The following is a 72,089-nucleotide window of genomic DNA, read 5'->3' on the forward strand; positions in this document are numbered from 1 at the left end:
TCAAACAGCCAACTCATGCAATGAGCACAGGACCCGGTCCCACTGCCTGGATGCCTCCCAAACAGATCAGGCCAATCAACTGTCTCACCCACTCAGAGGGCCTGATCCAGTTGGTGACCCCTCAGCCATTGGTTCATATTTCATGTGTTTCCATTTGTTTGGCTATTTGTCTCTGTGCTTTATCCGACCTTGGTCTCAACAATTCTCTCTCATATAAACCCTCCTCATTCTCGCTAATTGGACTCCCAGAGATCCACCTGGGGCCTAGTCATGGATCTCTGCCTCCAGATCCATCAGTAGTTGGATGAGGTTTCTAGCACGACAATTAGGGTGTTTGGCCATCCCATCACCAGAGTAGGTCAGTTCGGATTGTCTCTCGACCATTGCCAGCAGTCTGTTGTGGGGGTATCTTTGTGGATTTCTGTGGGCCTCTCTAGCACTTTGTTTCTTCCTATTCTCATGTGGTCTTCATTTACCATGGTCTCCTATTCCTTGTTCTCCCTCTCTGTTTTTGATCGAGCTGGGATCTCCCACTCACCCAAGCTCTCTTTCCCTCGACCCTCGCTCTTCACTACCCCCACTCCTGTCCAGGCTGTTCATGTAGATCTCATTCCATTTCTCTGTCGTTGGGCGATCCCTGTGTCTTTCTTGGGGTCCTGTTTTCCAGGTAGCCTGCCTGGTGATGGGAGTAGCAGTCCAGTATATATTTCATCATGTAAATGTTCCACATTTTCTTTATGCATTCACCCATTTATGAGCATCTAGTTTGTTTCAATTTCTGACTACTATGAATAGAGCAGCAATAAACATTTTTGAGCAGGTACTTTCAGTACTAGGATGAAATATCCCTTGGATATATGGCCAAGAATGTTATACCTAGATCTTTAGCTAGATTTAGCCCCATTTTTCTGAGGAACTACCACAGTGAGTTCCATAGTAGAAGCATGAATTTGTACTCCCTCCAGTCATAAATAGTATTCCTCTTACTCCATATCCTCACCGGCATAAACTTTCCGCTGGGGATATCTTTCTGTATGCTGTGAATGTGTGTTGCTCTGATTTGGTTGATAAATAAAATGCTGATTGGCCAGTAGCCAGGCAGGAAGTATAGTATAGGTGGAATAAGCAGAGAGGAGAATTCTGGGAACAGGAAGGCTGAGTCAGGAGTTGCCAGCCAGACACAGAGGAAGCAAGATGTCAAGGCAGAACTGAGAAAAGGTACCAAGCCACATGGCTAAACATAGATAAGAATTATGGGTTAATTTAAGTGTAAGAGCCAGTCAGTAACAAGCCTGAGCTAATGGCCGAGCAGTTATAATTAATATAAGCCTTTGTGTGCTTACTTGGGACCAAGTGGCTCCAGGGCCACAGGAGCCAAGCAGAACCAGGAAAACTTCAGCTGCAACTTTCATTACTCTTATTGTTCTTAGACGTTCTGACAGGTGTAATATGAAATCTCCGAGTAGTTTTGATTTGAATTTCCCTGGTTGCTAAGGATATTGAACATTTCTTTAAGTATTTCCCAGCTATTTGAATTTCCTCTTTGAGAATTATCTGTTTATATAGCCCATTTTTAATTGAGTTATTTGTTTTATAGATGTCCAGGTTTTTAGTGCTTTATATATTTTCTTAATAATGGCAATATCTTCTTGGTGAATTTTTCTTTTGTGAGTATGTAATGTTCTTCCCTTTCTCTTCTGAACAATTTTGCCAGACATTTAAACACTACACTGGCTTGTTTCTTAAGCACATTTCCTTGGATTATCTCTTTCCATTCTTTTGCCCTGAGGTAGTGGCTGTACGTCATGTTTTGGTGTGTTTTCTGGATACAGCAGAAGAATGAATCTTGTTTTCATATTCACTGCATCAGACTGTGTCCTTTTATTAGGGAAATTGTCACCATTGATGTTGAGAGTCATCAATGAGCAGTGTTTGTTGATTCCTGTTATTTTGTTGCTCTGGCTGACCTGGGATTATTTATTCTTTGTGTTTTCTTGGGTATGGTTAATCCCTTCAGGTTGAATTATTCCATGTAGCACCTTTTGTACTGTTGGATTTGTCGATAGATGCTACTTAAATTTGATTTTACATGAGTTGTCTTTCTTTCTCTATTTATTGTGATTCAAAGTTTTCCTGGGTACAGTAGAATGGACTAGCTCTTGTGGTCTATTGGAACGTGTAGAATATCCATCCAGGCCCTGCTGGCTTTTAGAGTATCCACTGAGAAGTCAGGTGTTATTATAATAGGTTTAATTTTATATGTGATTTGATTTTTTTCCCTTGAAACATTTAAAATATTTTCTTTTTTTCTGTGCATTATTTTGATTATTAAATGTGGAGGAGAATTCCTTTTCTAGCCCAATCTACTTGGTGTTCTGTATGTTCCTTTTAACTTAAGAGGATCCTCCCACTTTAATTTAGGAAATTATTCTTCTATTATGTTTTTGAAAATATATTGGCCTGGGTTCCTTTTCCTTTCTCTATCCCTATCATTCTTAGATTTGGTCTTTTAATAGTGTCACGGATTTCCTGGGTATTTTGTTCCTAGATTATTTATTTTTAGATTTAACATTTTATTTAATTAAGATATCCATTTCTTCTATCATGTCTTCCATGCCCGAGATTGCCATTTCCATTTCTTGTATTCTGTTGATGAGGCTTACCTCTGAGTTTCCTTTCTGAGTTCCTAATACATGTTTCCAGTTATCCCTCAGTTGTGTTTTCATTATTGATTCTATTTCCACTTTTATATGTTGAATGGTTTTATTTTTTCCTTCCACAGTTTATGTGTTCATAGATCTCTTAAATGAATTTATTCATTTCCTCTTTAAGGGCTTCTAATATATTCCTAAAGGCTATTTTTGAAGACCTTTCTTATGCTACATAGCATTTTTCAGGGCCTACTATGGTAAGGTTGTTGGAATATAGTGAAGCCATGTTTTCCTGGCTTATTGATTCTGTATTTATACTGGCATCTATGCATTTAGCTTTGGGATGATTGTAATTCTGGATGCTACTGTCTGGTATTGTCATTGTTGGGTGGGTGTTTCATTCTTTGGTTTCTGTTGCCCTCTCTGGTTCTTAGGAGAGTGTAGTAGCTCTGCAATGCAAGGCAGGGAATGCTTCAAAATGATTCCTGCCAGGTGTGGCCACTGGGAGTTCTGGATAAAATCAATTTCTAGGAATGTGGGGCTGACACTTAGGAACTGAAGTGTGCTACAAGGGGTGACTGAGCATGTCCAATACTGGGAAAAAAGTTGAATATGCTACAAGGGTCCTCTTAGTTCCCTGAGAATGAAGTAGAGACTGAAGAAAGGTCACAGTAGGTGGTCTGCTACCAAACTGGAGATGAGACTGGGGTTTCTCTGACAGATTGGGTAGGTGAAGACCTGTAGTTAGCATATCTTCCTGCCTAGCCTGAATGACTTCCAGATTGTTTTCGTGTAAATGTAATGTAAGTTGTTTTTATGTAAATCACAGCTCAAGAAAGCATGTATACTTTGATTAACTGAAATTATATATATATATATATATATATATATATATATATATATATATATATTACAAGTGCTTTCCTTAATCCATTTTCAGCTTTCCATATCATAATACTAATTCAATTATTAATGAAGTAAGTTAAATTAAATGACAGGAATAATGTGCAACTTCTTGATTATATGCATTAAATTTTAACAGTATTGAATTTTTTACTGCAATAATAAGTCTAAATTGAACAGAACTGCAGTTTTTTCAATAAAATCTCACAAATGACCAAAATAACTTAAATTCTGAGATTTTCCTCTAACAAATATTTGTTAACAATCTGTAAAGCTGAGCTACAAATCAATGACTGAATCTGTTCTACCTTCTATCTTTTCAATTTTATTACAACTTTTTTATCCTCACAGAACATATTTCAACAGCCCCCAATCCATAAACGTCTGATTTTTCTGTAAAGCATAATGTCTGACAGAATAGCAATTTTGGACACAAATTACTTAAACAACATAAAATACACAAAAATGTTTATAACAATCATATCATACTCTCTGTCAAGTGTTATTTTTTCAAACCTCAGGCAAACATTTTTTTTCAGGAAATCTTCTTTTAAACCATGTTGAAGACTTTGAAACCTCAATAAAGACCACTTCTTAATTGGATTGAAAAATAATCTCACCGGGCAGTGGTGGCACATGCCTTTAATCCCAGCACTCGGGAGGCAGAGGCAGGCGGATCTCTGTGAGTTCGAGACCAGCCTGGTCTCCAAAGCGAGTTCCAGGAAAGGCGCAAAGCTACACAGAGAAACCCTGTCTCAAAAAACCAAAAAAAAAAAAAAAAAAGATAATCTCTCTCCCTCAAATTTCTATATCTGAAGTAGAGGTCAAATGCCTTCTCTAACCACTCCACTTTATTTTTTTTTTATTTGTCCAGGACCGATGAAAATGAATCTCCAAGGATATACTTGTCTCCAACAAAGCAGAACTGGAGTAAAGATGTTTGCCACTATACCCAGATTTATAAATGTGTGTCAGGGACTCTAACTTAGCTACTTTTATGATTGTACAACAAGCACTTGTTCTGCTCAGCTATTTCCTCAGCTCCTTGAATGATAATTTTAAGAAACTGAAAATAACACCATAAAAGTAAGTCATACATCACCACATGTGGAAATACACAATGATAAATAAATATTTAGGCTGGTACATTCCAATTATGATGCACCAATTAGAAGGATGGAGAAAACATGCACTATTTTAATTATTATTTTACACTATTATTGACTGGCATTAACCCTCATAAACAGTTTTTGATAGTTATCATTAACTATTTAGTTTTAATTAGTATTTAGTGTATCCTATGGAAAAGAAACGCTTTGTATTTTTGTTTCATAGATTTTTATGATATGTGATTTAATAATTTAATGATAGTGAGCACACTGTTACAATAGAAATGATTAATAACAAATAGTTTAACTCAATGCTTTTTTTTTCTGATGCTCTAATGAAGAATTTCTACCAGACTAGGAAAAAAATATGCATTTTTATATATAAATATAATAATCATATATTGTTTACATATACACTGAAATAACACATGTTCTTGATATAGCATTACATGTATATATAAATACTATATACATACACATATATACAAACACACAAATATTTATATATATATATATACATATATATATATAATATTGGAAGTGCTGTGATGTAGTTTTGTTAACAGAGTGCTTACCTACCATGTACAAAGCTTTGGCTTCATCCTTAGAATTTTATAAACTAGGTAAAGTCATGCAGCTTGAAATCTCAGCTCTTGAGATTCCATGTAAATAGATAAGAATTTCAAGGTCATCTTTGACAACATAACAAGTATGAGGCCATCCTGAGCTTTATAAAAGCCTGTTTTAAAAAGAAACAAAAATATGCATATCTTATTACATAGAAAAATCTCTTTTATACTCATTCACCAAATAAAAGGATACTAATTAGACATGAATATTGAGAATGATGAATCTTTCATGTCTCAAGAAATGTGGGTGTTTTCATAAGATACTTCAGCAAATGGACTTGTGGAAGCATTTACGTGTTATCTTAAGTTATCATACAAGAAGTAAGTTATAGAATGTTTCAATTTATCACTTCTTTACAGTTTGTATATTTGAAGTTATTTATTACTATTTATCCCAGTCTAAATATGTACCTTTGTCCATCATTTTGAATACTGATTATAAATAGTTACTTCTTAATAAATACTTATATCTTTAATAACTAATAATGACTTTTAAAATTAGAAAATAAACAATATAACTCAATAAAATTTCTATGAGGGAAAATTAAGATTACATATTGATAATGATATGTGAATTATTGTCTGTATAGTGTAGTCAGTATTAGTGTGCTGAGGGCCAGCCCCAGTGGTTGTCAGATCCCAGAAAGTATGTAAGGATTTGGCGAGAGAGTGAGGCTGGAATGATGGTCGGGAGAATCTTGCAGCCTGACTGACTAGCAGCCAGAGTGTTTCTTTACTCATAAAGAATTCAGTAAGTGGGATAGATTCATCATGCTCCAAAACATAGATCATATCATTTTTGTCTTTGGACATGTGTTTCACTTCCTCTTGCATATCTTCTAGTCATCATTGATAAACTGTGACCCAACAGAGTTATCTTTAACAATCATTTTCTCTCAAATTTAATGATCATTAATAAACAGTGATCTTTTATAACCATTTTTACTCATCAACTCAAAACTCCATTTTTAAGAATCTAGAGGCATATGACAGCCTGGTTTCAGGCTGGTAGCTTTTATGGCTAAAAGACAAAGTCTCCCAGCCAGCCCCAGGTAGATTGCAATGTCCCTAGCAGTATATTATTAACTCTTAATGGTCATAGTGCCAAAAAATATTCCTCAGGCCAAAGTTGCTGCAGTCATTATTCAAATTCTGTCACAATACAATGTCTACACTTTATATTTCATAGAGTCTGTTGATATGTCTAATCCTGGCATTCTTTTGTTCTTTGGTCACATGATATCACATTGGCTTTGCATGAGCTAACTTTTCTAAGAAAGAGAGGTCCTGACATCCCATTCTTTTACCATCTTTTTACATCATTCTTTGCTCATCAATATAAGTTCCTGTGTAGGGCAGAGGTAACTTCAGCTACTCTAACTCTGTTGCTGTGTATGCTACGTAATTTCTGAATGTATAGTGAGAAGAGGCTTGTAATCTGATGTCTGGCTAACTGCTCTAGACCACAGAATCTTGTTGACCTTTTTAAGTTTACTTTGTTTTGATTATCTTGTTCCTGAGTAAGTAGAGGAACAGATGTTTCAAGAATACCCCACATCCTCATAAAGAGACCTCTGGCATCTTTATATGTGTCATAACCTTCAAGGCCTAAGGAAGACTTTCAAGGAAATAAGAATATCTCCCTAAAAGCAGCAGGAGGAGTAAGTTCAGGACTTTCCTGGGGAAGCTTAGAAACAGTACTCCTTAGAGAAGGCATAAATGATTTGTAAGAAATTTTCCATCAATCCAGTAACCCCAAATTGTCCAAATATTAAAAGTTCCCCAAGTATGCAATAGGCAGAGATCAAAACCAAAAGTGCAACGGCGGCCATCATGTGGCTCAGCTTTCGTGGATCTTTTTGGAGCAGCTGTGCTGACTTTATGACTTTTGCTGTTCCCATCACATATGGTTGTGCCATTAGTCAGCTTGGAAATTGGCTCAGCCAGTATTGAATCCAGTATGTGGAATCCTCAAAATCTGAAAATAAACCTACAAAATGTTTGAGCTATACCATTCTCTGACATATACCTAAAGGGCTTGATATCCTACTGCATAGAAAATTTTCTCATCTCTGTTCATTGCCTTCCTACTCATAATAGCTAGGAAATGGATATAATGACTGTATGTATTCAAACTGATGAAGAGATAATGAAAATAGTGTACATATACTGTATGAAATATTATTCAGATGTATAGAAAAATGAAACCACAGACTTCGAGGTAAAATGTAGAAACTAAGAAATATCTTATTTAGTGAGGTAACCCAGACCCTTAAAGACAAATTCCTCATGCCGTCTCTCATCAGAGGTTCCTACCTACAAATAGTTAGTTGAAAAAACATATCTTACAGTAGCTGCAGACATAGGAAATTAAAAGTGGACAATTGCCAGGGTAGGGGACTGGTGGAAAGATAGAGGGAGTGGTAGCAGAATAGAGTGATCTGATAGGGAAAAGAGGGAAAAAGGTGTTCTAATTAAGGAACATGGAAGGAGAGAAATACAGAACAAGAAGGCAGAAGGGTAAAAGAACAGTAAGTATATCTAGAAAATCCTAAGCAATCATATTGTTAACTGTCTACCTAAAAAGAGCCCATGATACACATATGACTATATGTTAACAAGCATATGAAATGCAAGTAAACATTTTCCTTCTGGGCAGACAATGTTCTCTCTAAGAGCCAAACACTATCTTACAAAATCCCCAACTCCAGGTAGGAGACGCCCTCTTTTGTCTAAGACATTTCCAAAATATTACAAACGATTGTTATTGTTGTTGATTGCCCTCTTCCATCAAGAGTTAGAAAGTAATAACCTATTGCTGCAGACACCATGTTTTTCAGACACAGGGGGAAAAGGCTGTAGTGATATATTGTGTCCCCCAATACATTGTGTACCCTAATAAAACTATCTGGGGTCAGAGAACAGAACAGCCACTAGATTAGACATAGAGGTGAGACAGTGATGGTACACGTGCCTTTAATCCTATCACTCGGGAGGTGGAGAGCCATCTGGCCACAGTGAAAAAAGAGCCAGGCAGTGGTGGCACACATCTTTTATCCCAGTACTTGAGATCTCACGTCTTTGCTTGGGAAGGACACACGCCTTTAATCCCAGGGAGTGATGGCAGGAAGTAGAAAGGTATATAAGGCGTGTGGACCAGGAACTAGAGGCTTTTAAGCTTTTAGGCTTTTTAGCAGCAGTTCAGCTGAGATCCATTTGGGTAAGGACTCAGAGGCTTTCAATTTGAGGATCTGAGGAAACAGGATCGGCTGAGGGGTTGGCAATGTGAGGTTGGCTGTGACTTGTTCTGTCTCTCTGATCTCTCAGCTATCACCTCAACATCTGGCTCTGGGTTTTTATTAATAAGACTTTTTAAGATTCATGTTACAAAAGGCTGCTGATCTGAAAATGATCTGATTGTCTTTTCCCTGAATACTAGCATTCATGATACCAGAATAACCCATGCAAGCTTCCAAAGGAGAAAAGCAACCAACTGTCCTTCCTACCCAGCTGTGGTACCTATGATGCACAATGACCAGCATGGCTGATAACCCTAAGGGTCCAGTAGACAAATCCATATCTTGGAGGCAAACAAGAATTCTCTAACTGGACGACTGTTAAGACCAATCAACATGAAGAAAATTACACCTGGCACAAGAAACCTAGCCAACTATCTAGAACCAGGGAAGTCATGGATCCCAGAGGAGAACCTACAACCACCTTTTTACTAAACCACAATAATTCCTACCTACATTCTACATATTGGTCTTTATAACAGCATATGCTTATATTCCTCATCCTTCATAAAAGAAACTTCTGTTTGCAACAGGCACAAGCCATTACAGAAATCAGCAACTTGTCTACTTATAGCAATGGCATCTAGGGCTCAGGGACCATTGCAGAACAGGAAGTGGATTGTAAGACTGTAAGAGCCAGAGGATCAGGAAATTTGCTATGAGTGTGTCTTCCAGGAATTTCAGTAGCTGCACCCATATAAAGTCTCACTAACATGACTTCCTAAACATAAGCTGAAAAGGACAATAGACGCATGGACAACATAGAAAAAGAAAATGTCAAAAGGTCTCAATCCCACAAAGAGAAAAACATAACTAAGGAATACTTAGTGAGAGAAATGAGTAGTCCTACCCAGGAAAGAACACACCATTACTAAGTGATCACCCCAGAAGGCGTGTTGTGGTGGTTTAAATCGGTATTATTCCCATAGACCCATGTATTTCAATGCTTGGCCCATAGGAAGTGGCACTATTAGAAGATGTGGCCTTGTTGGAATAGGTGTGACCTTGTTGAATGGAGTGTATCATTGTGTGAGGCAGGCTTTGAAATCTTATATATTCCAGCTAGACCTAGTATAGAATCTTCACTTATGCCTGTAGGTCAACTTGTAGAACTCTAACTAAGCCTCTTCTCCCGCATCATGTTTGGCTGCACACTGCCATGCTTCCTGCATGATGATAATATACTAAAGCTCTAACACTATAAGCCAGCCACAATTAAATATTTTTCTTCATAAGGTTTTTCATGGTCATAGTGTCTCTTCACGGCAATAGAAACTCTAACTAAAACATATATATACAGCTAACAAAGAGACTGAGCAGGATTTATTTATGTATTTAGGAATATATATATATATATATATATATATATATATATACATATAATAGATAGATAGATAGATAGATAGATAGATAGATAGATAGATAGATATGTGTCTCTGTTAAAAATTAATGAGAAAGAGGCCAAGATTTTGAAAGAGAACAAGAAAGGGTATATGTTAGGGCTTGAAGCAAGAGAAGAGAAGAGGAATATGATAAATTTATTTGAGAATCCCCAAAATAAAATTATTTTAAGTGGACATGTTTGATAAATTCCTATCTCTATTTTCTAGTATCAATGCAACAAACCACATATATCTATATATGTACATATATGTATACATCACATACACACAATACACACACATACACATACATATATTCACACACACACACACACACACACACACATATATATATATATATATATATATATATGCTGTGTTATTTTAGAACTTACAAAGCTAATACATCTGTTTTCTATATTAACCATGTTATGTTCAAATTTCTCTTGCTTTTAGTACTAAAAGTATAAAATGATTTCCATTAATACTTTGAGTTTAGTAATACAAATTATTTTACCATGCTTAGGCATTATTTCCTTATTGACTGTACTGATGTATAATTTAACCTATTTCAGTATTAGTTTGCAGACAAAAATCTGTTGACAACTAACTGACATATACATGAACATATTTTGACATTGTAAAGATGCTCATTTGAGGTCTAATAATGAAAATAAGTTAAATAAATACAAACTGCAACTATATTTTATAGGCATTTTCATTCATTATCCATCTGTTTACCCCTTACACTCAACTTTCTGTCCTTACTGAATGAATATAATTACTTATAAATAAATAAATTATATTCACTGCCTAGAAGTAACCAACTTTAGAGTCATTGCTTTAAGTGTGGTCTTATCTTTTCTTGAAACAATCTTCAATCATACTATAGCTACATGAGCCAAAACTGACTCATTTACAATTTGTGTATCAGGAAACTTTTGTCCTTATCTCTAACACTCAATGCTTCCTCTCTCATTGGAATATTTCTCAATCTTCTAAAAAAGTAGAGGCACTTAAATGTTTCATGTTATATATGATGAGTAGTATTAATGACATATTTATTTTTCATAATTTATTTGTTTGTACTATTGTATTTGTTTTTAAATTTTTTGTGTACCCTGCCTTAAGTATATTTCATACAATGTCATCTCTATTGTTTTTAATGTTTGGGTGCATAAAACTTGAAAATATTGATCTGTTTCTCTCATTTATATATTACATACATATATATACATTATACTGATATATATTTATTTATATATTAATCCTTATGAACATTGTTAATGTTATTAACTTTAAAATATCCATTATGAATCTAATTTTTTCTAGTCTTCATAGTGGTTATTTTTGCCACACATTTTCTGGTTTTCTTTTTCCTTTACATAGTTGCTAGCCATTACTTCAAATGTTCTTCTTGCCAACTAGAATTCTGAACATTGAAATTGTAAAAAGTATACACTTATCTTGTCAGTTTCTATATAACACACTACCAGTGACAAGTATTATTGCCCAGAAATATGCCAAGGGCCTAAAATAACTGACCAATTCAAAAATTTCTGAGACATTAGAATTGCTGCAATCAGGTTAGAATTGATTTGCAATTGTTGGGGTGTATAAAACGATAAAATACCGAGTGCTGCATGCTATTCATTAATTCACATCCACATATAAAATGTAAATTTGTATTTTGCAATTATTATAATAGCTAAGAATTACATTTTCCCTTCATTTTCATATTTTATACAGGTTTATGAAGTCTGTTATTTTATTACTTTAAGATTTGATAGTAAAGGTTTATGGAAAGTTTATGCCAAAAAATAACTTAGGAACAATCTATCACTAAATGGAGAGAATATTTCTCATGTGTTCAAAATAAAATACAGGCTCTTAATATTTTATGTCAAGGATAAGAAGGCGCCTTTCTATTCAAGTCTTATCTCCTTTATTTCTCTCTCAAAAATATGAATGTTCCACAGTTTAGGAGCACTTTATGTTATCATTTTTCATGGAAGTAATAATTAAGCCTATGCTTTAAAGATTAAATATGCTAATTAGTTAAAATTTTATTTACCTCTTAAATATTATGAAGAAAACATGAATCTAGCTTTACCTGTTATTGAAAGAACAATAAAAAATTAAAAGATCTAAATCTAACTCCTAAACCTTTAGATAAAAAAACATTCCTTTAAATGTAAATAAGACCACTTAAGGATAATGAAACCATATATTTTTTATTAGTACCAATTCTGAAAAAAGAACTAAGCAAAGTAAGATTGTGTAGAAAATCTAAGTATTATTATCCAGTTGTGTTGAGAGAAAGCAATTAGATATGTATCTAGACATATGAGTTAAGCAAGCTTTTTGAGAATATGTACTCTTCAAATACTAGAGCTATGCCAAAGTGACAATTTTTGTATAACAGTATACTGAAAGGCAGATAATATGATCAATATGGTATTGGTGTTTTGTGATTCCACTTTATAAAGTTGTACACTTGTCTAAATTATTTGATTAGAAAGAGAAGAGAGAAAAACAGTATGGTGATAAGTGCTGCATTATTTTTCATTATGGTTCTCAACCTTCCTAATGCTGCTACCCTTTAAAATAGTTTCTCGTTCTATATTAACCCCTACACACAAAATCATTTTCATTGATACTTCATAAGTATTATTTTGCTTTTTATTATGAATTACTTATAATTAATCAATTTATTTTCAGAGATAAAGTTTTCCAAAGTGGTCATGAGCCACAGATTGAGAACCAGTGTTCAAGATCAAAGCTGATATATTAATGATGGACAGCAGTAATGTGAGTTGAGGCACATTAAATGAATTAATGGGAGAAACACTAATAATACCTATTTAATTACTAATAATATCAGTTTTGTTTAAGTAGATTAAGAATATGACAATAAATGTGATTAATTGTAGGCTACTAAGATATAAATACAGAAGAGTCTATTAGTTTCATCTAAGAATATCAAACATGCACCCACACAGATATTTGGTCTTCACTTTTTGCCTAAATGATTGGAATGAAGGGAAAGAATGATGTTTCATGTTTGTCAATTAGCAGGTAGCAGGTAATAAATCATGAGCAAATCAGTGTATCTGCAGCACACACTTCCTAGAGGGATTGAGCAGATCATACCTTCTATAATTATGAGTTATAAATTTGTATGTGAACTTTTAAATGAAGAGGTTCATAAAAATTTAGCAATGACAATATGTTTTAAAATATAACAACCAAAATGAATTTAAAAGTCAAACACAAAATCCATGTAGCCAATCTCTTCTTAGTTGTATCAGGTGAATTCACGACAGCCTTGGGTCTGAACACACAACGAATTCACGACAGCCTTGGGTCTGAACACACAACCTAGAGTTTACCTTGCCTATGTAATCATTTTAGACAGCCTCAGTAGAGGCTACCCAAAATACCTCTGATTGGAATCAATTGTTGCATGAATTTCCATGTTTTTATTGTACACTTAAATGATTCTGCTTTTACAGGCACATAATTTAGTGTAAAAGAAAGAATATCTTCCTACTTTCATTTTTTTCACCATGTATCACATATCAAGTTAGTATAAACTTATATTTTATTGTGTTGAAATGTTTGATTATGTGCATTGCTGACTTGAACTTAATAATAATAAAAAAAACCCTCAGTGACTTTAGTGTGGGATTTAGAAAGAATTTCAATCAATTTCTGAAATGACCTCAATTACACTTTCACTACATTATGCTAGGTATTTATATGAAGTAGCATTTTCATTACTAATGGTTACAAATTCAAAATGTTGTCGAACTCTGAAAACTTTTGAACATCCTTTCTGACTGTGCTAGTTGGTGTTATGTTAACTTGACCCAAACTGGAGTCATCTGAGAGGAGGGAATCTCAATTGAGAAATTTCCTCCACGTGATCTGGCTGTACACAAACCTGTACGGAATTTTTTTAGTGATTGATGTTTGAGGGACCAGCACATTCTGGATGTTACCACCCCTGGAATGATGGTCCTGGGTTCTATAAGAAATATGGCTGAGAAATCCATGGGAAGCAGTGCAATAGGTCGCGTTCCTCCATGGCCTCTGCAATAGCTCTTTCATCTAGGTTTCCACCAGGTTTCATTCCTGCCTTGACTTCCTTCAGTACTCAGGAATATGTAAGCCAAATAAACCCTTTCCTCTCCAAACTGCTTTTGGTCAAAGTGTTTCATCACAGCAATAGTAACCCTAACTAAGATGGAGATTGGCACCAGGAATGGGGTGTTACTGTGATCGACTTGAGAATGCTTTTTTGTTTGCTTAAGATTGTAGAAGGATTTTGGAATACTGAAATAGAAAAGCTATTGAATGTTGAGAGCTAAGTGGGATGCTCTGTCAGAGCTTTGAAGATAATACTGTGAACCATGAAGATGACAGAAGACTGGTTCATGGAGTTCAGAGGGATGTTTAAAGACACTGTTAGGTCATTTGATGTCTTGAATGAATACCCTGTGGTTCTGATTACCTGGGTCTCTAGAATCAGCCATAATTAACATATGACTTACACCAATGACGTTAAAACTTTGCTTAACTGGGAAAATTGATGCTGATTAGCTGGAGCTGAGAAATTATTAGTGTTTAAGAAGAAACCAACCTCGTTGAGAAAAATACTCTGGAATATGTGTCTTAAATGTTAACACATGTAGCGGTGTAACACAAGCAGTCTAGGTTGTAGCTCGTGCTGGCTGCAGAACTTGGTCATTTTAAAGTGTCTTTTAGAGTGGTAGATTCTTGGCACAATGAGAAGCCAGGAGAGACATCTGGTGATGATGCAGCCTCTGTAGCAGTTGATGCCCTAGAATTGAAGAGATCAAGCAGAGACTTTGAAGCTGGGCTCCGTGAAGAGTTTTCAGGAAAGGCTACTGGTGAAAATAGAGCCCAGCCCCAACAGGAGACACTGACATCTTGAGCTGTCAGTGCCATGGGAGGACTGCTGTGAACAGAAGTTAAGAGAGCAGCCAGCCTGAGACTGGAGACAGGATGTGGTGCTGGAGAAAGTGGATCTATGATTGTGACCCAGAGTCTTTGTAGAATCCCAGAAGATCGTGAAAGAAAACTGATAACATTGAGTACTGAGATTTTATAACTTTGGAGTCTGTGTTTTGGCCGGATTTGGAGTTTATGGTTTGGCCCGATTGTGACTTTGACCTGATTCTTTCCTCTTGAAGTAAGAAAGTATTTAAAGTATTTAACTTTTTTTTCAGGAGCTAAAGTTGAAAGATTTTTGACTTTTAGAGGGAGTTTGAACATTTTAAGGAGACTTTTGTCTTTTTTTTTTTTTTTTTATTTTGCAATACAATATCAGCCACGGATTCCCTTGTTCTCCCCTCTCCTGCCCCCCTCACATTCTCCCCAGCCCACCCCCCATTTCCACCTCCTCCAGGGCAAAGCCTCCCCCACGGACTGAGATCAACCTGGTAGACTCAGTCCAGGCAGGTCCAGTCCCCTCCTCCCAGGCTGAGCCAAGCGACCCTGCATAAGCCCCAGGTTTCAAACAGCCAACTCATGCAATGAGCACAGTACCCGGTCCCACTGCCTGTATGCCTCCCAAACAGATCAAGCCAATCAACTGTCTCACCCATTCAGAGGGCCTGATCCAGTTGGGGACCCCTCTGGAGCTCCAGTGGCACAATCGGTTAGTGCGCGGTACTTATATGAGACTTTTGTCTTTTAAGCATTTTAATTTTTTAATATTGAGGAATTTTAAAAGTTATAACGTTTTAGCCAGGGACATACAGAGAAACTGGTCTTGAAAAAAAATTATAATGTTTTATATTGTGATCTTGATATTAATGTGCGATCTGAGAGATGAACAAGACTGAGAAAGTTATGGGTTATCCTTTGTGTATCAAGTTGACAAGGTATCTATTTTATTGGCTTGTCTTATGTCAACTTGACACAAGCTGGAGTCATTTGAAAGGAGAGAACTTCAACTGAGAATTTGCCTCTGTTAGGGATTTTCTTAATTAATGATTGATACAGGAGGGTCTAGCTCCTTGTGGTTGTTGCCACCCCTGAGTTGGAGATACTGAATGCTATAAGATTGCAGGCCAAGCAATCCATGAAGAGCAAGCAATAAGCTGTGCTCTTCTTCAGTGTCTGCATCATTCCTGCATGCAGTTCCCCACAAAGTTTGAGTTCCCTCAGTAGACTATGATTCAGAAAATGTAAGCAAAATAAACTTTTTCCACCTCAAGTTGCTTTGGTCATGGTGTATCATCACAGCAGCTGAAGCCCTTACTAAAACACTGTTCTACAGTATCAAATATTCATCAAGTGTTTAATTATTTAAGTAGATATAAATGATCACATGCATGTTATTACCATTTAAATTTGTTTTCCTCTTTAATAAGTTATAAAACTGTGAAATTATGTATATACTAAAAACTGTTGAAAAATAAATTTACTTAGATTTATTCTCATTAGATGTTTGCTCTAAATATGCTTTGTGCCTGCTTCATATTCCACGTGCCTTGAGTTTTGTAAAATTTTATACAAAAAAAAGAGATGATGAGTGGAAAAAGTTTAGGATGTCTGGACCTGGATTCATTTTATGAAGAAATCCTATGTGAACTTAGTTTTTTTTTATAACTGTATTGTGTTTTAACTATTAAAATGCATTGTTGCCTTGAAGGAGGTGGGAATTGGGGGTGAATTGGGGGGGAAGGCTGGGGTGTGGGAGGAGGGAGGACAGAGGAATCCGTGGCTGATATGTAAAATTAAATTAATTATAAAATAAAAAAATACATTGTTGCATTATGACATACCTTTCAGTGCATTATTTCTTGCATTCTTTTTAAAATTTTATTTTTGTTTTCTTCAAGACAGCGTTTCTCTGTGTAATTTGGAGCCTCTCCTGGAACTTTCTCTGTAGACTAGGCTGTCCTTGAACTCACAGAGACCCTCCTGTCTCTGCCTCCCAAGTGCTGGGATTAAAGGTGTGCACCACTAACGCCCGGCGAGATCCAAGGGATTAAATAGTATGTTCTGGTTCACATAACTTATAAATGGAGTTGGAGCCTTAATATACTGAAATTTTAATATATGTGATCACTCTGATTTACTCAGTGTAGGAGTCACTCACTAAAAGAAATAAGGATTATCTTTGACAAAGAGAAAACAGACTGACATTGATATCAGAAAATAAATGAGAGCGTTCTATAAGCCAATGAACAACCAGCTAACAAATCTCAAAATTTGTACTCTTTTCCCCAAGAATTTGAAGTTACATTTATTTATTATTTATTTATTCATTTATGTATGTATGTATGAACATATTTTGAGAAAGGTTTTATACATGGCCCTGGCTATCTTGGACTCACTATGTAGACCAGCCTTGACTGGATCTGACCTGCTTACCTCCGTCTCGTGAGTGCTGACCCACATGCGTTGCGACCATGCTTGGCTGAAATGAATTTACTTAAACAAATGTAGTAGAGTCAAAATCTTTAAGTTAAGGTTATGGTGTCTTATCACAGCAATACAAAGTAACTAGACAGAATTTTAGTTATTGAGAATAAATACTTCATGAAAAATCATGGAAACTTTTCAATACAACAGAACACTAATTTTTAAGAGTCTTGAAATTATGAAAAATGAAAATATCCATATTATTTTTAAAACAGAGATCTTATGAAAGAATTTTTTTCCAGACTTTGCTCGATGTACTCAGATAATAATTTTCTGTTTTACTTTTATCACTAATAATTTTTTTTTACAATTTATTGATTTTTAACAGGACTGTACTCAAGAGTTCAAAATTGTACTGGGAAGCCAATGATGGAGTTCTGGATTTTTAAATAGTGGTAGAAAAAGTTGATATCTAATTACAATTGATATAGTAATAGCCAATACTCATCCAGTGCTCATAGTTCTATATCTTGCCAATTAACAAAATTCTTCCTGAACAGAATGCTCATTGGCCTCTTTCATTCTACTTAAATGGATGAAAGTCAAAAGCTTCCTCTTAGCTTATGTACCAATACTTTTGTTTTCTTATCAACCACTGTCTCAGAAGCTCAAAATTGACTGGTCTTCTCCACACATGATGATTATTGCCTCCCAGGAGCCTTACTTGCTTGCATAAGTTTTACACATGTGATGCAGAAAACTTAGAAGTAAATTCTATCACAGCACTCAAATGAAAGGAAAACTACCAGTTAAAAAAATAGGGTGTGGGTATATGTCTGAATATTGTATATGTATGTATATATACATATGTATATATGTATTTGTGTACTATATTGACTACAAATTGACAGATTTTTTTGTAATGATTTATTCCTTAGACAGTACATAACCTTCACAGAAATATTTTTTGTCATTGAAATAACTTAAGGTAGGATGTTATTAGTATATTTTGATTAAATAATGCAAGAACTAAAGCATAGAAATATCACATGGCTTGTGGGTATTCTGATAGGGAGACAGTGACAGATTATAGCTCTAGATTTTATTAGTTGGTAGAAAACACAGGGTTTTATTCCTACTAGGCCAGCACTCTGCCACTGAAGTACTTGGACAACTTCTCAGATCAGATATTCTAAACCAATAAATATGGGCACTAAGCTCAAGCTCAAGGATTAAACTGTTATGATAAAATTGAAAAATAACACATCAAAAATTTAAAACTATTATCTGATAATTCAAGTACTTATAGTTGTGAAAAGAAATAAATAAAATATATCATATTTATTCCCATTTTGTTATGTTACTTATTACTGTTTTGTCATATAGCATTGTATAATTGCTCAGGATAGAATTTAGTGTCTCTTATTTGGAATAATAAAGAACTAGAATAGTGTTCATAAAGTTAATGACAGATAGAATATTTGTAGATAAGGTAGTTGATAAAAATTTCATAATACAGAAATAACTATAGTATCATTTTGAATTTAGAATAATATTTAGTTTAAAAAGTTAATGTACGGGCAAGAAAGATGGTTCAGCAGTCACTAGTACTGGCTGTTCTTCCAGAGGACACTGGCTTGAGTGAAAACACCCACATGGCAACTATCAAAAGTCTGGAAATCCAGTACTAGGGCATTTATTCTTCAGCAATTTCATACAGGTGTACAATATACTTAGATCATTTCCACCTCCCATGATGTCACCAATTTCTACCAGACCCTGCAAACATATCCTAACTTCATGCCTTCTGTTATAAGACACAGAGTTCAGTTAGTGCTTCCTGTATGTACATAAATGAAGGGCAATCTCCTAGATCACAGGCAATCTACCATCGATTGTACCATGTGTCTTCTCTTCCTCATCAGCCGTCACTTGACAAAAATTCTAGTGGAACAGGTTACTCCCAGAACATTCATGCCACTATTGCAGCAAAAGTTTTTTCTTCACAATCCAGAAACTCTTATAGCTTGTTGGATTCACAGACAGGTAAGAGTGTTCATGATAGGCTTAATTTCTCTAGCATTCTATATAGCACCTTCTGACACTCTGATAACAGGCCACCAATGAGGAAGCTTCTAGGTTAGATTAGTGTCACATTGATTTAAATGTGTGATGGCTTCAGCTGTAAGGTCATACCATCAACTTCTGGCAGGTAAAGAACAAGGTGAACCCACTTATGAGTGAGTTCATACCATGTTTGTCTTTCTGAGCCTGTGTTACCTCACTCAGGATGGTATTTTTTAGTTGCCTGCATACCTCATGATGTCATTGTTTTTCTCTGCTGAGTAGTACTCCATTGTGTATATGTACCACATTTTCTTTATCCATTCCTCAGTTGAAGGGCATCTAGGTTGTTTCTAGGTTCTGGCTATCACAAATAATGCTGCTATGAACATAGTTGAGCATGTGTCCTTGTGGTATGATTGAGCATTCCTTGGGTATATACCCAAGGGTGGTATAGCTGGGTCTTGAGGGAGATTGATTCCCATCCAGTGACTGATGGAAGCAGATGCAGAGATCCACAGCCAAGCCCGAGGTGGAGCTCCAGGAGTCCAATTGGCAAGAGAGAGGAAAGAAAATATGAGTGAGAGATAGTGAGACCATAGTTGGAGGAAGCACAGGGACAAATAGCCAAACTAGTGGAAACACATGAACTGTGAAGCAATAGCTGAGGAGCCCCCATGGTACTGGACTAGGCCCTCTGGATAAGTGAGACAGTTGTTTAGCTTTAACTGTTTAGGAGGCCCCTAGGCAGTGAGACCGAGACCTGTCCTTAGTGCATGAGCCAGCTCTTTGGAACCTAGTGCCTATGCTGAGACACTTTGTCCAGCCATGGTGCAGGGAGGAGGGACCTGCCTCAACTGAATGTACCAGACTCTCCGGACTCCCCAGGGGAGATCTTGCTTGGAGGAGGTGGGAATGGGGGGTTGGTTGAGGGAGAAGGCTAGGAGGTGGGAGGAGAGAGGACAGGGGAATCCATGGTTGATATGTAAAATGAATAGAAAAATCATTTAATAAAAAGAAAAAAAACCAACAAAACCTTATCTCTCCAAACAGTTTAAAATGATAGCAGTGTAGTTTGAACACTAATAACCTAAAGGGATTTATCCTACACCTGGGATTGAGCTTTGGTTTGATTACCTAGAAAGACATTGTGTTTCTAAGATTTCATTTTATCTGTGTAATCTCATCAATATGTTTGTATTTTGTAATTTCATATTATCTAATTTTTTGCTTCTCTGATAGTTTTTGTTTATTTAAAGGAGGCATATTAGTTTTGGGCAAAAGACTTCAATCTGCCTATCTACTTAAGTTATGTATGATTTGAATGAATATGTGACATGTATTTCAAGTAAAAACTATTTAAGTGTTTTATTTTCTTATTAAATAGTGAATGAATTATATGAATTTCTGTACTTGGGGGATATACTAATGAAGATATGCGAACATCGGGAATAAAGTGTTTTTCATCGTAATTCTACTTTCACTTTGAACTATATACTAAGTTAGAACTATATTTTGTGTTTTCAGGTATAGATATCCCTGGGAAAGTTTTAAAATAATTATAAATAGAAATAAGACATTCCTTTTTATCATACAGTATAAATCTCTTGGGTATTCTGTCAAGTTGTTCTTCTGTGTCTCATCACGTAAAGAATGACTAATTTATAATGAGGTATTATATAACTGTGTATTAGAATATGCTCATTAGTAAAAAATCAGGGTTGTTTATATTTTGAAAATACACAAGCAGAAGAATGTATAAGAGGAAGGCATATAAATATCCAGATAGGATTTTTATGGTGTTTTTTTTGCTTGTGGAAGCCTTTAAGACATCCAGCACCTTTTGCTAAAGGAAGCTTTGGTTTAAGAGGACTGAGTTTACTGCGAATGCCCTTTGTGGCACAGCTTTTATTAATCCCTGTGGGTTTTATGGATATATATATATATGTATAAACATATATATGTATATATGTATATATATACATATATATGTATGTATAAACACAGACACACACAAAGACACACACACACACACACACACACACACACACACACATATATACACATGTTCCACTGTCTGATGTCCCCAAAATGGAAGTCTCAAGATAATTGATTTAAATGTTCAGAGCCTTTGATATGAGAAGTGTGGGACCTCAAGAACAGCTCAAAACATTTGGTAATCTGCTATGATGATCCGACGATCCAAAGAGTTCAGTGTACCTTTTTTCCCTGTTATATTTGTTTACAAGAGGTTTAGGCAAGATTACATTCACATGTTATATTTGATATGGGCATAAGGATGCCATTCTTTTGAAATTGAGTTAATAATAACTTTTAAAGTAGAGTATGTGTAAAGTTTATTAACATCTACATTTTAAAAGCATCTATTCCAGTACAATATTATATGGTGGATATAAAAAAGGAGAACCACATTAAAATGCATAGGTGTTATTAATAGAACATATTGGACTATCAAATAAAACACATAGTAAGGCCCTCTAGGATCAGTTTCAGGCCCTTAGCTATTTAACATATTTATTAACAATCTGGATAGAGTGCTGAGAAGCAGATGATTCAAAATTGAGAGGAAAAGCCAACACAATGTTTGAAGATTAAAGATTCAATGAGATCTGGGAATTAATAGGATGGGCAAAGAGTTTCTTAAGTCAGCATTAGCATATTTGTTAGCAAAGGAAGAAGTAAACTGAAATTGAAATTTTAAGTAAACTCTTGTTTTGCATTGGAGAGATTTTTTATCATGTATTCTGGCCCAGACACATCCAGAATATATATATGCATAAATGAACCATGCAGTTATGCACATTATTATTTTAGATATATGTGTGTGCAGTGAGATAAAGAGACAATAAACACCTAGATGTAGAAGAGTGACTGAATCACATTATAGAAGAGCTATGGACATATGATAGACTTTGTCATAAAGTGCTAAAAAATTCAACAGTTAGATATACAACCAGAGGTATGAATGAAATCATGATTTGGGATTAAACCACAGCTGTGGCATAGTTTTCTAGTTCTCCATAAAGAACAAAGTGTCAGTCAGAAAAACATATAGAGACACGTAAAGAGAAGCATCTCTAAATAAATGATATCATGAAACATTTAAGAAGTAAAATGAGGGAGAAATGAATTGCAGAAATTAGGATGAACTGAAAGGAGAAGTTAGTTACTAGATAAAATTGCTTATTATAGAAATTTTAAAATAAAAATTAGAGGCATAATTTTTGAAACACCTAGAAAGCAACAAAATTCAGTCATTTTTTGATGACTATGAGTTCTTTTTTTAATTCATTTTACATACCAACCACAGATCATCCCCATCCCTCCTCTCTTCCCCCCCCCCCCTTCTCCACAGCTGCAGAGAAGCTAGGAAACAAGGAGGACCCTAAGAGGGATGTATAGAACATGTTGGAAAGGGGAAACAGAGGAGATCTCCATGAGTAAACTGGGGATGAGGGTGAGCAGTGGAGGGGAGGGGATGGGGTATGAGAACAGGAGGGAACAGGATTGTCGAGCTGGGGGAGGGATAGAATGGGAGAGCAATGAAAGAGATATCTTGATAGGGTAAGGGAGAAACCTGGTGCTAGGGAAATTCCCAGGAATCCACAAAGACGAGCCAAGATTAGACTACTAAAAATAGTGGCGAGGGTGCCTGAACTGGCCTATCCTGGTTCAGGAAATTCAGTCTTACACATAATACTAAGCCTGTTTTTATGTAGTTGTTTTCCTATTAAACTTCAGATATTTCAGCTTCTATATTGTCACTAACACTTAGGCTGTTTCAGTAAATTTACCATAAGTATTTTGATTTATTTTTTATTACTTTTAGGTATCTCAGCAACTATATTTTACTTTTTACATAACTTGATGGTGACTTCACTATTTGTTTTTATTGAAAATATTTAATAAAGAAGTACAGAAAAAGCAGGCCCATGAAAAATAGGAAGAATCATTATAAAGTTATAGAAACATCAGCCTGGGTATTTTATATTCATGTATTAATGCTATAAATTGAAAGACAAATGTGAATGTTAGAAGCATATCTTCATATCTAATAATGTCTAATGGAATTACTTAAAATTGGATGCTTGAAATTATATAAGCACGCATTTAGAATATCCAGGGCTAATTAAGCATAACGAGTATTAGGGAATGATTAGGAAGTTAATGCAAGGGATTGATTATTTTATAATGCCAAGACAGATATAACTGCTTTGAATATAAACTGATTTTTAGGCTAAGCAAAATACATGTAGATGTGGTGATATTAATTTTCACTTATAGGAAGAAATTTGAATTGTCTATACATATATCTAAAATGTCTTTGTTATTTAAATGACCTAGAGAGAAAAAAATTGTTTCTTTAATTGTTTATTGATTTTTCAAAAATAGATTTTTAAAAAGGGACTACCTTCATTAGAATAAACAATGATATTTAACTGCTGTTTTATGGAAAGATTATTTGATATTTTTATTCGTCCATATGATGAAATTCCATAATTTCTCACCCTCCATTGACTTCTCACTCCTTCTCTCTCCTGTAGATGTAACCAACCATCTTATTAAATAAGAAACACAGAACCAATGCAAAGAAGAAAGCCAAGAGATCAGAGCTAAGAGCCTTACCTGTCTGCTGCAGCTATCCTCTTCAGCCAAGAGAGACCTACTTCCTGTGTGTTTGTCTTTATATAGACTTTCTGTTCTGCCTTCTCATTGGTTGTAAACTCAACCACATGACCACCTTGTCACTGCCTGTTTGTACAGACCTCCAGATCTTCTATGGTTAGTATTGAGATTAAAGGCGTATGTCTCCAATGCTGGCTGTATCCTTGACCACACAGAGATCTACCTAGTTCTGCCTACCAAGTTCTGGGATTAAAGGTGCGTGCCATGAATGCCCAGCTCTGCTATGGCTTGCTATTAGCTCTGACCCCAGGCAACTTTATTTATTAACATACAAATAAAATCACATTTCAGTACAAATAAAATATCACCGTACTCTCCTGTTATTCTTAATTCTTAAAAAATGCCTCAGAGGGCAGTAGAAGCCAGCCAGGCTACCCTGCCTCTCAAGGCGGGCACCAGTTTGATAAACGTATATGTGATGGACTGGTGGGAAAGACAGAGAAAACGAAGTCATGCATGCACTGTTGAGAGAGATGGAACTGGAGGTGCGGCAGTGGTGGTCGGTATGAGAGAGGGCTGAGGTCTACAGTGTAGCAGGGTGGCGTGCAGCAGCCTGAAGCTTAGGCAGATGAAGACTCAGCACCCTGTATGCCCGTGAGTAGAAGGATTGACCTAGCTCTGGGCAGCAATGGAACCCTTTGATGAGGAATGGTTCACTTTCTGAATTGGACCTCATCAAAAGACCATTGCGGTTCATGACGCCACTGGAGGTCAGGTTGGTGGCTGTGGTTCATGCTGCTGCCCGAGGCTGTGATGAAGCCTAAGATCCATGTGGAAGTACCTGATCTGTGCTTCTGACTGAATCCTTGGTTATGACCTCAGGCTTTGCTGCCTGGTGGGGGGGGATTTGGGGGGTCGCAGGTATGCTGATGTCAGCAGCCTATGAAGCCACCTGGGAGGGGGCAGAGCTTGCTGATGTGCATGGCCTGTGCAGACACTTAAGGCTATGTTGAGTCTCATGGTCTGTGCTGCTGCTGAGGGCCGGGGTGAGGTGGTGGTCTTGATACAGCCGGGCTGTGTTGTTGTTGACGTGGCCTATTTTTGCCACCCAAGGCCCTGAGGATATTCTTGGTCAGTGCTGCTGCCTGAAGCCATGTTGATGAGAGAGGGCCATGCTACAGGCCAGGCCCCACATCAATAGTGGCCAATACAGCCTCCTGAGGCCACGTTGATGTCTGTGGTCCATATGGCCACTGAGGTCTGTGTGTGGGTCTGTGGTCAGTGCTGCCACCTGAAAGCCTGGTGATGACTGTGGTTCTATGGCAGCTGGAGCCATGTTCATGCGGACTCTGCTGTCAACAGAAGCTGTGTGAAAGCCCATTTACCCTTGTGCTCACTGACTGTAAAGAGCCAGGAAGTTAACTTTTGTAATAAGAGAATGAATGCAGACACACAGTTGAGAAAAAGAGATGCAGAAGGCTTCTCTGACAACACCTACCTCTCCCAACCTCCTCCCCACCCCTTCAAAAAGTAAAGGCCTTAACACTAAGCCATCAAATAGAACTCTTAAAAAGTGTGCTAAGGATGCTGAAGTGTAGCTCTCCACAACTGATGTCTTCTGTTGGGGGTGTAGGAAGAGAAGGACTCATTTCTATGCAAGGGGCAGGCCACTGGGAGTTTAATCATGCCCCAGTAAATATGTAGATAACATAAATTGGACATGTTTATGTTTTTTAATTTTAATTTTAGTATTTTGGGGGTAGGTCAAAGGGTGGGGGAAAGACTGGGAAGTGCTTGTGATCGGGGTCTATGATGTGAAATTCCCAAAGGGTAAATAAAAATATTACATTGAAAAAAATAGAATTGCCCCTCCTACTTTCATGGCTTCTTTATGTTATGCTATGTGTGTGACCCACTAAAGTTAATCAAAATTTCATTTTCTTTTATATTAAAGATTGTAATATTATTACATCCTTTCCTTTCCCTTCCCCCTTGCTATCTTTCAAATTCGTGACCTCTTTTCATTATTTTTTGTTATATTCATATATATATATATGAATATATGTCATATATAGCAAAATATAGAATATAGAAAATATGTGGTCTGGTCTGTTTGGCCTGTATAAAATTACTTGTATGTATCTTTTCTGGAAGAAATAGTCAATTCTAAGGATAAGTACTTCATTGGTGCTCAACCCTGAAAACATACATATAAGTAACACACAGACTGAGCAAGTTATAGTTAGGGACATATATGTATAGACATATGTGCATGTAATAATGATTAAGGAAAAAAGAGACCATGAATTTGAAATAGAATTTCTCAATGTAGCATGAATTTTAAAAATTAATGACAAAGGTAGGCTTGGGGGTCCAAGGCAGGTGGAAATACAAGCCCTTAGGCTCCCTAGTAAGTTTTAGCACAGACTATATTAAAATAAAGCATAACAAATGAATTAAATTACAAAGTGAAGAGAAATTAACTTGGAGGAACAATGTTTAAAAAACGAATTTGTATACAAAGGAAATATATTGAAAGAGAAAACATGAGAGATACAAATATGAACTTGGTCTGTTTTGGGGGCCCCTGGCAGTGGGACCAGAATCTATCCCTGGTGCATGAAGTGGTTTTTTTTGGAGCCCATTACCTGTGGTGGGATGCCTTACTCAGCCTTGATGCAGCAGGGAGGGGCTTTGTCCTACCTCAACTTGATGTGCCAGGCTTTGCTGACTCCCAGTGAGAGGCCTTACCCTTTCTGGGGAGTGTTTGGGAGATGGATTCCGGAGGACAGGAGAGGGAAGTGAGGAGAGAGAGGGAACTGTGGTTGGTATGTAAAATGAACTAAAAATTTAGGAAAACAAACATATATCAAGACATTACATTTTACTCTATAACCATATATAATTATGAATAGATCAATTAAAAATAATATTGAACATCTATCCTAAACAAAAAAGAAAAAGGAAGGAAGCTCAGCAGCAGCAGCAGCAGCAGCAGCAGAGGCCTGTTTAAACGACTCTGGAAGTTTTGCTGTACATTGCTGATCTTCCGTGGTTGGGTGAACGGTCCTCTTGATGCAGTCATGAAGGGTCCTGGCCAACCTTAGAGCAGGACATGTGCAATGCTGCTAGTCATTTCCCACTTGAAAGGAAATGCCAGGATTTGAGCTGAAAATTGATCTCCTGGGTTAAAACCTTACCTGAAATCTATTTACTGAAGGAGACTAGGTTTACTGTTTGACACCAGGAATAGAAGCATGTCAGCTCCAGGATTATTTCTGTCGCCTTCACATCCTGTCTCCTAGAAATTATCTTAACAATTACAGTTTTATGAGTTCCCTTTACAGATATAATTTTAACTATCTTGTCCAAAGTTTTCTAAAGTATTTTATCTTAAACTCGACAATTAACTTTCTTTGAAATCCAATCCTTCATAGCTTTATGTCAGAATATACTCTTTTTCTTTCTTATCACTATTTTTTTTTTTCCTTCTCTGGTTGCTAGTTAGCTTTAATGCATCAGTCGCATAATTAGTTTAAAAATACTCTTTAAATTTATTCTGCTAAAGATATTACCCTCCCATTACATTTGAGACAAATCTCATTATTAAGTGTACAAGTCTTGTTTCCTCCATGTTATCTGATAGAAAAGATGAGATTATGGTTTAAAAATATCATTCAAATCGGGAAAATTTTATTCACATTGAAATTGAAGTTGGTTTCATTCTAGAAAATTAACTTAGTGAAATTTTGTGATCTCATATTACTTTTGGTGGATATTTAAAAGAATGAAATATTTTAATCTTCTTTTTATCACTCAGCTAAAGATCAATCCTCACCAAGTATAATGCTATACATTTTGGTAACAATTATTTTCAAAGTTTTTATGGGTATTATGTATATGGATACACACACACACACACACACACACACACATATATGCAGATAATTTAAGGAAAAGCTTTTATACAGTATTGCTATGGTAATGATATTGAGTTTTCAGAATGCCAAATATAACAACTACCGAGTAAAAACAGTAAAAAAAAAAAGTATTTCTTTGTATTTAGTATTGTATCATTAAGCATATGTAATATTAGGAGAATAAAACTTGTATGTGCTAAACATCTTGGGTCTTTTCAGAATGTAGTAAGAAAATCTAATAAAAGTATCAAGGAGAAATAGAAATAAAAGCATCACAATTCATGCTTGAACATGTGTTTTCATTTAAAATATATTTGTGTGTACTTATGTGTGTCCAACTCTGACCACCAACTAAAGCCCATAACCTTATTAGTAATATTTTTTCCTGTGGAAAAAATTGGAAAATTAGTAAATATCTGTGAAACCCTATAAAATCAGTATAAGAGCTTATTTGAGTTTATTTTCCCAGAAAGGCAAGAGTCTACAATGCCAGACAGTGGCATGACAGCTCTCAGGCTTGAAACCTGGAGAGGCAAACAGAGATTGCATCATCTTCAATGCCAGAAACAAAGCAGGGAGAGCAAATAGTAACTGTTGCCTTTTTTTTTCTTTTACAATCAAAATTGTTATGGAAAGCAGATTTTTTGCATCTAATCTGATGTGACGATCATTTCTTCTCCACCAACTCCACCCAGATCCTTCCCACTTCCCACCCAACCAAAACCTTACCATTTCTTTCTTCCTCTCATTGGAATACAAAAAGTTATCTACAACATAATAATGACAAAATAAACTTAGATAAAATAAAACAAATAAGCCAGAATAGGACGAAACAAACAAACAGAAGAAATAGAGCCAAGGAAAAAGCCCAAGAAACACATATAGACACAGAGATACACATGTTCATGCACACAGAAATCCTATAAAAAACACAAAACTAGAATCCATACCATATAAACAAAGGGCCTATGAAGTTTTTTTTTTTTTAAACACTTAATAAAGCACTGTGAAACAAAGAACCTCCAAAAATGATACTGAGTTTGTTTTGTGTTGGGCATCTTCTGCTGGGCATGTGACTTTCCATAAGAGTGGTTTGTATCTAGAGTGTGACTCTGTTAGAGAAAACTGTCACTTGTGAGTGGATATCAACTAGAGCTAGCTCCTGGGTTAGAATGGGTGCTTGAGTAGACTTCCACCATCAGCCCTGGGACCCCATCTGGCGCAAACCTGTGCAGGCCCTGTAACTGTGGACATTTTTCTTCGGTAGCCTCCAGGTCCTTTGGTTGTTACACTCATTCTCCTTCCTCTTCTGCAGAGTTCCCCAGGGCCAAAAGAGAGGGAGGGATGGAGTCATTCATTTAGGACTGAGTGTTCCAAGGTCTTTCCCTCTCTGCACATTATTTAGCTGTTGTTGTCTCTATATTTTCCAATCTTCAGCAGCAGCAAGACGTGTCTCTGGTGATGGCTGATCAGACACGGATCCATAATTAGAACAGAATGTCATTAAAAGTCATTTTATTGCTAAGTTCCTTGAGTAGAACAGTAGTATTTGGTTGTCCCACAGGTCCCTGAGCTATTTTGTCTCTGGTTACTGGCCACTCAACTAGTGTTGCAAATCATGTACAACTAGTACAAACATGTATAAATCATCTAGTGGTACAAAATCATGTAGTCAACTTTAACTTGAAGGAGGTTTTGGTTGGTGACTCACACAAAATTTGTGAAACTATTACACTAGTGCATCTTTCATACAGATTAGCATTGTAGATGGAAGGGTGGTAGTAGGGTTGGTCTTAATCTTCCCTTGGTAGCATTTAGCGTACCTTTCAGCACTATGAACACTAGTCATTAGGGGGAATTCTCTAGGTAGGCAACAGCTCAACTTCTTCATGTTCAATGAGTTGTGTAGGTGTTATCTTCTGCAACAGTGCTTTACTATAAATCTGTGGAGAGCAACTAATAACCTTGGGGATACCCTGGGTTGTTTAAGGGTTCCATGGGGCCCCTTTGGTTAGTTTGGTGTGGCTAACTTCATTTTGGAAATTGGAGACTTCATTTAATGACAAGTTGTCACACTGGGGCTCCATCTACTCCATCATTTGGTGATACTACTTAATAATATATATATATAAATCACATTTATACACACACACACACACACACACATTTTAGGAAGCTTCTACACTAGTAAGTCTCTTTATGGCCCCTCAAATGGACCTTAGTTTTAGCTGTCCCTTTATTCCTTCCTCACCCACTTTTCCTCTCTCAGTTTACATTCGATCCTCCTGCTCCACTCACCTGCAACCTCATTCATCCATAACTGTCTAATATAATTCTTCTTCCTACTTGAATTAATCTACTCCTAGTACCTTACACTATTCCTAACCTCAGTAATTGTATGCATTGTAATTTACTTATCAAAGGCTTAACAGCTAACATCCTTACAAAGTGAATACATTCCATATTTATTTTTTGAAGGGTCTGAATGATTCAAGGTTCTCTAGATTCACAGAACTTATGGAATACATTTCTCTTCTCTCTCATAATATATATATTATACATTTATGGGAATTTATTGAAATGTCTTATAGTCTGTAGTCCAACAATAGCTAGTTGTGAATAGAAAGCCCAAGAAGCTAGTAGTTGCTCAGTCCCAAGAGGCTGAGTGTCCCAGCTAGTCTTCTGCATATGCTGGAATCCTGAAGAAGTACACTCCAATGCTAGCGAAGGAATGGATGTGCTGTCAAGACAAGGACAAAGAAGTGCCAATGAATTCAAGGCCATTTCCCACTTTTTCCTTTAGCACTTTCAATATATTTACATGTTGTTGAAGTCTTTGATCCATTTGGGGGTGATTTTTGAGCTGAGCAATAAGTATGAATCTATTTGAACTCTTCTACATGCAGCCATCAAGCCTGACCAGCAACATATGAAAGAGTCTGTATTTTTTCAATTGTGCATTTCTTGCTTCTTTCTCAGAAAGCATGTGTCCTAAATCTCTGCAATTATGCCTGGGTCTTCAATTTGATTCCAATGATCAAAGGTATCTGTTTTTATGGCAATACTATACTGTTTATTATCACTAGAGCATTGCAGTACAACTTGAAATTGGGAGTGGTAAGACTTCCAGCAGTTTGTTTACAGTTTAAGATGGTTTTAACTGTCCCAGGATTTTTGTTTTCCCATATGAAATTGAAAATTGAATTTTCATGTCCCATGAAGATTTGTGTTGGAACTTTGATGGGTATTGCATTGAATTTGTAAATTGCTTTGGTAGGTTGGGCATTTTTTATTATACTAATCCTACAGATCTATGAGCATGGGAGATCTTTCCATCTTCTGATTTCTTCTTCAATTTCTTTCTTCAGTGTCTTATAGTATTATAATACATGTTTTCACTTATTTGATTAGAGGTATATGCATTTGTATATACATATATATGTATAAACACAAACATACACCTAGTATTGTGTTTATAATAGTGATTAAATTAAGAACTCTTTGTGTACATATATATGTGTATATATATGTATATATATATATGCTAGCATGATACATATTGTTTCCTTGATTTCTTTCTCAGTTCATTTGTCATTTGCATTTAGGAAAGTTATTTATTTTTTATATTAATGTTTTATCTTGCCAATTTCCTGAATTTACTTATCAGCTGCAGATGTTTCCTGGTGTGAAGATTTAGAATCCCTTATGTATATAATCACACCACCTGCAAATATAGATGCCTTGATTATTCTCTTGCCATTTGTGTTCCCTTGATCTTATTGCTCTGGTTATGAGTTCAATTATTATATTTAATGGATATGCAGAGACTAGACAACCTTGGCTTATTCCTGATTTAGTGGAAATTCTTTTTTTTTTTTTTTGGTTTTTTTGAGACTGGGTTTCTCTGTGTAGCTTTGCGCCTTTCCTGGAACTCACTTGGTAGCCCAGGCTGGCCTTGAACTCACAGAGATCTGCCTGGCTCTGCCTCCCGAGTGCTGGGATTAAAGGCGTGCGCCACCACCGCCCGGCTGATTTAGTGGAAATTCTTTGAGTTTGTCTTTCTTTAGGTTTTTTGGTTGTGGCTTCCTCTACCTCATATTTGTTATAGTGATGTATGTCCCTTGTATCTCTGGTCTCTCCAGTACTTTTATAATGAAGCAGGTGTTGGATTTTGTTAAGGCCTTTCTTCATCTAATGAAATGATTACGTGGTTTTTGACTTTCAATTTGTTCATGTTTTGGATTATGTTTATAGTCTTACGTAAGGTGTACCATCCCTGAAACACTGGGATGAAGCCAACTTTATCAAGGTGTGTGATGTATTTAATGTGTTCTTATATTCAGTTTGGATACATTTTATTGAGAATTTTTTGCATTCATATTTATGAAAGAAATTGGTCTGCAATTTTCTTTTATTTTGTGTCTTTATGTAGTTCAGGTATCTGGGTAACTGGCACTTTGTAAAAAGGTTTGAGCCATGCTCCTTCTGTTTCTACTTTGTAGACTAATTTGAGGAATTTTGTGCTTAATTCTCTGAAATTTATGTAGACGTATGTGTTCAAACCTTCTGGCTCTGGGCCTTTTTTGGTTAGGAAACTTTTAATTACTACTTCTATTTCACTGGGGGTTATAGGTCTTGTTTAAATTGTTTATCTAATCTTGACTTAACTTTGGTACATGGTATAGTTCAGGAAAATTATCCATTTTTTTATATTTCCCAATTGGATGGAGTATAGGTTTTTAAAATATATCCTCATGATTCTAAGGATTTTTTTTCTATGTCTGTCATAATGTCTCCCTTTCAGTCTCTAATTGTATTAATTCAGATCTCCTCCCTCTGTCTTTTAGTTAAACTCACTAAGGGTTTGTCAATCTTGTTGATTTTCTCTAAGAACCAACAACACTTTGCTTCATTGATTCTTCATATTATTTTGGTTTCTATTTTACCAATTTTAGCCCTGAGTTTGATTATTTCTTGCTATCTGCTCTTTTAACACATCATTTATTCTATTTGTTCTAGGGTTTTCAGGTATGCCCTTATGTTAGTTTTCCTGTTCTAAATGTAAAATGACACTGTGATTAATGACTTTCACTAGTTTGTAGGAAACATAAGAATACCTAACTGGAATTAAATTGCTACATCTTTTTGTACATGAAGTCATGAATCTAAGGTAACAATTAGTAAACAGAATTTGGTTAAGGGTAAAAATATCAAATCATCGTGTCTCTTGTGTTTTTGTAACCACTACTATTTATGTTCACTTCAAATATTTTAAAAATGATTTTCTATTTCAAAAATACTGAATTTTATGAGCTGATTATTTACTCATCATTGTTAGAGATTACTCATACCAGATACTATGAAATCATACCAGGATTTTTTAAATAGCCACAATCTTCTTGACCATAAATATCAGTTCCCACCAGCATGTGCAATCCAGGGGATGTTATACATGAATTACTTCTCAAAAATTGGATAATGGTTAAAATATGGATAGAAAATAACAAAACATATTTAGTTTTAATATCGATAATATTCAGGAGAAATATATTTTGATATCTAATTTTTTAGAAAACATTGACAATAGAGGACATTGTTTGATATATTTCAAATGCAAATTTGCGAAAGGAGACTAACTCCCCCAAGGTCATATGTCTTGCAGCTTTGCAAGATGCTGTTTTTGGCATCTAGGTACCAGGGCTCTGGTACCAGTAGCTCATTAGCTTCATCCATAAAGGAATGGATGCCCTTTAAGAAGAAATAAATGAAAAGTCATTGAAAAGTAGGGCAGAAATTGCTACCATGGATACCAAGCTGGACATAGTGATGTAGTTACATATTTTGAAAAATTGTTGCAAAAAAGTGCAGGAAGAACAAGGAGAAAATGCAAAATGCTGCTGCCAAAGTCTTCCAAGGACAGAACAGTATGACCCTACTTCAATTTAGATCTCTCCCGAAGTCACCCACACCCGTTAGCATGAAGATGCTAGTAATAAATGAGGTTACAGAGGTAGGGAATACAGCAAAACTCTTCTTGAGACAATCGATAGTAATTTTTTTACAATATTTAAATAAGGACAAAAATCAATACATCTTAGAAAGATATCCAAGCTCAAATGTAGCTAAGAGTGGGAATGGCAAAATTAATGAATATCAAGGGCAAACTGCCATATAGAAAACATGAAGGTAAACCAGTAAAGATTTAGCTAGCAATGGAAGAGTAATGAATTCATGTAAATACTGTCCTTTGCTAAGCCCATGTAAGAACTATACTGGCAAAATTAAAGCAAAAACTATTGGATTAAACTTAATAATTATTAAAATAAATAGCATACATGATCTTTACTATGGAAATTCTTACATAATAAGCTAATTTTTAAATATTTCTGCTTTTAATATTTATATGGGTTAGCTTTCTTTCTATCAAGAAAAGTGATGTAAAACAATAAAAGAAAACTTAGAAAATAGAAACATCTTTTTTGAAGGAGACATCCGGGATGTTGGATGACAAATTGTTTCCATACATTTAATACAACTATTATGAGATAATTTTTAAGGTTGTGATTAGCATATATTTTCTCTAAAATAAGTATAATAAAATAGTTACTTGAGTTAACTAAGAAAAATTGTAATATTGAAACATAGGCTACAGTGTGATTTTAGTGGAATGCATAGTTGCAATCACAGAAAAACAAGGGATGGTGAAGAAATTCTCACATGTTTTAAAATGATACTTCAGGTGTCTTTAAGACACATTTATATAAGAAGTGAGAAGTGATCTGTGTTTTGACAAAAAAAATTGTGTTCAAGCAGCCAAAGGTTAAATGGTATTCTAGAAGATTTATTATCAACATTTTTGAGGTGTTGAAAAACTTAGTGAGTTCAGAGATGCAAATAGTTTTTTTTCTATACTGAAGATAAATTGGGGCATCTTTAGAATAGCATGGACCAGGATCTTAATTGTATTATAACTGCAGTTTCCTCTACTCTCTGTGCTATAACAAAATAAACATGGAATCACTTGAGGAAAATAGTTAATATGTATAAGAAAAAGAATCCTTTTTTCACATATTTGCAATCTATTTCCTATTCTTTACTCTCTACTAAACAGAATTTTTTTATAACTGTTCTATTTAAAAAGTAAAGATGTGCTGCAGGTAACATAAAGACAATTTCTTTTTATAAGTAGCCCTAGCTGGCCTGGGTCTTGCTAGGATGTCCTTGAACTGACATAAATCAGACTGCCCCTGCCCATCCAATACTGGGATTAATGGTGTGTGCCACCACATCATACCTGTAAATTTGTAAAAATTTAAATATAATAATATGAGATATTCAGTTTCTCAGTTGCACTAGCCTCCTTATAAACATGTTCTATTTTTTCTTTTCTTTTATAATTTTTTTATTTACTTTACATACCAACAACAGATACCCCTCTCATTCCTCCTCCTGCTCCCCCTATCCCCACTTTCCATTCTTCTACTTGCCCCTCATCCCCTCCTACAACAGGGTAAGTACTCCCTCACATGGGAGGATAGCTAAGTATATTCAGTTGAGGCAGGACCAAGACCCTCCTGGGTGCATCAAGGTTGAGCAAGGTATCCAACTATCGGTAATGGGATCCAGAAAGCCACCTCATGCACCAGGGATAGATCCTGATCACACTGCCAGTGGCCACTCAAACAGATCCAGCTACATAACTGTCTCCCACATGCAGAGGGTCTAGTCTGGTCCCATGCAGGTTCTAAAGTTGTTGGTCTGAAGTTTGTAAGTTCCTTTGAGCTTGGTTCAGTTGTCTATGTAGATTTTTCCCCATTGTGATGTGACCCCTACATATAATTCCTCTTCTTTCTCTTTGACTGGACTCCTGGAGCTCAGCCTGGTGCTTAGTTGTGGATCTCTGCATTTGTTTCCACCAGTTGCTGGATGATGGCTCTATTATGACAAGGCAGTCACTAATCTGATTACCAGGGAAGGCCAGTTCAGGCACCCTCACCACTATTGCTAGTAGTCTAACCTGGTGTCATCCTTGTGGGTTCCTAGGATTTTCCTAGCACCAGGTTTCTCCCTTACCCCATAATGTCTCCCTTTATCAAGATATTTCTTCCATTGCTCTCCTACTCTGTCTCTCTCCAAGCTTGACCATCTCATTCCTTCATGTACTCATCCCCCATCTCCTCCCCTCGATTGCCCCCTCTCATGCCCAGTTTACTCATGGGGATCTCCTCTATTTCCCCCTTTCCAAGGTGATCTGTATATCACTCTTAGGGTCCTCCTTCTTTCGTAGCTTCTCTGGAGCTGTAGGTTGTAGTGTTATTATTCTCTGCTTTACCTTTAGTATCCACTTATGACTGAGTACATAACCATGTTTTTGTTTTTTAGTCTGGGTTACCACACTCAGGATTTTATTTTCTAGTTCCATCCATTTGCCTGCATATTTCATGATATCATTGCTTTTTACAGCTGAATAATACTCCATTTTGTATATTTACCACATTTTCTTTATCCATTCCTAAGTTGAGGGGCATCTAGGTTGCTTCCAGACTCTGGTGATTACGAAAAATGATGATATGTACATAGTTGAGCATGTGTCCTTGTGGTATGATTGAGCATCCCTTATCATCCCGCTATATGCTAGTGATGCCCAAAACATGTCAGGCAATAGTCTTTCCGAGCATCACTGATGAGGAGAAGGGACAGTGGATAGAAAGGTAGAAATATAATATTGAGTGAAATAACAGGGGTCTCTAGACATCCTTAAATGTTAAGGCACAGCAATTTCTGAAATGGCTAAGGTGACACCATCTTGATCTTGTCCTGATTTCATTTTTTGTCTTCTTTGATACTCCACAGTCTCCCTGACCTCCAACAGCAACATCTGCCTGTGCAACAGTTTAGGGACTGTCCAAGATCCTGACCTTGGTCTAGAATATTAACCAGAAAAAAAAAGATGTTTGTTTAGGTTAAAGAATAAAACAAAAATAAGAAGTGTAAATCAAAAGTAATTGTCATGTAGTAGTCTGAAAATACCTCTAAGTTCTAACACTACCCCGAACAACACACTAATGTAATTGTGGTTTTTGTCTTTTAAAATCCTGTACCTCTGAAACTTCAGTACCAAGAAACTATGGGGCATGAGCCACTGTTCTTGGTGGCCAGCTAATAAAAAGACTTATATATTTTAACTTGTTTAATTAGCAGGATTCCATAACTATCTAGCATGGATCATTTCAATCTTGATAATATAAAATGTAAAAATTAAAGTTGGAAAGCATGATGCATCATTTTGGTATATGAGAAAATACAAAGGAAGATGTGATTCTCTCAACTGATTCAACTTTTTTGTTGTTATTTGGCATTATAGGACCTAGTCTTCCTGTAATGCAGATATGTAAAGGTAGATTTAGTCTATGAGAAGATTTGACTTTCTTATATGTCTCTGATAAACATTTCTTTGCAGCTGTAGTTGTTTTTGTTTTGGTTTTTTTTATTAGTTAATTAATTGATTTATTTTGTCCCACCTAGTCATGTTCCCCACCCAGTCCTTTCCCCAGCCTCTCATCCTCCCCACATCAATTTCTCCTCCTTTCTCTTCAGAAATAGGCAGGCCTCCCATGTATATCAACCAGCCATAGCATATCAAGTTGCAATAAGACTAGATACCTCCTCTCTTATTAAGTCTATACAAGGCAACCCAAGGAAGGGTCCCAAAAAGCAGGCAACAGAGTCAGAGACAGCCCATGCCGCCACTTTCAGGAGTTCTGCAGAAAGACCAGTTCAGTCTTGTAACCTATTTGCAGAGGGCCTAGGTCAGTCCCATGCAAGCTATCTGGTTGACAGTTCAGTCTCTGTGAGCCCCTATGATCTCAGGTTAGTAGAATCTGTGGGTTTTCTTATGGTGTCCTTGACCCCTCTGGCTCCTAAAATCCTTCCTCTGCCTCTCCTACAGGATTCCCTGAGCTCTGCCCAATGTTTGACTGTGGTCTGTTTCCATTAGTTGCTGGGTAAAGGCTCTCTTATAGCAATTGAGCAAGGCAACAATCTATGAGTATAGCAGAATATCAGTAGGCATCATTTCATTGACTTTTTTCTTTGACGGTCATGTTTAGGTCTATCCTAGGTCTCTGGGCTGTTCAGCCTTGGCTCCTGTCCCTGCAGAAAGGGGCAGGGGTGGGCTTCCTCTCATGGAATGTGTCTCAAGCTGGACCAGTCATGGTTTGGCCCCTCCCACAATTTCTGTGCCACCTGTATGCACTCCAGTACATTACACTAGGTTTCTAGCTTGTCCTAGACATGCTTCCCTGATTCCATTTGGCTCTCCAAGTACTCTCTCCGTCCATTTTCCCCCACATGATCTTTCCTGTTCCCATGCCCACCAACCTCATCAAGACTCCTCCACCTGCTGTCCACCTGTTATGTCTATTCTATATCACCCTTTACAGTGAGATCCATGTGCCCCCTGGACCCCTTGAATCATCCTTGTTACTGAGCTTCTTTGGATCTATGGATTGTAGCATGAGTATCTGTTACTTTATGGCCAATATTTACTTATATATGAGTACATACAATGTTTGTCTTCTGGGTCTAGGTTACTCTACTCAAGATGATCTTTTCTAATTCCATCTATTTGTTGGAAAATTTCATGATGTCATTGTTTATAACAGCTGAGTAATATTCCATTGTGTAAATATACCACATTTCTTCATCCGTTCTTTGGTTGATGGGCATCTAGGTTGTTTCCAGTTTCTTACTATTACAAATAAAGCTGCTATGAACATAGTTAAGCAAGTGTCCTTATGATATGTTAGAATGTACTTTGGCTTTATGCTCAGAGTTGTACAGCTGGGTCTTGAAGCAAGTTGATTCCCAAATTTCTGAGAATCTGCCATATTGATTTCCAAAATGCCTATATAAGTTTGTACTCTCACCAGCAAAGGAGGAGTGTTCCACATCCTCTCCAGGATGAGAGAGATATTTATCTTTTTCTCAAGTTCAGTTTCAAATTCTTCTTCTGTAATGAGCGGTTCTGTGGCAAACTTATGTAACTTGATGCCAAATTATTCCAAGGTGTCCTCTTTTGTCCCCTTAAGAGCTTTCTCCTAACACTTTCTCCCATTTGATTATCATTATACCTCCCATGCTTTTTTCCTGTTAGCCATGTATTGTTTCATAATATTTTTAATATATGTGATATGCTTTTTGCAGACATGGTTCAATAAAGAATGAAACGAAACAAATGTTTTAAAATATTAATTATATTTAATCTTGATAAATGCTCATAAATATCAATTTTATGTCACATATTAGACATCTAAATATTAAGAAGGGTGCTAATTATTGTATGTCACTTTCATCTCAATGGAAAAATAACCTCCTGAAGGAAAAAGGGGAGATGGTGAGTCTCAGGACATAAATGAAAAGTCATATGTCTGGGAGCACAGAAATTAGCAAGATTCCTGTAGGCTACATCCCAACAACAAAAAAATATTGCTGTTGAAGGAGACTCACCAGCTGGATTACATTGAGAAGATACATTCAGACAGATGTGGAGCTGCCTGAAGGCTGTGTAGAGGTCTCTCCAGTTTCATCTTTGCTGAGTTCTCACCAGCCTTTGGAACTGGCTCATGCAAGATGCAGTTTCTTTGGAACTGGCTCAAGGATGATGCAGTTTCTTGTGAGTGCTCCTCACTCCTGCAATGTAACCCCTCACCCATACTTTCGTTAGTAACAGCAATGAAAATTCATTGGCTCACCAAGTTAGACATTGTTGCAGACCACTTAAGTTTACCCTTGTCCTCTTTTTAGAGTGAATAAACATGTGTTGAATCTCTTCTGAAATAAATGTGTCACACAGTAGTGACATACTCTACTCTGCATCCTACTGCTTTAATGCTGGTGTTTTCAACTACATAGTTTATAGTTAGCTGTTGATGCAATGAAACTGAGTTGAGTGTCCAAAAATAGACTTTTGACATTTATTAAATCATAAATTATTATGTTTAATGGGAAGGATTTAAGACAGAGTTTCAGATGTGAGAAAATAATGTCTTAAAGTAAATTGAATTCGACTATGAAATTGCTAGCAGTGACATATGCAGAAGATTGAAAGAAATATGCTAACACTGTTACAGTTCATTAATTGTTACAGTTATTATGCTGTGTTTACCTTTGTACATTTTACAGTGTCAGAATAGATTTTTATTTCATAGTTAAGTGAATATATACACAATCATGCCTCAGACACAGTTTAAAGATAGAAAAATAATGAGACATGATATAGGGATTTCTTTGTAAGAATATGTACTTTTAGATATGCTTGTAAGCAATTATACTGTCATCATTTCAAAAGTTATGCTTAATTTTGATATGTCGTTTTAAAAAAATAATGTTTACTAATTAGTGATACAAGCAAGAATTCAAAAAAACTGAAGCAGAAATAAAAGCATATATGATCTTTTTCTTTTTAAGTCTAATTTCTGCAAGTTTATTGTTATTTTCATGTGTGTTCTTAAAAACACAAATTGGCCGGGCACAAAACTACACAGAGAAACCCTGTCTCGAAAAACCAAAAACAAAAAAAAAAAAAACAAAAAAAAACAAAAAACAAAAAAACAAAAAAAAAAAAACCCAAAACACAAATTGATTCAATAACAATAATCAAGATTTTGACTCAAATAAACTCAGTGTGCTTGGTATTAGCTTCAGTTCCTCCTGTGACTAATAAGCGCTGTGGTGATATTTTATTGGTGCTGAATTGTGATATTTTATTTGTATGTTAATAAATAATGTTTGCCTGGAGATCAGAGGTCATAGCCATAAACAGAAGGCAGGCAGTGGTAGCACATGCCCTTAATCCGTTCACATGGCAGGCAGAGTCTCTGTGTGTTCAAGGACACAGCTAAGCATGGTGGCACATGCCTTTAACCCCAGTACCAACCATAGAGACCTGGAGGTCTGTATAGTCAGACAGACAGTGAGGAGGAAGTGATGTGGCTTAGAGCCAATGAGAAAGCAGAACAGCAAGGCAATAAAAATGCAGGTTAGACAGGAAGAGGCTCTCTTGGTAAGCTAAGATTAGTTGGTGGCTATTGCTCTGATCTCAGCGGCTTGCACCTCTGTATTTGGCTCTGTATTTCTTATTTAATAAGACTGTTTAGAAATTCATCTACAGAGCACTTCACCTTGTCCATCAGCACTGGTTGCCATTATCTGCATTTCTAAAGTTTAAGAACCCATGTGGTCCTGTATGTTGTACACTCTGTATGACTTTCCCATGGGTGTCATTCCTGAATGGGTCTTAAATTCTCTAACCTGGAGATATCTAAAAGTAAGGAAAAGCATATTGACTTCAGAAGACAGATGGACATAGATGTTATAAACAGAGGTAGAAGTATATAGAGACACAGATAGGCACAGACATTTCCTGTTTGGAGGTTCTGCTCAGCTTCTAGACAAGAGTCAGTGTCTCTCTGCCTCTGTCTCTGTCTCTGTCTCTGTCTCTGTCTCTGTCTCTTTTTGTCTGTCTGTCTGTCTCTCTCTCTCTCTCTCTCTCTCTCTCTCTCTCTCTCTCTCTCTCTCTCTCTCACACACACACACACACACACACACACACACACACACACAACTTATTTCTTTGAAAAACCCCAAGAAATGATTCTGCAGACTGGAGGGAGGATCAATGTCAAAGTCAGCTTGAGCTATATAGGAAGAACATATGTCAAGAAAAAAAAATGTTAAGGAAAGACAAAGTGAACCAAACCCTAGGTAATGCAGGGAATGTAACTCTGGGGCTCTTTTGTATAATGCACATCACATTGGGATTTAGATCTGTTTATTTTTGGCTGCTGAGGAGAAAACAACACTAAAAATTCTTTCCTGACAAGTTATTAAATTAACATATATTACTGTATTTTTATCTGTGAAAAAATAAATGAAATATGTTATAGTGGAATTTTTATGGAGAAATTTGAATCACAGTAATTATATCATAATGATCTTATCACTATTTTGACAATGCAGCACCTCTAGATCAACTGCTTAAAATATTTTTAAATGTGAAAGTTTTAAACCCAAGAATATTTTAATATTCTCCTCCTATATCAGATTGGAATACAAATTACATATTACTGATAATAAATAAGATATTGTATTTTAAAATGATTCTTTGCTACACAAATCCTTTTATCATTTATTAAAGCTGAAAAAAAATTTGTGTAGCAATGACATGGATGCTTCCTTTGTTTTTAGATATAGGTTTAAATATTGGCTGAATGTTTTATAATATAGTGTGCTGAGTATCTTCAACATTTTTAATATTTGGGTTTTATAATCATTAATGCTGAGAATATCTTCTCATGCTAATATACACTATAACAGAAGGGTGTGTAGCACCCTTCTGAATTAGAAATTCAGCTTAAGAGCAGATATTTCAATCTTAATAATTAGTCATTCTAATACAATATATTCCAAATGAATAATAATTTGTTAATTTTTTTTAGCTTGTGGGATGGTGATAAGAAAACATTACATCTCTTTTCCCCCATAACAAAACTATTTCATTTCTCTAGGAGCAGACATTTTGCACGTACTATGTCAACATGAACTCAAAACATAACATAGCCTCGAATTTGAGCCTAGGTGCTTCTGTAAGTTTCATTGGCATGACATGGCATGGTTGCATGCATGGTGCCAAGTGCATATTCTGCGTGTTCAGAATCAAGGCTACAATGAAATCACACAATGACTGATGAATGTGTTCTTCCTGAAATATCTCAGGTTCAGTTTCATTTCACAGTTAAGTTTCAGTTAATCTTAGACCACTATCCAGTCTGAAAATCTGTATTATTTTTCCAAGCTTTCCCAAAACCCACATTCAGCTATGTGACTCCATAAAGATTGTCATCCATATGTCAAGAAGCTGGAGTCGAACCTGAAGCTGCTGTGAGGTTGCTCAAGAAGAAAAGACATCAGTGTTCTTAGCCTGTGCTGGACCATGCATGGTGCAAGTCAACCCTGACAGGCAAGATATTCCTACTTTTGCAATATTGGCATGACCGTCTGGGGTAAATTAATTACTTCCTTATTGGATTTAAATTCTGTTTCACGGGAGAAAATTCCTTTCCTGGTAATAAATTCCTGGTCAAAGTCAATAGCTTGGTGGTCATAAACTCGAGAATAGAACCACGATTGTCGTGTTGCTTGTCAAGTTCCAGTAGATGGTTCCACAGGCAGACACATATGAGCAATATCAACTTCAGTTAACAGGTTATCAAAAACAGACAAATGAACAACAGGTTGTGGAGGGGTTAGATGGGAGGATTTGAGGGGATTTGAATGAGGAGATTAGGAGTAGATAAGATCATATGTCATTTTATATGTTTATAAAATTTTCAAAAGTAAAAGAAAATTATTTTTAAAGATGCTGGATTCTAGATTGAGTGCAGGAAAACTTGGCACTTATAAAAAAAGGAAAGGGCAACATTTTTTAAAATAAATTTTTTTTTATGAAGAGATTTTCTATTCTTTTTACATAACAACCACAGATCCCCTGTCCGTCCTCCTCCCAACCCCCAGCTTTTCCTTCCGAATCCACCCCTCATTCCCACCTCCTGCAAGGCAAGGTCTCCCATGGGGAGTCAGCAGAGCCTGGTACATTCAGTTGAGGCAGGTCCAAGCCCCTCCCCTCCTGCACCAAGGCTGTGCAAAGTGTCTCTACACAGTTCAAGCAAAATAACAGTCTCGCTTATCCAGAGGGCCTAGTCCAGTACCACGGGGGCTCCTCAGCTATTGGTCCACAGTTCATGCATTTCCACTAGTTTGGCTAGTTGTCTCTGTAATTTTTCCAGTCATGGTCTCAATATCCCTTGCTCATAGAATCCCTCCTCTCTCTCATCGATTGGACTCCTGGAGCTCTGCTTGGGACCTGGCCGTGGATCTCTGCATCTGCTTCCATCAGTCACTGGAAGAGGGTTCTATGATGACAGTTAGCGTATTCAGCCATCCCATCACCAGAGTATGACAGCTCAGGCACCCTCTCAACTATTGCCAGTAGTCTATGGTGGAGTCATCCTTGTGGATTCCTGGGGACCTCCTTAGCATTCTGTTTCTCCCTATTTCCATGGTGTCTTCATTTATCATGGTATCTCTTTCCTTGCTCTCCCACTCTGTTCTGGTTCCAGTTCGAACCTCCTGCTCCCCTAAGCTCTCATCCTCCATCCCTTGCCCTCCATTACACCCCCACACTCCCAGTTTGCTCATATAGATCTCATCCATTTCTCCATCACTGGGCAATCCATGCACTCACTTGTTGGTGATAAGCAAAGCTGCCTAATTGGAATTAAGTATGACTGAGCAGGAGGGAAAACATGCTGATACTGAAAACCTAGCCAACTTCCCAGCATTTGTGAAATCATGGGCATTAGCAATAATCTACTACTGCCACTTTAATAGATCACTATAATTTATTATTGCCCCAGAAATGCTATTCATATACTCAGAAGTAACTGTAGCTACCACCTCTCATCAAAGAACATCTAGAAACAATGTAGAGATCAAGGGATTTGGGGAAGACCAGCTCCAATGTATACATCTGCATCAGAGCTACTGCATCTATGGCTCAGGGAGCATCACAGAAAACAGGGTAGAAAGATTGTAAGAGAGAGAATACCGAGAAGCCTGGGCTTATTGAAGTGTAGCGCCTTTTATATCTGTTCATCTGTCTTCTGCTTCCTTTTCATTTTGGTATTTAAATAAACCAACAATGCAAATAAGTCATCGTTAGCTCTAAAAATTATCTACTAAATATGATACTGGTAATGTAATTCACACAGATTCATTAAACTAATAATTTGACATTTCTTTCTTTATTAGCTCTCTACATTATACAATTAATAATTTTATTAATTGTTTGTAATTATTTTTAAATTATTAGCTACACTAAAACCTTACCATTTGTATAATAACTAGTTACCTTAATTTTTCTACTTTCTCATAAAGTTTATATATGTATATATACTTACACATACACACACACACATACACACACATACATACATATATATATATATATATATATATATATATATATACACATATAAACTTCCTGTCTAGATTTTTATGTTATGTTCACATATAAGTGTAACTTCTGGAAAAAATTAGCATATTGAATATGTTATTAGTAAGTTATTATACTCAATTAAAATTATGATACGGAATTTACATAATATAAAACATTTATCCAGCATCTTTTAAGCAAAGAGTTCTTAATTTGATCACTATTATACACCCAATACTTATGTGATGAGATAATAAATCATCTAATGTTCATATAGTTCAGTTTCCCTTCTTATTTAATTGAAATTGATTAGAATTGGGATAGAATTTTTTATAAGCACCAGAAATTCTAACAGGCTTATGTGTTGTAGAGTTGTTTGCTTGGTGTTACAACTGCAATCTTTTCAGATGTTTGGTACCGAGAAATTTCATTTGAATTCTACTTATAGTAATGCCTTTTCTTAGTTAAAGACATATTTAATATTTTCAATTAGAGGAAAACATAATGACATTTATTTGTGATTGGGCAAGTAAAATTGGGTTTAATTAATAAATTATGTTTTCATATTTCCCTTTTTTTTGGTTGACTACCAAACATACTATGGTTGATCTTCTTTGCACCAAGTTGCATTAACAATCTGAGTACTTCCATAATTTAAACAGCAAAAGAATTTCAAACACACACTTTTTTCTTGCACTTAACAACTTAATACATTTAAGTATTAAGAATTTAGTGATATTAATGCATAATTGTCAATCTATTGACATGTTATAGGAATTACATTATAAAATAATAAGCTAAATCAACTCAGAAATTAACTCAGAAAGAATAACTTTAGTAATTAATAACTTTGAAAAAAACTATATATAATAAAACTTTTGAGATAGAAGAGAATACAGAGTTCAGTTGTTATGTTGTCCTAGAGTGGACACTGCTGTTTCCCTTTTTAAGTAATTATGAGACCAATTTACTAGAAAACAAAACTTAATGGAAAGTAGTAGATTCTACTTATGAATGAAGTTGTATATATGCCCATGCAACTTTTGACTTCATTTTCATATTACAGAAGGCAGCGGGGGAAGGTAGTACTCACTTTAACCTATAGCACTTGCGTATTTCTGCTTTTTTCCATCATCATCATCATCCTCCTCATCATCATCAGATATCCATATTTCTTGAATATAATCACCTTCCAAATGTTCCATGTTCTCAGATAGTTGCATGAGTGATTAAGTTTCAATGTAAAATTTTAAGGTTGTACCGTCATTCACATCACAGCCTCATCTTTTTGAAGCAGTCAATCTAACTCCGTCACAGTTAAATTTTTGTAAATATTCCCAATAACTTAATTTGAAAGTTCAGCAGTTAACTGATTTTTGATATATTGTTAGTTTATTATACATAATAGTTTAAATAACATTCTGAAGAAAAACTCATCAAACTTCACACAAAACAAGTTTCTACATCACAGTTGTAAGAATTATTATCAGTATGTCACAATATGATTATCTTTCAGTCAATGTTTTGGTAATTTTATGTCCAAATCAACACATTCATGAGCTCCCTGTCTTGGTTTGAGATACTCTAGAATTAGATATCGAAAGTGCAAACTCTTTATGCTCTCTTTTGTCCTCTTGTAATAGAGTGTGGTCACATCTTAACAAGAGCTTATGTTCTTGTGTTCATATTTACTCCCATGAATTGGAAAGTGAAACAGTTTAGTTATCCTGAGGTTCTTGTTTTGTTCATCCCAGCAGCCCTAGATCAGTTGTGTAGAAAACTTCAGCATTTATTCCTTAATAACTCCGGGAATAAAAGATTATACCACTGGAGACAACTCTATGGGTATCGGGATGTATGGAGTAAGACTGCCACAACTGAACAACTGGGTGGTATAAGCAAACAAAATACAAAAAACATCCCCTCTTGTCTTTGCTCAGTTCCTACTTTCAGGTTCTTAACTTGAGTTGCTGCCCTGGATTTTCTCCATGCTGAACTATAAGCTGTAAGACGAAATAAACCTTTTCCTACCTAGTTGGGTTTGGTCATGATTGTTTATCTCAGCTACAGAAATCAAACTAGAACAATATCCCATGAAAGTAAAGGAAAGCAGCAAAGATGTATATATTTGTTCAATAAGTAAAGAAAATTTAAATTCATACAGATACAGACTGTGCGGCTAATCCGCTTGAATTAACTAAAATCCAAGCATCTGGGTACACCTGTGAGGGATTTTTTTTTGATAGGATCATTGAGGTGGGAAGACCCACCTGAAATCTGAGCTGCACTTTCTGCTCACAGCCCACAAAAAAAAAAAAAAAAAAAAAAAAAGGACCTGGAAGAAGAACAAAATTGCTCATATCTCTCTGGCAGTTTTATCTCAGCGCATTGTCTACAGAGGCCAGAAGGTCAGATCTGAAGCTGGAGGTAAGATGATTGTGAGTGGTAAAAGCTCTTACTAGGAAGTAAACTATAATCTCTAAGAGTAGTACTTGCTTTAAACTGATTAGCAATCTCTGTAGCCCCTGATGAGGACTCTTATTGACTTAAGAAGCAACATTTTAAATAAGAATTATTTAATAATTTAATAAAAATAAATTTAAATAAAGTTTAGTAAAAATAAAAATTTTCTTAAAATTTATAATATAAATTATATAGATACACACTGAATAAATGATATTAAAGCAGAATGATAGTGAAGGAGCTGTGTCACTGTCGGGGCCTTCGCTAGCATAAACAAATAAATGAACCTGAACAGATACTCCAAAAGCTATTGTTACAAATGCCTTACTAGTCAATTTGATATTACTTATAAAAATTTAGAAATTTTAAAAATAAAGATGGTGCAAAAAGAGAACCTTCTCCAAAAGTCTTTGCAAATACATATTTAGAAATTAAAAAGAAGAAAATATTCCTTTAATGTTGGTATTTTGATATGATATCAAAGGGTTTTTTGTCTTATATGTACGATGCATATGTGTGTGTGTGTGTGTGTATGTGTGTGTGTGTGTGTGTGTGTGTGTGTGTGTGTGTATGTGTGTTTGTAAGAGTGTGGTGTGTGTCTTTATGAATACAGACCAGAGACTAAGGCCTATTTTCTTACATTAGCCTCTTCCTTATTTTTGGGTTCAAAGTCTCTCACTGAAACTAAAACTAGCTGACTCAGCTAGACTGACTGGACAGTAAGCTCTGAAGATCCATTTGGTCCCATCCTCAGTGCTGAATTTTAGATACGTGCCACTGTGCCTGACTTTTAAACTTTATCCACCTTTTAGGTTAAAAACTTAAAAGAATACATATATCATTAAAGTTCATTCATGAAAAGTGGCTGTAAGTGAATGTTATGAAGAATCTGAAGATATCTATTTCTGGGTGATTGTGTAATATAAAATGTATTAGTATACGTATGTCTGCATATGCACAGATATACATAATTGAACTAAGTAAATAATGAAAAAAATACAGCATTCTTTCAAGGAAAGTTTTTAATGAGACTATTCTTAACTAGTCTGGAATAACATAAACATTAACACATTTTCAGTATTTTAATTAGATTACCCAGTTATTGTACACTAAATACATGATATTGTGATCAACTTAAACAAATAAGAATGAGTTAATTTAGTTGCCATATAATTATGTCAACAAGGAAAACAATAAATGTGTTTTATTGCCCTAGTTAATATGTTAAACTTGAAAGAAATTCAAACAATTAACTGGTATTTAACAAAAAACTATTACTGAGTTGATTGGATATCAATTAATTGCCAAAAATTACCATGTTTATTGTCATTTACTTTACTATAGTGGTAATTATTTAGAAAGTTTCTAATTGTTGTTATATCTGATGTTTTAATTTTAAAGAAGAGCTACTTTGATATACTTAACGGTGGGGTAGATTTACTTGTTAACAAAATGGTGGGGTAGATTTGCATGTTAACAAAATGTATAGATTTACAGAGTAAATCTCAATCTATAGGAATATAAATTAAAATCTGACACCAGGAGCATATGAAGTGTGTTTCAATATATGTATTGTGGTTATATCCAGAAGAATTTTGACTTTCATCCGCTCATCTTTTTAAAAGTATAAATACAGTTGGAAGCCAATGAAGTGAGAGGTAAAAGAGGTCCATTTGTTCTATCTTTGGTAGAGCTCAGGTCCTCCTCTGCATGGTGTGGACTCATATTCTTCTACTTAATCCTACAACCTGAGTTATCATAAAAAGTGTATGCATCTGACATTACTAAGTTATCATAGCAATGTAGAATGTGTGTGCGTGTGTGTATGCATGTGTGTGTATGTGTGAAAAATTTTAACAAAACTAGCCACAAGTATTCTAGAATAATATAAACATTAACACTTTGGGTTTTCTTTTTCTTTCTCTTTTCATTTTTTTTTGAAACAAGTTTTTTTTTTTCTGTGTAGCCCTGGCAGTCCTGGAACTTGTTCTGTACACTAGACCTTGACTGAGAGATTTGCCTGCTTCTACCTCCTAAGTGCTGAGATGAAAGGCATGTGCTACCAGCACCCAGCTGACACTTTTCAGTATTTAATTATATTTCACAGTTTTGTACACTAAATTATATATATATATATATATATATATATATATATATATATATATGTATGTATGTAAATTTGGTGTACATCTCTAGTATACAGTTTTTGAGGCTTTTCAAAATCTTAATGAAAACCCAAACTGTCCATACTACTTGCAAGATCAATGAGAAACTGAATTTGTGAGACTTTCTGAATCACAGCTCTTTTTTCTTCATGTTAATATGTTTTCTAATTGAATATCTCTGCCCTGCAGACTTTTATAGATTCTGACATATTCATCCATACTCCTTTATTCTAGTCACAAATTTACAGTCCATGGAGACAAAGCAAAAACAAAGCACGTGGATATCCATAACCATGTTGATAGAAATCAGGTCTGAAGGCATCTGTGCATTAGGAACTGACCATCTAGGTGCTTCTCTAATATCCTATATAATATGACAAAATCATAGGCAGATAAAATAAGAAGTAATGATCAATTAGGAGTTTCAAATTTATTGTTTATATGGAGCCTTTGTTGAATGATCTTTCCTACTCTATAATAATTAGATATAGTTATTTTTCATGAAAATAATCCAAATTATAGTAAAAGTAATTCATTTTTGCTTACTTTCTCTATTAAGTTTTCTGCTGGACAGAAATATCAGTACACTTTTATCTATCACTATGGGCTATAGCTTTAATTACCAATTTACAGACAAATAAGAAATTTTAAATCTGTAAGTCATTCACTAGGTAAATACTCACCAATCATCTATTTAACTTTATTTTCATCAATATACTTCAAATTCAAAAAATGAAAGATTTTTAATTAAGCCCAAAGAATCAGACTTCTAAAAGGGTAGCATTCAATTTGCCAAAGAAAACTATTTACTATTGAGTAGTTTAGAATTAAAAAATAGATACTTTTATAATATCATCATGTATATATTTGAATCTATCATTAACACAGCTTATACTACTGGCAAAAGATTTTTGCTTTGGAAACTTAAATTATATTGCTCACCATATGCGTTCTCATCTAAGTGAAATACCTCATCTTGCCTTTGACTCTAATACATATTTGAGCAGTTTACTTGTTATGTAGATTTTAATGACAGATCAGTTGAGACCAACTCTTTGAAGTTTAGGCATCAACCTAAGTAATGACAGAACTGGCTGTCAATACCTAATTGCTCTGCTTGTCAATGAAAGTCCCTTCATTTAAGGTTATAAAGTAGTTAACAACACAAACTATTGTTTATATATTGGAATATTTTATAAAATTAATATTTTTTAATATAACATTTGTACTGTTCTTTAAAACACCTCCAAGAATCTCTGCAATTTTCTGTCAAACAAAAAGAAAAATGCTTTACAAAGATCTTCTAATCCTTGATATGGGTTGTTGTTCAGTCTAAGCTCTCACATTTGAAGCATATTACAAAGGCTAGAAAGCCAATTCATAGCAATAAAGACCTTAGATGAAGTTAAGTGTGGCCAACTGTATAAAAGCACGGTAGAGAAAGATTATGTTCTTGAAATTTTGTTTCTTGATGCTGAAAGCATGTACCTCAAGAAAGATATTATTATGAGAGATATAAACCTGAGACAGAAAGAAAAATAGTGCACGTTCTCACTTACATTTGGAAACTTCAAAAGAAGCCAAGGACACAGAGGTCAAAAATACCACTGTACCCATAGGAAGGATGAAAGATCCAAAGGACCATGAAATCTGCTGTGAGTTAATGTCTTCTATATATAACAAGGAGCTGCACTCGTGAAATCTTAACAATGTGATCAAATAAACAAGCTCTTTGCAATAATACCACCAGTTGGCATGCCATAGTGGATGGAGTAAATCTCACAGGGTCTTCCTGCCATAGATGAAGAGCTATATCAATTAATGGCTGTTAAGAGAGGGAGGATATATCTTCAGCAGAGATAACCCCTCACCCTGATAAGTTACCCACTTATAGGAGGTCAAATCTAAACACATAGAAAAAACACTAAATGTACTGAGCAGTTCAGGTTATTTTTACATGTAAACTGCTGTGTACATATGTATATGTGTTATAATAATTGAAGAAGAGGTTATGAATTTAAGGGGGACTCAGGGATAGAAATTATAGCAATACAATACCCACATACAATATTTTAAAAGAAATGAAATAAATGTAAAAAGCCATGGTTACTGGAGTAAAGAGTTGAGGAAAAATGGAGAAATGTGAGTCACAGAACGAAAATTGCAAATATATAGGATGAAAGAGTTGAAATATTTACCATACTACTCAAGGACTATGGTTGATATTTGTGAATCATGTTCAGAATTCTTACCAATATTTGCATTGTAATTTTCCTTAATATTGGACAAGAGACAGTGAGGTGAGATAACACCTGTGTTTATTAGATTCATTGTATAAACCACCTGGTTTTATGAGCATGAATTAACATGCTGTATAGGTGAAACATGCAGAATAAAGTGTACGCAACAAGTTAAGTTTTATGAATGAGAATGGTGTCCAACCATATCCTTTGGGAGTGCTTCTAGTTGCCATGAATGGTCATCTGACTACACGTATGTATGTGAAGTAGTAGCCTTTGGACAGAAGCACTAGTGTGTTCTTTATCTCTGATCACAGTTACAGTAGTCTATTTTAATATTAATATGCTAATTTACATACAGCTAAAATGATCTGTATTTAATAGTTACAACTTCTGTGAATTTTTTTCTAAATGTGTAAATTTATATGTAATATTACTACAACTTTAATTTTTTTTATATTACACTATTGCAATAATTTACCAAGAGGTTAATGACTCAGAAAAACCCACTTTGATAAATTATTCATGTGTATTATTTATACTGAGAGCTTTTCATTTAGTTTCACATATATAATAAACTCTATCTTATTCACTCTTATTGCAATTTCCTTTCCAATGTTGCTACTACTGTCCTTCTTTCCAAACAGCCATTCTGTTGCCAACTTTTTGTCAAGAATACTCTGTGCTTTTTATCTTCCATCCCTTTAGATCATGAGTGTGGGGATCTAAGCTGTGTACTTTGAGTCTCTGAATGCCAAAGTCACTGTAAGATGGAGCCTCAGGTGTAACCTGGGGTCTGAGGTGCTTTTTCACTCTCATTTCATCTATCACCATAATTCTACTTAGTGTGATGGTAGTAATAAGGATTACACACCACTCAGGGGTTATTTTCAGCTTTGGAAACTGCCCATATCACCTCATGTACTCTTCTACGTTTAAGCCAGCATGAGAACACTCTGCCTTAATCACATTTGATTCTGTCCTCAACATTTCCTTTTATTTAATTTTTTATTATTCATTTTACTTACCAACCACAGATGCCCCCCCATCCCTCCTTTTGCTCACCCTCCCACCTTCCCTCGGCCCCCTCCATCCCCTCCTCCAAAAGGGTAAGTCCTCCCATGGGGGTACAGCAAAGCCTGGTACATTCAGTTGAGGCAGGACCAAACCCCTCCCCCCTGCACCAAGAGTGAGCAAGGTGTCTGACCACAGGTAATAGGATCCAGAAAGCCAGCTCATCTACCAGGAATAGATTCTAATCACACTGGCAGCAGCCCCTCATACAGACCCAACTACATAACTGTCTCCTGTATGCAGAGGGTCTAGTCCCTTCCCATGCAGGTTCCACAGTTGTTGGGTTTTTGAGTTCCTATGAGCTTGGTTCAGTTGTCTCTATAGATTTCCCCATCATGATCTTCATGCCCCTTGTTCATATAATCCCTCGTCCCTCTCTTTGACTAAACTCCTGGAGCTTGGCCTGGTGCTTGGTTGTGGATCTCTGCATCTATTTCCATCAGTCATTGGATGAAGGCTCTATGATGGCAGTTAGGGTATTCACCAATCTGATTACCAGGGTAGGCCAATTTAGGCACCCTCTCTACTGTTGCTAACAGTTTAATCTAGGATTGTCCTTGTGGATTCCTGGGAATTTCCTTAGCACCAGGTTTCTTCCTTACCCCTCTATCAAGGTATCTCTCTTATAGCTCTTCCACTCCATCCCTCCCCTAGTTCTAACATTACTTTCTCTCATGTTCTTATCCCCCAACCCCTCCCCTGTAATGCCCCACAATCCCCAGGTAGCCCACAGTGGTAGGATTTGCTGAAGGAGGCAGAGGCAAGAGGATCAGGAGTTCAACATTTCCTTTTAAGAGTTCATGTGATATCTCTTTCATTGCTCTTATGTTCTCAGCCCCCATTTCCTACCCTCCATTACCCCCCCCCCTCATCCCCAGTTTACTCATGGAGATCTCATCTATTTCCCCTTCTCAGGGTGATCTGTACACCCCTCTTTGAGTCCTTCTTGTTAGCTAGCAATGAAACAGATACCATGATAGAGGGAGACAACATGGGGATAGAGAGAAACCAGGTGCTAGGGAAGTTCCCGGGAATCCCCAAGATTGACCCCAGTTTATACTACTAGCAATAGTAGAGAGGGTACCTGAACTGGTTTACCCCAGTAATCAGATTGGTGAATACCCTAATTGTCATCATAGAGCCTTCATCCAGGAACTAACTGATGGAAGCAGATGCAGATATCCACAGCCAAACACTAAGCTGAGTTCCAGGAGTCCAGTCGAACAGAGAGAAGAGGGATTCCATGATCAAGACCATTAAGATCATGATGGGGAAATCTACTGAGACAACCAACCCAAACTACTGGGAACTCATGAAATTTTTAATCAACAGCTCCGGAGCCTGCATGGGACTGGACTAGGCCCTCTGCATAGCGAGACAGTTGTGTAGCTTGATCTGTTTAAGGAGCCCCCTGACAATAAGATCAGAATTTATCCCTGGTGCATAAGAGGCTTTTTGGAGCCCCACTACCTATGATGGGACACCTCACACAGCCTTGAGATGGGGGAGGGGCTTGGATCTGCCTCTACTAAATATACCTCCCCATGGGAGGCCTTACCTCCTTGTAGGAGGGAATGGGAGGTGGGTTGGAAGGGGGAGGCTGGAGGGGCAGGAGGAGGGAAGAGAGGAATCTTTTATTGGTATGTAAAATGAATAAAAAAAATCTTAATTTATTATTAATTAATTAATTTACCTTAATTAATTATGTAAAAAGAGTTCATGTGATTACAGCAGCTCACAACTTGTCTGTAACTCAAGTTCCAGTGGATTTGACTAACTCATACAGACATACACACAGGCCAAATACCAACATACAAATAAATAAACAAACAAATAAATAAATAAAATTAATTAAAAATAGTTTATGTGATTAGCTGGGACATGGTGGTGCACACCTTTAATCCCAGTACTGGAGAGGCAGGGACAGGCAGATCTCTGAGTCCGAGGCCAGGCTGGTGTACAAAGCATGTTCCAGGAAACCCAGGGCTACCCAGAGAAACCTTGTGACTTACATAAATAAAGTTTCTCCTGTCTTGTGATATGGCACATTCAACAGTGTCATAAGTTCAACCTGTAGTGGGGTAATATCTACTAAGTACCATCAGCCAATCCCTCCATCATTTTGTTCCTTTCATTTTCTTTACTTATTTAATTAATTGCAGTCTTCCATGACAATGCTAAAAAACAGTGTAGATAGTTCATCTTTACATTGTTCTAATCAAGAATAGTCTTCTGAGTCAAGCAGTGGTGGTATGTACCTTTAATCTCAGCACTCACTCAGGAGGCAGATTCAGGTGGATTTCTGGGTTCAAGGCCAGCCTGATCTGTAAGGTGAGTTCTTGGAAAACCAGGACTACACAAAGAAACCTTATTCTGAAAACAAAGAAACAAACAAACAACAAAAGAATAGTCTTCAATTTATGGATGTGTGTTCATGTGCATGGTGAGAAAAAAACGTGCTGATTCATGAATACATGTGTGTGCATACATATTGAGACCGAAGAAGAAATTCAAGTGTCATTTGTCAGGTATTGTCCTTTATTATTATAATTTTTTTGATTCAATGTCTATCACTGGCTTGAAACTCATGTAGGAGGATGAAATGGATATCCAACTGGTCTAGGGAGTCCCCCGTTTCCACCTCCCTAGTATTTGGAATACAAGCCAACACTACTGTCTCTGCCTGCTTTCATAGGAGTTATTGTACTTGAGGTGAGGTTTTCTTAGTTAAAGGCATGAACTTCACTAACTGAGCTCTTTTCCTAAACCCTCTTACCTTTTTTGATATATGTGTAAGCTGTCATACATAAATGATACTGATAAACAAATCTTTGCATTCCTTTATAAGATCCCAGGACATTCAAGCTTATGAATTACTAACTTTGGTTCATAATTTACTATTAAATTTTGATGTAGTGTTTTCATATAGTAAACATTTAGAATTTCAAAGATGGTTCTCTATAATTTTCATTAAAATTGCTCTAATCACTTTATGTGCGATATCAAAAACATATGCCATTGTCAAAAATAGATTTTGAAATATCCTAATTAAAAGACCTTTTTTGGTCAGCAGTTAATTGACTAGTGTTTTCCTGCTTGATCTACAGCACTGATGAACTTCAGAAGAAGAAAAAAAACTGTCAAGCCTGTCACGATGTCCTTTCTCAGTGTTTTCTCACATACCCTGCAATAGAAAAAAGGCAAAAGCTTCACAAACCTGTGTAAACTGACATGAAGGTTGATTTCTTTCATATTCTTTCAGTCATTGCATAATGTCTTTCTGTATGTACTTGTAAGCAGGCATATTATAGTCTCCACTGAAAACCTAGGAAATTAGAAGTTTGGTGTACTTTGTGACCTGAAATTAATTGGTGTATCATCAGACAATTATTACCTAGTGACTTACAGTAAATGAGTAATTGTTTATTTTTACTGCCTATCCAGTAATTACAGTATAAGCAAGGCTTTGAAAAGATGTTCAAGATGTTCCATTTCTTCTCTTCTTTATCGCTGCAAGAAAAATAATGGTTAAAGGAAATTATTCAGTAAAAAAAAGCTGTCAACATAGCTTTACATGATTTTTCTGGTCACAGATCCTTGACCTAATAAACTAAAGCCATTATGCTCAATGAGTTATTTTAATGGTCAGGCATCTCTTGTGATGACTCGGTTCAGCCCTCAAAGTGAAGACAAAAAAATGTCTGACTGCCTGTGTTGAACAAATGCACGATGAGCTGAACAAACCTATCAGTTGAAAATTCAAAAACAATGAAAACCTTTAGAATTCCAGTTGAGATTTTTAACTCATAGTCTTAGTTAGGGTTTTGTTGCTGTGAAGAGACAACATAGCCACAGCAACTCTTATAAAGGAAAACATGTAATTGTGGCTGGCTTACAGTTGCAGAGGTTTAGTTCCTTATCATCAGGACAGGGAATACATTAGTGCTCAGGTGGATATCATACTGGAGAAGGAGCTGATACTTCTATATCTTGATCTGCAGGAAGCAGAAGGAAACTGTGTGTCACACTGGCCAGACTTAAGCTTATAAGACCTCAAAGCCTGCCACCACAGTGACACATTTCCTCCCAAAAGGCTACAACTACAACAAGGAAGCGGTAAATAATTTCACCAATGGAAGGCCACATGTCCTAACAGTGCCACTCCCTAGGGGCCAAGCATTCAATAGGGGGGACATATCTATTCAAACCAACACACTTATTAGAGAACTTCTGTCCCCAATCTACTTTCATATTTTCATCTCAGCCTTCTTTTATCTGGTAATAATATCTTGTTGCAAATTCATGGAAGATAAATACACACACATGTAGTGGGTAGCCGTTCCAGCTTTGACCTGGAAGTGACAACCTCATTGAGGCTTCGGTAACTGTTACGCCTACAAGGCTGAACCTAGAGAGGACCCCTGAAGACCCAAGATCCGGATGGGCTGGCTCTCTTGGTTCCTGGATCCTGGACACTGGCGGTAGACCGAGCAGAGTTCTCCAGAGAACACCACTGGACTGCGCTTCACCTTTCCCAGACCCTGTAACCTATGCCTGCACTTGTAAGTTACCCCACAAAATAAAGCTCCCTTTTAACTACGTGGAGTTGCCTCAGTATTTAAACCAATACACACAAGTAAGTTTTTAATTATTATTATAATTATACTCATTTCAGTCAAATGATGCCATTTTGAATCCACAAGCATTGGCATTTTTTTTTTATCATTACTTCCAGGAATTTTAAGTTATTGATATAACATGTCTAGTTTCTGCTAATGTATTATGTCATGCAATAGTATCTTTGGACTTAACCACATTGCAATGTATTATTTTCTAGAGAGCAGATATATGTATTTTTTGAATGTGAATTTGAGGCCAGGCTGCTCTATATAGCAGGCCCCAGTGTAGCAGGACTACATAGAGAGATCCGAGAGAGAGAGAGAGAGAGAGAGAGAGAGAGAGAGAGAGAGAGAGAGAGAGAGAGAGAGAGAGAGAGAGAGAGAGAGAGAGATTGAAAATTTGTCTAAGGCTAATGTTTTGTGAGAAATTTGGATTTAGAACCTCAAGTCTTAGTATGATGAAACATGCTGCATGATAGACTGGACTTTAACTTCTGATATCTTTAAATACATGATTAAAATTGACTAATGTATATGTGGCTATAAAACCTGAGTAAGATGTATGTAAGAATACACACATATATATGTATACATGTATGCATATAAAAATCTTAATGAACAAAGAGGTCATGAATTTCAAAGGGCAAGGAAGGACATATGGGAGGGTTTGGAAGAAAAGAAAGTTTATGGTAAAAACATGTATATCATGCAATCTTTATATAAGAATTGAGAAATTAAAAATAATATTTTAAATTTTTTAATTATAATATTACATCATTCCTCCCTTCTCTTTTCTGATATGATGAACTACAGATTCATGATGTATTTTCCCAGATGGAGCTCCAAAAGTGTTCAGCATAGCATTGCCTTTAAAAAGTTTTTGCATAGAAGGAAAAGCTCGTGGAGAATCTGAAAACTGCCTGAACTTAGATTTTTCTTGTCCTAACCTCCACTGACTGTCTTCCAGCGCTATACTTAGATGTTCTAAGCCTTGATTTCTTCCTCCATAATATCTTTTACTTCAACATTTTCGACTCTTCTGGTTGTCATTGTCTCCTTTTCTACTGCATGAACTTTTTACATACTTATTTTTAAAACTTGAAAATAATGTAAGACAGTTCTTCAGATGTATGACTCAGTAATGCTTTCTTATTCCATAATTACTCATAATATCTTCATATCAACTTGAAAAGGTATTTATTATTGCTCTTCATAGCCTCCATATGACTTTCTAACCTTTAGGTGATTTCTCCTCTTGGAAAAGGATCTGTACATGTGTCTCTCATTGATATAACAATATGCATCATAAGGAAACCTTGAAACACATCCAACTATGCAAAACTATGATTAGTATGTAATTTCATTACCATTTTGATTACTGGGAGCTCAATGCATAGAGTTTTATTTTGTTACTATATTTTATATTTGGTATATATTTGCTTCTTTGATTATATCTTTTGTAGAATATAAAAGTAAAATTTCATTTCGTTTAAGGTATTAATGATGCTATAATGTTCCAAACTTACACTTTATTCTTGTCATTTTATACATTCAAGTAAATGGAAATATAAAAGTAAAATAAATTCAATTTAAACCATGGAAGAGATTCAGAAAGAGTAAATATGATTATTGAGATATATTTGGAGTTTTCTTGTTTCACTGTTTCTTGCAACACTCCATAGTTTGAGAGAGAGTAAGTTTGTCATTCTATGAACAAATACAGTAGTCTATTTTCTAGAGATTTTGATTTCCACTATGTGAAATTGGAAGGAATTTTATTTGACTAATCTCTTTGGAAATTTTCATAGATATTTGCAATTTAAACTTAAATACTCATTTTGCATTTATTTTTCCTGCCAATATTATATATTTCTATGTGTAAAATATATAAGATACACTTGCCATCTATTGTTATTGATAATTTTTAAACAATAAAGCATTTAGCTCATCTTGTAATTATATGTACACAAGCCCTAAGTACAATATTGAGCCAATGGTGTTCATACACATGTGCACAATGCTCAAAACTGTAGTAAATCAATGGTGTTCACATACAGAAACATATACATAACAGCATTAATGAGTCAATGGTTTTAACACACATGTACACAGTGCCAAAGTGCATTATTGAGACAATGGTACTTATACAAGTGTTTACACTATCTAATAACATGCTTAAGCCAGTGGCTTTTATGTATATATGTGCACATTACCCAACAATGTTCTGTTGAAAGAATACATGATGTCTAGTATTTTAAAATTAAGTGACAAAATGGTCATGAAAATGGATTAGGATTTGAGAGGAAAATGTGAACAGTCACAGGGAACGAATACATAGCAACAATTTGGTCCATGTCTATAGGATAGTAAATTGTGATAGCTAATCTCATTGGTGAAATGTAGAAGCATCTGAGAGAGAGGGTGCTGGCCTAGTTATGAAGACTTAGTTACTTTGTTTAAATTATGATAGAGGACCTCCTGATGGTGGGAAGCATCATTTTTTTCTGGGCTGTATCATGAGCTGTACACAGAGAGAAATGAGCTCCTTCAAATGTTAGTTACATTCTTCTTTTTGATATGGACACTATGTGACCAGCTTTCTCAAACTCCTGATACCTTAACTTCCACACCAGGATCGAGTGCACCTTAAACTGGGAGCTCAAATAAACCCTCTTTTTATTAAATTGCTTTCACCAGGATATGTTAGCACAGCAGCAGCAAAGTCAGTAAAATAACAGCTATGATTGCTATGTAAGACTATCTGTTATATCTATCATATCATATCATATCATATCTATCTATCATATCATATCATATCTATCATATCGTATCTATCTATCATATATCATATATCTATTATATCATATCTATCTATTATAAGAAACTTCCAAAAACACTCTTTCCTTCTCTCTAAGGGAACTGACATTTTCACTGTGACATTCTGATAGGTTTGATCACTCCATCTTAATCTCCAGAGCATTTGTACATGATTCTGGATGGCTTCCTAGTATCTTGCCCTAGTCATTTTATACGTTCATCAATTATTGGAAGTAAGAAATGTGATATTATCCCCACTTCTCTCCAACTTTGGTTTTGTTTTTTTCTCTTTCACAGCCTGAGTGGATTTAGATACTGAAACATGAATTTTTATGTTTCTCTTTTTTAAATGGAATCACTATATTTTCCTTTCTGTTCTTATATCTCTGTATTTTCAGTCTCTATCTCTTTCTCTCTCCCTCCCTTCTTCCCTGTCTATGATCTCCCTTTCCCCACCTCTCTCCTTCACATCCACCACTGATCTTCACTACATCCCAAAATAAGGCAGAGGAACAGATAATCATAATATCTTCAGGGTTCATCCCCATTCCCAGAAACCTTACTCCTTAAGCAGTGTGTATGTACATTCAGTTATAAACCTTTTCATGTTTTTTTGAGATTTTTTTTCAAGAGAATCTTCATTTATTATAAACAGAGTATATTATATATTGATGATGCTCACAGTAGTGTTTTCTCAAATAATGGATATAAAGTGGGTAAGACTCTGAGATCACATCAAATATTTTTATTTTTGCTGTATTTAACTAGGCAAAAATACAGAAATGTCATTCTAAGAGGAAAATTATGCAAGTGTTACATGAATATGCACAGGACAGATCTGAAAAAAGGTATTAGTTGAGGATACATGTATTCAGCTTTAATTGATGATATATACAAATGAAATTCTTTATTAATTTCAAATGTATATCATACCAAGCATTAAAAATAAATGGAAGCAAGAGTGTCGCTTTTGTGTGAAAGACCAGCTGTTTGTCAGCCATGCTCACTTACTGATCATAGAGGATATTATTTGTTTTAGTGTTTCTGTCATTGTTTTCTTATGTCATGCAACATAGTATTAAAAATCACTGAAACAATATCAATTATAAGATCACTAAGGGATATAAAGAACTGAAATGATAAAATCTAAACACTTTCTTTGCATCTTTGACTATTTCTGTGCCTCTGTCTGTATCACTGCTCTCTTCTGGCTTACAATTAAAATCCAAGCCTGAAACTAATACTAGAGGCTTACTCAATACTCTCATTCTTTTACAATGCTGTCATTGTTTTACATTCTTTATTTATTCCCCTAATAGCTATGTGCATGAGCATTAATACTAGTAGACTTAATAATGCTTAAGTGTATAAAGACCTTTTTAAAAGTAATATTATCTCCCCGTTGACATCTGTAAATGTGTTTCCATAGAGTTTCTACCACTATGGCTGATTCTAGTGACTCCACATATATGAACTGTCCTTAGAGTCTGGCTTTGGTTTCATAGTGACTAGCCAATGCTTACATGTGGGCCCCAAGAGGAACCCTCAACATTTACTACTGACTCTAAGGGGAAGCAGAATATATAATGTTTCAAACATGTTGTCACAACAAATCTTGAAAGAATTATTTGCCTTCTGTGACACTTGATAAGGGGAGATCCTTTGAATTCTTACATCTGGTTCACCCTGGACTTTGTCCCTTCTGCCTTTCTCCATGTTAATTTCAACTTGTATCTTTTCACTCTAATGATGATATACATACAGTAAATGTGACAGGGGAAGTCATTTCTTTATAGACTAAAATATTAACAGCAAGGAATATTCACTTATACTTTATGGTCAACAGTAATAATCACTGTCTTGTTGCTTGTCTTAATCTCTTTTGGATAACTATCTTTTGCTTTAATTTATTTTCAAGGCCTCTTAAAAGCAAACTTAACTTTTTATCCATTCTCTAGAAGACTCCTTGGCTTTTTTGCAAGTTCTAGAGAATGAACTCAGATCTCCATGCACACATAGAAATTAATTAAAAAATAACTCCCCAACACAGGTTTATATTTTCACAGGTAAACTAATTTCCATATCACCTTGATTTCAGAGACACAGAATCTGTAATTATATGATTTATGTTCGGCATCAATGTCTCCTTCTTTCTCTGCATTCTCCCACATACATTGAAAATCTACACTTCTTTCTTAATTATAAAAACAAAACACCTTTGCAACACCGCTCCTCCATAAAATGTCTGTTCAGTGTTTGATATTTTATTTCTCTATTATATTTTCTTAGACTTTGATACCTTCATTTACATTTATAACTGTGCTCTGTACACATATTTTTCTCAGACTCCACTGAAACACTTCTCAAAATCAGAATATGCTAAATCCATTTGTCTTAGTTCCCATTTTAAATTAACTGTTAGCATTGCTGATATCATAGATCTTTTCTCCTTTTTATTTTCTTTACCTGTTTTTTGAGACAATATAAGTAACTCCTTTTCTTCTAGTGTCAGTCTTACAAGATTCACTAATTCCTACACTTCTCTCTTTATTTTAATTAATTTTTGATCATTTCAGGGATTCATTTTTCTGTCAAGATTGATGATTATTCCATGGTCATTCAGATACTGTGTTACTGATCTGTGCCTTACTTTCTAGTCTAGATCATGCATGCATGAGTTTTTTTTAGCCCTTTACATTTAATTCTAGGTTGATAGCTAATGCAGATCCTTGACAATAAGGCTTAAGTACAGCAAGTTTAAGTATTTATTCTGACAAACATTTCATCCCAGATTTCCTGGACCAAATGCCTTTCTTTGCAAAGGTTCACAATTCACTAGCATGAATTGTTCAGTCTTGATAACTGTAAAACAGGGAGAGGAGATAGCACCATACTTTGATGTTTTCAATTTCCTCCTTTTATGGTACATTTTTGCCACAATGGAACTCACAGTGTTGCACACAAAAAGTTGAGGAAAGAGTAACAGAGCAAATGAATGGATAAACAGTACATTTCTGTGCACAAAGAATTAAGTTGTAACATAGCACAGTTCCACGACTCAGGAAACAGGTTTAGGGAACCATGTGTATGAGGTGAGTCTGATATGCAATGAAAATGTTTTATAAAAATATACACACATGCTTGTATATATTTAATCTCCTATAATCAGCTGGAATGTGATATGTCAAGTGATGGAATTAAACCATTTTATAGAATATTCTCCTTACAGTGAAAATGAGGATGTTCAAACTTATATGGAGAACCTACACAGAAAGTAGCAAAACCTAAATAAAGTGATACATCATAAGTATTAGTTTTGTCAACATTAAAAAATAAATTAAAGATTCTATACAATGATAATATAAAAGAGTCCTAAGGTTTTTTCAAATGTATAACTTGTGATAGTTGGTTTTGATTTCGACTAGCCTAAAATTAGAATCTCCTGGGAAACACACCTCAGAGTTTGTCTATAGGGATGTTTTCTGATTAACTCGGAGCTGAAGTTCAGCTTTCAATGTGCTTGGCAGGTATCAGCAGGCCAACTATAACTGCTGCATTCTGATTGAGTCTTTCTTCTGATGCTGCTCTCTTTTAATGACACCAGAAATCAGTCCGTTGGCCTTCCAATGGACACATTGTCCCAGTGAGTCTCTGCAGAATCTCCAGGCTTTCTAATACTAAGCTGGGTTCCTAAATGTTCAGCTTTTTCAATAGAATGGGTTCAGGCTTTTCTGCTTCTCCAATATACAGGTGCAATGGTTGAAGTACCTAGCACTTACATGTGAGGTAATGTGATAATACTTGTATAATATATGTACACATATTCTGTTGATTCTGTTCCTCTAGATCCTAATTTCTTAAACTCCTGGTCATGATCTCACATAGACTTATATCACTTAATGTGTGATGTAGAATTTACCATCATTAAAGAGATTTTCTGAATCCACACCAGTGAAATAGTATTCAAACACCATGTATGTAATGAATCAGAGATGTTTCTGACATTGACAATCAATACAACGACTTCATTGCAGATTGTTGAAACTATAGATTACATTATACTTCACGGCAACAAGTAATACTAAAGTAAATCCCCATTAGCACTGAATGCTACAATATGTTATGAAATGGAGTGATTTTACTATACATAAACATTTTTCAGTTCTTAGTGAAACATAATTGTTTTCTTGTAGAAAACAAAGAAGTTATTTGCCTATCATCAGTTCTCCTACTGCTAAGTACCAAATTAATATTTGTAGCAGGAATCTTAGAGAGTCTTATTAATAAAATTAAACCCGAGGCCAGTTATTGGGGTTAATGCTGGTAGATCAGAGAGACAGAACAAGCCACAGCTATCTTACCTTACCTCAGCTGGTCTTGTCTCCTCAGACTGGAGGCCTCTAAGTCCTCATCCAGAATGGGTCTCAACTGAATTGCTGCTCGAAAGCCTGAACGCTTAACCAGCCAAATGCTTAACCAGCCAAATGCTTAACCAGCCAAATGCTTCCAGTTTCTGGTCCTCACGCCTTATAAACCTTTCTGCTTTCTACCACCACTCCCTGGGATTAAAGGCTGCTTTCTGGGATTAAAAGCATGAGTCACCATGCCTGGCTGTTTCCAATGCGGCCTTGAACTCACAGAGATCCAGAGGAATTTCTGTCTCTGGAATGCTAGGATTAAAGGCATGTGCTGACATTTTTCTAGCCTAAGTATCTTGTGGCTTTTCTGTTCTCTGACCCCAGATAAGTTTATTAAGGTACACAATATTTTGCGGAACACAATACCACCACAAATATTCCTGTGGATTTTATTGTTAGAATACTTAATTTAAAATATTGTTTAAATTGATGACTAGAGTTTTATTAGATATTTAAAATAAATTCTGTCTTTGGAATTGGAAACAAATTTCCAAAATTTTCTGAAATTACCCTAAATTGATTCTGTCATTTTGTACTATGAACTGTTACAAGTAATGTTTTTATCATTGATATTTATAAAATCAAAATGATTTTTCAACTCTGAAAAATATGGTAGGTGCTCTGTGCCATTCAGTGTCAAATATTAACCCAAGATGTAAATAGATATGAGTAATTCATCTCACAGATATGCATATTTGCTTTGGTCTTTATTAGATATTAAAGATTGTATATATATAACAATTTTTAAATAAATATATTATTTTTATTATAAGTAAACTTTTTATCTGTGTATTGTTTTATAAAACCCTTGTGCTCTGGACTGTGTAAAAAGTTCTTGGAGGAAAATGGGTCAAGAGTGGGAAAAAATGAAGCCTGGTCTAGAAAGCATTGCCTAATACCAGCCTGGAGGACTGGAAGGAAGAAGTAATTTTTGGACATGACGGGGATGTTACACCCAGGAACTGTCATCAGTTAGGGTTGCCTGCACAAGACTATACCATACCAATCGATATTCCAGTTCAGAAGTTGGAAAGGGCTGCAAAGCCATACCTTTAGATGAGAAACTACATGCAGTTGATGGCTATTGAGGGAGAAAGAAAAAAATATCCGTTTTCTTTATGGGCAAGATAGTTTATTAGCACTGATTCCATGAGCATATAGGCTCCATTAACTGTACTCAATAGATTTTATGTCAAAAAAAGAGGAAGGGAAGTACTTGAGAGGGGAGATGCACGTGGGTGACAAAGTAGTTCCTGACAGATTGGGAGGGTAGGGTGGGTATACTCAAAATGAGTTGTACTCATCTATGACTTTCTAAAAATAAGTAAATAAGTGAAATAACTTGGTTTAATGATACACTGCCACTAACTTGACATTTTTAATGTTTTTCTTAAAAGTCAATCCTAATTTCCATTTTTCACTGAACCTTTGGAATTAAAGTCTTTCCTGACAATCAGTTTAGAGATTTTTTTCTTTATTCACTGATATATCTTGGTCTTTAAAACAGTGACTACATTATAGAAAGCATTCGATTATTAGCAATTAAATTTACTCTGTTGTCTAGACTGATCTAAAAGCCCTTAAATATTTCATAACATACAAAGAGATCTGTCCTTTCCTTTTCTTAGTCTACTTTAGTAGAATGACTTTCAATTCTCTTTTATTTAATTCAATAATACAACAAAACTTTAAAAACATTATCTCATTCTGTTTTTTTTGCATGATTCACTTTCTAATTGGCGCCAGTGTACTTTAGTTTTCCCAAAGCCATGCCGTTAGATTTAATTTATCTTCACTTTGTATCCATTTCTGATAGTCTCATCATATACCAAGATTTAACTCTCTATGTACTATTGCTGCCATAAATCTATGACATCAACCTATAAATTCTAGATGAAAAAACAAAACATTCCTATTTACTTTTTTGACTTAGATAATTATAGGCCCTCCATAATTACACAACTGGAGCTGCATTAATCACCAGATGTAGAGGTTTAGTCCCACCAAACATGCAAACACACCAAGAGATAATTTTGTTGTGTTATATAAATATCATGTTGCATAGTAGACTATAGATTTGTTATCTTAGATAAATTTTCCCTTATTTAAGCTATTGTCTTGATTACACACCATCTAAATGTGAGTATTCCCATGTAAGATTAATTTATTTTATTTTATGTGTATGAATGTGTGCCTGAATGTATATATATATATATATATATATATATATATATATATATATGTATCCCATATATTCCTTGTTTAGGAGTAGGCCAGAAGAAAGTATCCAATGCTCTGGAAATAAAGTTGTAGTTGGTTGTGAACTCTCATGTAGGTGTTGGGAGCTGAATCAGGTTCCTCTGCAAAAGTAGCAGGTGCTCTTAATTGATCCATCTCTCCAGTGATTATTCTTAAAATTTAATATTTATGCTTATAGCCAGGAAATCTTACATGCATAGGAAGAAATAAAAAACAAAATCCAGACCATATTTACTTCTTCTTAGTTTATATGATCTGAATAATAAAACAGCATTTTATATCAGTATATATCTTTCTATTCTTTTAAAATCTATCTCTATCATATTGCTCTCTTTATCTCTCTATATTTCTATCTGTCTGTCATCTATCTATCTATTTATCTATCTATCTATAAATGTGCATGAGAGAGAGAAAATAAGTATCAAATGAAGCATAATGAATAAGAATCTTGTAGTTGTTCCAGAAGATGTGATAGGAGTGATGTGTTCCACTCACTTACATAAAGTAATCTATTAGTTGACTACATGTTTTTCAAATACTGGTCATAAAACATCATGGACAGTGATGACTGAGAAGTGAAAACTTACTAATGTGAAACCTTTGATAGTGTCATTTACCATCTGCAGAGTTTCCAGTTAGATATATGCAGTTCAAAGAAGCCAAGAATGATGTAGAATGGAGGAATTGGAGGGTTTGTTTATAGTTTTGCCAAGGACAAGTTGAGTATAGGTCAGCAAATATAGTGTCATGTATAAAAGAACCATAGAAAACATACTTAGAACCCCTGAGTCTCCATCTGACATTGCTCAGCATGTACATGGAGGGAAATTATGCAGATCTAGACAAATAATCTCTTAAATAGTTAGAAAAATATTGAAAGTTCAATGAAAATAATATGTTATCTATAATTATTTTAATCTTAGTGAGAATTTTTTTCAATTCATAGAGCATCAGGTAGTATACCTCAAAATATACTGCCACAGTAGAGGGAAAATTTTTGTCTCAGATTTAAGGGTAGTCTTGCTTCTATTGGTCAAACATAATAGCATGGCAAAATGTAAAATTCTTTGAATTTGTTTTACTTTGATTCAACCCATGCTCAAGGTCTTTTATAGAATTAAAAGACTATAAAATACACAAAATTGATATGTAAACTGTCTGGGATTACACTTTCAACATAAACAGATTCCTGATGACAATCTTTTTTCTTCTGGTAGATGTCTTTTGAAATGTCACTAATAAAATTAATGAAAAAAAAACACCAAACAGGAATAGATGATTTATAAGAGGAATGGCAATGAATTAAGCATCTAATTAACAACATCAAAACAGTTGTTTAGAGTTTCTGTGAATTGAACTCACGGTATCATGAAATGGAGGCAAAGTTCTACCAATTTTATTTTCAATCATCGGCTCACTAATTTTTCCACACTAGCCATGAATGCATTAGCTAGCTCAGCTTAGCCTTGAACTTGCCATGCTGTTCCTTCAACCTTCCAAGTAGTCATCATTATAATCTTATATCAAATGGTAGTGCAAAAATTGGTTTTAAATTATTCTATAGGATGTAGGAAGTAGATGAAATAATGAATAATTTAAGAGATTTCAAAGTATTACATTTTCAAAAGTATGCAACAGAAAGAACATGATGAAATTTGGAAGAAAAATTAGAGGATTAAATTGATAGTAATTAATTTTGAATTAGACAATTTAGAGAAGAAGGACACACACACACACACAGAGACAAAGAGAGAGAGAAAAGAGAGATTGCATTTTAATACATTCTCAGATATCCAAAATAAATATACAGACAAGTCAAGTTATAAGATAAGCCAAAATAAATTTATTAAACCAAAAGAATATGTGCCTGGTGTGCAACATTTTGTTTTTTTCAAAAGAGAAAACATATGGAATGAGTACTTTCATTTAGAGCACCTATTAAATCTTTATTTGATATTGATTGTAAGTCTATGCTACAGAACCTCAGTGAAACAAAAAAGTAGACAAACTTTAAAACAATTATTAAAGCCATGATAAGCATAGCTGTTAAAAAGCAGCAAGAGGAGAAAACAGACACTAGAGAAGGTAAAATGAATCAAACAATTTACATTTTGGAAATACTCATATATTAGAGGACAGTGAAGCAAAACTTCAATTTAGTAGAATTGTGAACTTAAAATACAACACCCAGGGGGAAAACATCCCTCAAAAAGTAAATGAGAACAGGATATTTGCTAAAATTCAAATGCACAATATTTCAACAACAGCAGTGCACCACAAAAATATTATCCCCATGACTCAATTACGTACAGACTTGAAATTCTGAGGAAAAGATAAGAAAAAAAGAACAAGAAAGTGGAATTTTTTACATTAATACAAAATGTTTAAAAGTAACTTTAACAAAAACGTGCCTGGCTTATTGGTGAAACCCTGTAATGTTAGCACTACAGAGGAAACAGGATTCACTTGAAGTTATCAGGCTTTGAGGCTCTGATTAAACTGTTGACTACACACTGTAGCTACTTACTATTTTGGGGGAACATGGGTAAAATGTCACACAATAATCAACACAAAAGTCAATAGAATAAGCTTGTTCTGTTTTGAGTTTATAGTAATATTTTAGTTATATAATATTGATAAGGAGAAAATAATTAATTTATAATTGCATTCTACTGAATTTTAGAAAACCTTGTCTCAAAATAATTAAAAACCATTAAAAAATCAAAATGCATAAAACTGGATGAAAGAGTTTTAATGACATCATAAAATTTTCCCAATTAATTAAAATAACAATAAAAATTAAGCAGGAAATGAAAAAAAAGATAATAAATAATATAATGGATTAATCCAAAATTATATCAAAAATTACATAAACTTATATGCTCCAAATTATAATATAAATGTCAAGTATAATAAAAATTTAGCATTAAGATATATGTTATTAACAAAAATGTACATCACTAAATATAAAAATACTAACATTATGAAATTTAAAAGAAATTTTGTGACATTATGAAAATTAACTTGAAATGACTATACTTTTAGGGAAATAAAATTAATTTTTTTTGAAAATGAACAGTTGAAAACTGAAAGGAAATAAATTAGTAATAAAAGTTTTGAAATTCCTTCGAGTATATTTTATAAACATGGAAAGATGTATTGACAAAGGACACACAAGACCTGCATATTGAACATACAAAAAATTCCTAAGGAAATTAAAACCTCTGTAACATTGAAGGTTATAAATGTAAGTGGGTCAGAATACTCAAAATGATCTAGATGTCAGTAGCATTCAAATTGAATTACATCTTTAACTTAATTCCAAAATAAATAGTGCATGCTTATGCTTGTATAGTTGATTCTTAAGGATTTATGAAAATGTCATAACTTGAGTAAACAATGTTGAAAAAGTATAATAATGTTTTACAACTCTCTATAAAACCATAATGATAATACCTGTATGCGTCTCACTAAAACTCAAAGATGCATTGGTACAGTTCTACAGCTCAACAAACATATACGTGACAAAGTAATTTTCCCCCTCCCCCCAAAGTAATTATTTTTAAAAATATGACAAAGCAATTCATTTAGCAAAAACTGTTTCCCAACTGTACTTGAAAAAATGGAAAACCACATAGAAAAATTGTACTGCCCAATGTTTCATAGCACATTTAAATACCAATCATAGTTGTATAACATTTATCAGATGAGAATAAAACAATTCAAGTAAAAAAAATTTAACAGGAAATCTTACTTTTTAATAAGCAAATCAAAAAAATGAAATGTTTTCAAAAATGTAAGAAATAGGTAAGAAATCTTTGAATTGCGTACAAAGGAGAAGGCTGAGGACAGACTGTGGCCACTTTGCAAGTATTTTGAATAAAGAAGTGACACATGGAATGTGTAAGAGGTCCTTATCAATCAGTAATAAAGCAAATTCATGTCGATAAATATAACATTGGAGGAAATCATGTGCAATGAAGTAATCCATACCTAGAAAGAATGGTCGCTATAGCTGTGGTTCATAGGTTAAGTGCACTTGCTGTTTTTAAGAGGATCTGGGTTCAGTTCCCAGAACTCACACGGCTATTTACAGCTATCTGTAAGTTCCAGTTCAAGGTGATCTGATGTTTTCTGTGCTTTCCACAGGCATGACATGGGCACATGGTCCAGACACATACATACATACATACATACACACACACACACACACACACACACACACACACTCACTCACTCACACACAACAAAGGAAAATCACTAGTGTACATAAAAGTAAAGAAAACTTAAAAAAGAGAAGTATACCATCTTGTATTTATGTCAAGTCTACAATGCAAAATTAACAGACCCAAAACTACAGAATGATTGGTACTAAGGGACTTAGAGAAGAGGAACTGAGAAGACAGTTGTCCAAGGCAAAGAGGCTTTAGCTATGTAGGGTATGTATGTGCAAGACATTGAATTCACAGCATGGAAGCTGTACTTACAGTAAGACACCAAATGAACAAAAAATCAGCAAGGGAGATAGATGAATTTGTGCCTACAATAAGAGGCCATATGAACAACAACAGCAAAAATAAAAAAAAAGAAAAAGAAAAATCAGCATGTGAGATGAATTTGCTCCTTAGCTTAAACGTGGTACTCATTACACAATTCAGCAGTATAACAAGGCCTTATGTTAAACATTTTAAGTGTGCCTTTTATTATAAAAATTAAATCAATAGTACAAAAATATAATGTGATAAAATATATTTTACTGAGAAAATTATCAGTAATAATCAGGTATGAATAATCTTAACATCAAAAGTCACAAGATAATTATAATTGAAAAAGAAAAGCACAAAGAAACATTACTACCTACACACTGGACTTATGGAAAATAATATGGTTAGTGATACCAACTGCAAGCAAGGCTGATGAATGCTAGAATTTACAGACTGTTGTTGTGATTTCAAATGATACATTCACATTGGAAAACA

Source organism: Peromyscus eremicus, chromosome 9 (genome assembly GCF_949786415.1).
Source record: "Peromyscus eremicus chromosome 9, PerEre_H2_v1, whole genome shotgun sequence".
Classification (NCBI taxonomy): Eukaryota; Metazoa; Chordata; class Mammalia; order Rodentia; family Cricetidae; genus Peromyscus; species Peromyscus eremicus.